General features: G+C 32.2%; 1 protein-coding gene across 1 annotated transcript; it reads left to right on the forward strand.

The window, feature by feature from the left end:
• The first annotated feature begins 3,779 nt into the window (after positions 1-3,779).
• Positions 3,780-16,035, forward strand: LOC139529718 (retinoic acid receptor gamma-like). Its single transcript, XM_071325574.1, has 7 exons — positions 3,780-3,897; positions 11,150-11,416; positions 11,880-12,036; positions 12,706-12,881; positions 14,515-14,695; positions 15,008-15,223; positions 15,777-16,035. Exons 2-7 carry the CDS (start codon positions 11,162-11,164, stop codon positions 15,938-15,940), a joined length of 1,149 nt encoding a protein of 382 aa, XP_071181675.1. The 5' UTR covers positions 3,780-3,897; positions 11,150-11,161; the 3' UTR covers positions 15,941-16,035.
• The last annotated feature ends 56,054 nt before the right edge of the window (positions 16,036-72,089 follow it).

Consider the following 72,089-nt stretch of genomic DNA (forward strand, 5'->3'; position numbering starts at 1 on the left):
ATGGTGGGTGATTTGGTTGTGTTTGAAAAAACGTCTCGTTAATCATATCGTGATGGAAAGCAAGTGAAAAACTATAAATATTTGAACTAGATCTTACAAAGATTTATATTTTTATTAAAATAATTGTTTCTCCAATAGCTCTTTGCATCCGTGACAGCTGTTTATTCGGGACAATTATATAATTTTTAATGTAAACTTTGTTGTACGAACGTACATGACTTTAGAACACACCTTCGCATGTGAGACTTCCGCGGGGTTTTGGTGAATGTAAACAACAGAAAGATACGAGGACCGAGAATACTGAACACAAACAGAGAAAACGTTATTTAAATGGTATCTTTGTGCTGCTGAAGGTTATCGAAATGATAGTTTTAAACATATACTCAAATTTAAATACGTCGGATATCTTTTTTAATTTAGTTCTTGTTGGAGAGGTGTCTCATTGGCACTCACACCACATCTTCCTATATCTAAGACAACGAAAAGTGTATTGTTTAAACAAGTAATCATATTTGTTGACCTTACAGTTTTGATGACCATAGGAAGATGCTGATAATTCATTATTTTGATAAAATAAACATTGATAGAAAATGTAACCATGAGTTACGTCTAACCAAGGGTTAAAAAAAATGAAATGTTCAACCTTAGATACGTAACCCTTTGTTGACAAAGAGTAATAATATTCTATATTTAACCAAGAGAAGAGCAACTTGGTCCTGCACATGCATGAAATATTTGCCGCTGGAGGTTTAAACAAAACCACATTCAATCAGTCTTTAAGTCACTGTGGTTGCCCGTTTTTTGTTTGAACGGAATACCAAATCATGAAGAATATATATATGACCAAGTATGGTCGATATTTGATTTAACCCAATTCTTCAAGAATATATAGAATGACCGGTATGTTTGACCAGTATTTGATATAACCCAATTCTGTCAGGGAGAACACGGCTAGGTTTACACAATTAAGTCAAATGAAGTTCATGCTCCCTGTGACCTGATTAGTTATAACAGTTTATCATTTATAGGGGGCGTTATCAAGTGCTAGGTTATCAATATTTACGTGACAGAATATGTCGGTCTATATAAATAAATAGGTGACATGCGGTAATTTTGTTTTCAGTTCATTTATTTGGTCATGATGTAGACTGAACTTCAGAACCAAGCATTTCCACTTTTTTCAATAAGATATATTGAAATACCTTCAAATACATATTTTATTTAATTATTTCTATTCAAGCTATATTAAACTTGCAGTGAGGTGGTGGTAATTTTGCTCCGTATGAAAGGCTTCATAAAGATCTCCAGTGAAACGTTGCCTCCATCCATATGATGTTACTCTCTAAATTTAAGAGTTATGTGGTCTTTCTTCAGTATTTAATTGATTTGTCCGTCTCCGCTAAAGATTATGATGAAGAATAGTGATTCAAGTCTAGTGAATATGTTAATGTAATATGAATATAAATCCTGCTATGTTTATACAAAGCACCTAGTCAGACTACCCTGACACATTATGTTGGCTCCGAACTGACAGTTCTTTATCCTATTTAATGCTACGTTTTTAGCAGAGAAGCAGCAAATAACAATTAACATGCCCTGTGTTTGAACCGGAGCGAACCCATATCCTTTCGCACTCGAGGTGAGCACACAAGAAGGTGGTCAAAAAGCATAAAACACAAAATCACAATATCTCGATCGATTGTTCAATGAATTTGGAAATTTCAGTCAAAATCTTTACTTATCTTAACAAGTTCACATGTTAAAATAAATGATCATACGTACACATGTACCAAATTTTAAGTTCACAGTAAACTATATAGCTACCTAAAACTAAATCATTAATCTAATAATATGGAAAGACCGAAAGACAGACTAGCGGACAGACGGATGCACAGTCATTGTTAAAGGCACTACATGCAAAGACCTATAGTTACTTACATGTATATTCACGTCATGTGGTGTTTGGTTGAAAGTTGTGTCATTTGCAATCAAACTGCATTTTTATTTGACTTACAGTTGCCATTGTGTAATTTTGTTGCCATGGAATTATCTTTGACATATTATGATGTATAAAATCGTTTTAAGGTTTTCATTAATTCAATTAATCTCAGTTTTATTGATTTATATGTTATTTTGACAATAATACGATATCTAATGACCACTCTTTGTTTCACTTCTGTTGTGAAGACATTACTGTATGGTACGAGATCTAAATTAATACTAACAAACATATTATTGTTAAAGACCAGTACAATGAGTGCTATAATAACCATATCTCAATGAAAAACAAAATGTTTAAAATGGGTGAAAAGTTAAAACAAAGAATAAAAAGACATAATCCCATTATCTGCATATTAAAGTATTTCTAACTTGCTTAAAATAACTGCGACATTTCTTTGTAACAGTATTTGTTATTAGTAGTACCTTAGTACTTGTGTTTTGTGTAGTCTACAATAACAGATTAGAACCTTAACACACGTGTTTGGGTTGTTTTCCATACCATATATATCATAGAGATAAGTACTTCTGAACTTATTAATTGTTTGATCTGAAATGGACTGCATATTATTTTACTGACGAAGAAATGAAAAAAATGGACGGAGCACTAACAATTCTTTTATCTTATCTCTTTGTTTTTTACATAGTTTTTTTTTTAATATGCAAAACTTGTTAATAAGCACCAAATTGTCTATGACACATTTCTTGTTTCTTACTTTGTATTTTGGCGAAGCAATGAAAATTAAAAAAAAAAGAAAGTATAAAGGAAGCGGGTGATCTCAGGTTTTCCGGAAGGGTAATACGATCTTGCTCCATTAGTGACACTGTCTTGTGATAATTTTCTTTATTTAAAGTTGTCTTATAACGTGTAAATAGTGACAAAAACTCGTATTCCATTTTGTGTTGAATTCAATCACTCTATAAGGAAAAACAGTCTTTGAAAATATGATATATTAATTAATTGAAATTGAGCTTTGAACTAGTATAGTATTTCGCATTTCCATTCTCAGTTTTATTTAATAATTTCAATTCATCTCAGATCGGCACACATTTAATGTAGGCCGTCAGTTATTTTTCTCCTAAATTGTGTCACACTTTTATGCAAAGGTTTGTAATAGCTTACTGAAGCTTAGTAAGAAGTAAAATCACAAAAATACTGAACTCCCAGGAAAATTCAAAACTGAAAGTCCCTTATCAAATGGCAAAATCAAATGATAAAACACATCAAACGAATGGACAACAACTGTCACATTCCTGACTTGGTGCATGCATTGTCAAATGTAGAAAATGGTGGATGGAACCTGATTTTATAGCTAGCTAAACCTCTCACGTGTACGATAGTCGCTTCAAATTCCATTATACAATTATATTAACAACGATATACGGTACTAGTTTCATTCGTGGTTGTAGGCAGTACCTTGTTTATACGTACACACTCGTACTTCTGTATTTTGTTTAGATAATTGTACCATGTATGTTATATAAATAGTCACCCACATTGGGTTAACATGGTTAAGTTTTAAGTCGCCATGCCACTTAACCCATCAAAATATTAAAAAAACAAAAAAATATTTTTCATCTCACTCAATGATCCTTAAAAGAACGAATTATTGAACCTGTACGTCAGAGGACTACTTTTATCAGATACAGGATTTCCGTACGACGCTCATTCTACCTGGAGACATTTAACTGTTCTTGATATTAGCCAGGTCCCAATTGAGGACTGGTATCGTAGGTAAGATCCTATAGGTCAATAACTAGTACACACTGTAATCTAAACTCTTCATCGTTTAACAAAGGTTTTAAATAGTCTCGCGTGTTTGTCCCACATACATAACAGTTTAAACCTATTTTAAAGAATATTTTAAATCTAGTACAGGAAGGTACTGGTATGATATAGTAAGTAAAATCTTTCTTTTATAAATTATAATGTTTAATAATATAGTTTTAGTTTTATCACATTTTATTGATGCAGATAAATGCAAGTATTTTTATTTAACATCTTTATTTTGTTTCATATATTTTTTTAGACATATAAACACTTTCCCTTGTTTTTGATTCACAGACAGCTGGAGGTTTATATCGGGTTCTTTTCGTTTTTAGAGACCATACGGTTGCTTATATTATCTTGTAGCAACCTCATTGAACTTTGTTTGATAGTTTGGAATCATACCACATATCTTTATTTTTAATATATATATTAGAGAGTATATTATTACAAAAGGTGTGGGTGCTACTAAACGGATGTTCAAAATCATTAGTCGAAGATGTTTCTCCTTTAAAATTGGTTAAATATAATGATATAAAAACTATTCATCATTTTTTTATTTTTACAAATACCCTTTGTAGAGTGGTTATCGTTGGTTCATATCTGTCATATTTCTGTTGGATAAATTGTTTGTTATAATTTAGGCCGTTTCCCCGTTTGCATTGATTCACACTTCTCATGTGGGGCCCATTTACTTCAGACTATACGGGATTTTCTCATTGTTGAAGGCTGAACGGTGACCTATTACTGCTAACATCCATATATTTAAAATCAAGTGGATTGGCTATCAAACCACACATTCATATTATATATTAAAAACGAATTACATTAAAGAACATCCTCAACATTACAAATATTTATTTGTAGATAAAAGCTGAAACACTGCAGAACACTATATTGACATTTTCCCTATGGTTTGTTTTGTCCCTACTCTGGATTGGTGGTCTTGCTGGTCGTAAGGGTGTAAATTTAATGCATTTTCAGGACAAAAACAAGTTGACTGATGTGTCAAATAACTATGTAGTTGATAACAGAGGTGAAGGCGGAAAATTTAGAATGCAATTGAAAATTAACTTGTTTAAAGCGGCTACTTTTGACTGATAAAGTGATTTGTAATGGCTTTCCACCGCATCAGAACAAACAGGCTAAACCACCAATGTTGATCTTAACATCACGGCTGTTATCTGCCTTTTGGTTGGGTTGTTGTCTTCTTTAATATATTCCCCATTTCTATTTTCAATTGTATCATCTGAAATGTGAACAAATTAGTTATTAAATCATATATGTTTTCGTCAATCAAAAGGGGGAGGATACCATGTGAGGATAATAAAACTCGAAAGTCGAAAACAAACCAACAATGTCACGACAAAAACAGACAGCGTACAAGACTTCCTGATAAGTTTCCAAAAAAAGATGGCGTATTGCAAATGATTCTTTTATGATTGTAACTGTTTGAGGTTGACGCAGTATCGTAGCTATCCCTTTTTGTTCACTTTTGTGGTTACTGGTTTATAGTCATTGACCATCTCTTTTCGACTTGGATTTAGGTTTATAGTTAAATACAATCAATTTTATAAATGATTTTCCTTATACAGTTATTAAATTGTTAGTTCAGTAAAATTAATATTATTGGGTTAAGATTTTGGTCACTTTGTTTGATTTTTAATTTTAAGTATCTAATAACATTTGTAAAGTGAAACAACATGTTACTTCGGGTGTAATTGTTTAGAGGCTAAACGTAAGCATAAACACCTCAAGATTGCGTTACACTTCCCAGCTGAACATTTCTAAGTTTTCTTGCATCCAGCAAAATCAACACGACGAAAACGGTCTTACAGATTGACTCAGAATTCGGCTCTAACCATTACATTTTTGTGTTGATTGAATACGTCTGCACGAGGTAATGGTCAGATAATGTCAAATCCAAATTTCGGACAATCAGAATTATTTATCTTGTAGGAATATTTTATGATTACATACACTGATTCTAGTCATTGTTTTCAGCCTTTGTCGCAATTTTTGGTTGACTTCAGTCATTTGATTATTCTTTTTTAAATTCATACTAATTGAAATGGATATGTGTTTAAAGGTTGTTAAAATTGACCTATCTTCTGGACAGCTTATATCCGGTTATTCCCTGTTCAGAAAAGATTATATATAACAACTTTAAAAGCTCAAGTACATATGCCTCATGTAGTTTCAAAACATTTACTTTATTCGATTAATCTTAGTAAATTCGGACAATCAGCTATCGTCTAACAGCTACTTATCTTTTTTGTTTAAGATCTTTATGTTTATTATAGAAGGAAGTTAATACTTGTCCATCGTTAATAAATAGAATTATTCGAGAGTTTTCCAACCACTGTCTTTCTCAATATTTTTTTCTCTCAAAACTGTCAACATTAATTTATTCGTACAAAGGGCCATGTTTATAATGACTACTTGCACCTAGATTCGTGTTACAAGAACTTAGTTTAAAGTACGTAGTCCAAATATTGAAGCATCAACTTTTGAAGAAAATGCAAGAAGAAATCAGAATTTCAACAACATATATGAATAGAAGATGTGGTATGATTGACAATGACACAACTCCTCACAAGAGACCAAAATGACACAGAAATTATTAACTATAGGTCGCCGTACGGCCTAAAAACAATGAGTAAAGCCAATATCGCATGGTCAGCTATAAAAGGACCCGATATGACAAAAGTAAAACAATTCAAACGAGAAAACTAACGGTCTTATTTATGTACAAAAAATGAATGCAAAACAAATATGTAACATATCAACAAACGGTAACCACTGAATTACAGGCTCCTGACTTGGGACAGAAACATACAAACAGAATGTTGCGGGTTAATCAATTTAGGGGGATCCCAACCCTCACATAACCTGGGACAGTGGTATAACAGTACAACATAAGAAAGAACTATCACAGAGTGGACGTGGCCGCGTACTTATATATCCCATGATAAAAACCCACTAATTACAGATCTGAAAGTACTTGCATTTACTGACAACTAATTCAAAGCCACTAAAAATTTATAAAACAAATCATGCATTTTAGACTTAATTATCAGTCAGTACACATCCAACATCCAATGAATCTGATTTAGTGTAAAGACGTCATAAACAGTCAAAGAAAAACATGACATTGTGCAATGCCAAGGTACATGTATCGAATATATACATTACACACATTAAGATTGAGTGCAAGTTATCTAACACAACTTACGACGAATGCTTTATAAAAAGCTAAGCAAAGTTTTTTTCCCTCAATATGGCACTGATTGTGATGTCCATTACACGCAAATATGTCTTTAATACCCCATTTCGTTGTGCACTTAGTATTGTGTCACTTACGTGTATACGTACCTACCCGGTAACATTAAATAATGCACACTGCCTCACGCTTAAATGTATACGCACCTATACAGCAATACTGAAGATTCCATACTTCACTTTTAAAAATGTACATATTTATCATGTTTTATGCCCCATTTATAAGCATTATGTTTTCTGGTCTGTGCGTCCGTTCGTCTGTCTGTTCGTTCGTCCGTCCGTTCGTCCGTCTGTCCCGCTTCAGGTTAAAGTTTTTGGTCGAGGCAGTTTTTGATGAAGTTGAAGTTAAACCAACTTGAAACTTAGTACACATGTTTCCTATGATATGATCCTTTTAATCTTAATACCAAATTATAGTTTTTATCCCACTTTCACGGTCCACTGAACATAGAAAATGATATTGCGGATGGCGCATCCGTGTATTAGGGACACATTCTTGTTTAATTTAAATTACTTTCTTTTTTTTTTTTTAGCAAAATAACGTTAAATGTTAATCTTTTAGTTTGTTTATTTACATCTATTATATTTTATATTGTTCGGTCAATAACAGATTAAATTGTTCTTCCTTGACGACTTGAAGATAATCATCAAAACCATTTAAATATAGACTGAAAAAACGGTCACCGATATCCAATAAAGGTTTTTTTAAATTAGTTTATCCCAAAACAACAAACATGTTGAACTATTTAAACTAAAAAAGTACTACTATTTATGTTCATATTCAGTTCTTTGAAACGGGAAATGTAAGTACATTGCACCTTTGAATTCTACCCCAACACGAAATGTCCCTTAACATTCACTGACTGATTACAACTCCGATCAAGTTCATTATAAGAGAAATTACAAATTATCCCCTGAAACTGTTTTATACTAGGATAACGTTTTCTAATCCTAATAACCCAGCCCCTGAATAGCTTTATACATGTAATTGCTTTTTGAAGATCTGACAACATTTCTGAACAGTTTAGTTATGTTGATGTTGGTAAAGGATGCCTGTCTCTCATTTCAAATATTTACAAAAACTTGAACAATTTTCGAGACATCAAAGAAATAAACAGCACTGAATCATTTTAAACATATTGTTAAAATCATGTAAAATTTGTTGTAAAATCTTTTACGCCAATTTTAGCAATTGATACAATATTCAAAATCAAGCAATTTTTTGTAGTTTTAAACAAATTTGGATGTTAAAAATATATGAAAATGATTCAGATACAAATACCCCTACCCCTGTTAGAGCTGGTGTACACGAGTATACATATTTTACACATAAATGAAAAAGAGAAATTTTGTGATTTGAAAATGAAGAAAAATGCAATGAACAAAACATAAATCGTAGGTACCTTAAAGAAAATAATGAATGAATTCGTAACTAAGACCTTTTAAAAATAGCTCTATGTACGTTTTATCTGTCCGTTTAATATATAATTATGTTATTGACAATTAATATTTATTTTAGTGTATTGATTGTATAAACTAATTATTTATCGAGTCCACGTACACTTTCTTTATAGCCGTTCAAGTAAAGAAAATATAATTCAAGGTTAACTTTTTTTTAATTTAAGGATCACATGACTTGAAAGGAAACACGTGTAAGGAACAAAGCCGCTTATACATGTTATATTAAATTTCAAACTCATATTTAAAAACAAACTTAAAACAAAGAAGGTAGGAACCAACATTAAACTCGAAGTGTCAAATATAGAAACGGATCATCGACTTTCGTATTATAATTAATTCATAATACACACACATATATATATATATAAGCATATCGGATGTCATGCATACATTTTGTACACTTGTCATTTTATATTTATAGAATTAAAGAAATCAAAGAGAAAAATATTGTTTGCTATTTATATCTATACATTTTCTAATTGTTTCATTTGCAAAGTAAATTCTAAAAGTTAAATTCGATTGTCAGTTGATTGCACTTTGGGTAAATACGACATGGGTCGAAAGCAATTTTACATTGACTATATTTTGTTGACTTTTGAGTTCAATGGTTTGCTTTTGTCGTCGCTAATTGAAATCTGAGTGTACATTATTGCTGGTCAATCAAATTTCGGTCATTCAATCCCTTTGTGATGTACAATCCTTGTATTTTTACACTTCTGTAGTTTCTCTCGATTAATGCACATCACTATATATCACAATTAAAAACCAATTGTTCAGGGATAAAAAGCGCATAAACTGCATGATACTTTAGAATGAAATTCATAACAGTGTAGCTATGGCCATTCATTGACTGGGGGAAATTAGGTGAACGTTCGTCTGTGTAATGCCCACTGCTCACGACGTACTTATCATAGAAATTTAAACTGTGAGGTCACCAAAGGTTCTAAACGCCTAAATAAAATAATTAAAAATACTAATCAGGAATAACCTTTGTAATTTGAAAATAAATAAAAATGGCCTTCAACACGGAGTCTTGGCTCACACCAAACAGCAAGCTATAAAGGTTGAATACTAAAAAAATCTTTACTTGATTTTTTGTTATGGTTTGACCATCAATTTTCCTAATATGATATCGCACGTTCTTTCAGATTATTTTTTTTACTTCATTGGCTTTAAAAGTTACAATGCATGATGTCGTCTGTTTATGTAGTTCATATGTGTTTTTTCGTTTTTCGTTGGTTTTCCCGTTTGAATGGGTTTACACTAGTAGTTTTGGGGCCCTCTATAACTTGCTGTTCGATGTGAGCCAAGGCTCCGTGTTGCAGGTCGTACCTTGACCTATAATGGTTTACTTTTATAAATTATTACTTGGGAAGAGAGTTGTTTCATTGGCACTCATACCACATCTTCCTATATCTATCTATATCTATACATTTTTTTTTCAACAAAAGAATACATCACAAGAATATAAGTTTTGTAAGAAACGTGAGAAATTGTGTTTGACTTGAAGATAAGGCAAAGTGACAAATATCTGAAAGAATGAATCGTTTTATGGTATTAAACAAAGAAATCAAATGATTTTTTAATTATCCAGAACTCTTCACAAACAAAACCCACATGTATATATACGCATTGAATAAATAGTAGGCCATTCTTAAATGATCACACCGTAGAAGTAGTTGTGCTCTTAATCAATGAGATATTTTGTGAATTAACCCCATCAACTTAATAGTTTTTTTTTACAATGGATAAACCTATTTTTTTTTTATTATTATTAAATAATATCATCTCTGAATATTATTATTCTTATAAATGACACGGTTGTATGTGATGATTATAATAAATATTTAAAACAAATTCCTTTCAAGCTTTGTAAAAAGAAAGTTTCATTTTATGTATCGGAATGTGTAACAAGTGAATATTTCAATCCCCACTGGAAGGCCTCTGACAAACTGGGTGAGCATAAAATCATAGCCGTTGACAAACAAGTTACAACCTACAAACGTTTTACTGTCGACCACACTGTTATGCAATTAATTCTATAATAAATATCTAAGCGATATATTGCGAAACAAAAATTTTACGCGATAACCAAATTTGGCGGAAGAAAAAAAAAATATAATCAGAACAGATACAATAGGTCTTTCCCCAGAAAAGCGGAAAGACCTAATAATGTTTGCATTTACACCATCTAATCTTATTTGTTTCCTAATTATACAGAAAACCTCTTCATATCTTTTTATTTTTAATAAACATAACAGTAATATATATATCGTCTTTCTATAATTTGTTATGATTATATAATAGATATTTATAATTATAATCTTTGATCTTTTCACATTGCATTCTATACGTATGTCATGCTTTGTTCATTGTTTTCAAATAAAAGGTGCATGCTTTATCCTCGTGAAGTAATACAATTCATTCTGAGATCATGCAAATCCCACTAATTTCACTACTACCTAACCTGTGACTTCTGAAGTATAACAGATATACAAGAGTGTTATTTGCACATGGTAAGAAGCGATAGATAAACAACATAATTGTCTTTGTTCCGCCTAAGGCATTTGATGCGTTTGATTTTAAATCATACGACCATGGTTTTTTTACGTACTTCACGACAAATTCTTTATATTGTAGAAACACATCACAATGAATTACCTCCCACTAGGACAAGAGCTCTCACATCATCCAATTTTACCACAGAATCAGACGATGGAAACAGATTTCTCACTAGATTTGACCTATAATCCAATCAAAACAGAAGTCACAAGTTTTGATGTAAATTCTAGAAAAAACAGTGCAAACTCAAGAGGTCAGATGACTTCCTTTCTTCCACCATGCAGAATATGTGGTGACAAAGCATCAGGATTTCATTATGGCGCCAATACTTGTGAAGCGTGTAAGGTATGTGATTGTGATGAGATGTAATTTATATCATGGCTGTTTAACCCTCGCAATGTTGAGACTACATTTTATCTATGCCTACCCAATTTATGTAAAGTTCATTTCCAGTAGAATAGTTTATTTATATAAAAACCAAATGATGGGGAAATTAAACAAAGCTCACATCGCATAGTACACCATAAAGGGCCAGAAATGACAAATGTATGAACAGTTCAAGAAAACCAACGGCCTAATTTATATACAAAATAATGAACGAAAAACAAATATTTTACCCCGATTTTGTTTTTTGTCCGTGGATTTATGAGTTTGAACAGCGGTATACTACTGTTGCCTTTATTTACACAGCAATAAGCGACAACCTCTACATTACAGGCTCCTGAATTTTGTTTTGGTTCATTTCTTTCGATTAATTCCCTTTCAAAAATCTTAATGATGACACCAATTATTCTTCTTACAATTTCAGGGATTTTTTCGTCGTAGTATTGTACGCGAACAGAAAGACGAAGATTTTGAATATCGATGTGTCAATGATAAAAAGTGTACTCTAACTGCTGGGAAGCTAAGACTGTGTGCACACTGTCGATATCAAAAATGTTTGACGATTGGCATGTCTAAACGTGGTACGTCTTTGTATAATTTTTTTACTGTTAATAATATTAGAAGTACGAGCAGGTAAGTCAAAATACAAGTAAATACAAAATAGAAGAAGAAATATCAGCATGCTCATAGAACATTCCTCCGTAATACAAAAAGGTATGGAAAAAACGAAAGCAACTACATATATTAAGGAAATCCCTCAGAAAGTAGCGACAGAAATAAAAGTACGAACACAGATCTCATATAGCAAAACCTCAAAGTTTGAGCAAAGACCATGTTTTTCCAGAAACGATGTAGAATGAATAAATATCAGAGGTAAAAAAAATAGAAACGATTGAATTAACACCACAATTTGTCTAAATGAATTATAAACATAATTATGTCCAAGGATTATGTACAATTGAAATTTGAAAATATTGAATACTTCAATACCAAATAAAATTAACAAAGAGAGCGGGTGCTCTGTGGTTGGACGATTACTTAAATTCGTTTACAATATACAGTTCTCTTGTTTATTTAAACCGTCTTTAAACTGTAGTACTTTCATTCTAAACCAATAAAGACATGCTATTAAAGCATCGGACGTTTTAGTGTGGAAATGTAAAGCAGTATGACATGTTAGTTAGTTGTTGTCATTCATTACATCAACACAATTTGTCAAAGATTCATTTTGAAGTTTGATTCTTTTATAGCAATAAAACAAGGCAGATATACCCATGCTAGACGAACTCAGTATATCAATGAAGTAAAACATCATGATATTAAAACTGAACCAGATCTGAAAGAAACCATTCCTATTGATAATAATGAAGCACTAAACTTTATCGATAGTCTCATAGCTGTGCAGGAAAAGCATTCACACACATGTGTAAGTATATACTACATATATCATAGCTGTACAGGACAAGCATTCACACACATGTGTAAGAATATACTACATATATCATAGCTGTGCAGGAAAAGCATTCACACACATGTGTAAGTATATACTACATATATCGTAGCTGTGCAGGAAAAGCATTCACACACATGTGTAAGTACATACTACATATATCATAGTTGTACAGGACAAGCATTCACACACATGTGTAAGTACATACAACATATATCATAGCTGTGCAGGAAAAGCATTCACACACATGTGTAAGTATATACTACATATATCATAGCTGTGCAGGACAAGCATTCACACACATGTGTAAGTACATACTACATATATCATAGCCATACAGGACAAGCATTCACACACATATGTAAATACATACTACATTCATCACAGCTGTACAGGACAAGCATTCACACACATATGTAAGTACATACTACATATAACATAGTTGTACCGGAAAAACACTCACACACATATGTAAGTATATACTACATATATCAAAGCTGTACCGGACAAACATTTACACACATATGTTAGTACATAATACATATATAATAGATAGTCTCGTAGCTGTACAGGACAAGCATTCACACACATGTGTAAGTATATACTACATATATCATAGCTTTACCGGACAAACATATGTAAGTACATAACACATATATCATAGATAGTCGCATAGCTGTATAGGGCAAGCATTCACACACATATGTAAGTACATACTACATATATCATAGCTGTACATGACAAGCATTCACACACATGTGTAAATACATACTACATATATCATAGCCGTACAGGACAAGCATTCACACACGTGTGTAAGGACATACTACATATGTAATAGACGAAGACAAATAGACATTCTTATATACTAACTAGCAATATAGTACGACTTCATCTCCTTTAGTTTAAATAAAGAGAAAGTAAAAAAAAAAAAAAACTATCAATGTATGAAAAACTAACAGATTTGATTTTACAGGTGGGCTATTTATTTTCACGAGATATTTAACTCAAGTTCCAAAATAGGCACATGTTCACCATTTAAAATACCAAATATCTTTGACCTTATGAGATGTTCAAGTAACTTTATTTTTGTTTAGATTTCCGTTTTGATATATGCACTAACTCTTCGATGGGTTCATTGAGAAGAATTGGCTTCCCTCAATATTAAAAGTTCCAACAAATTTTAACTATCCATATTAGGAAATCATTCTATCCTGAGTTTTATCAGCTTAATACATTGTACATGTTCTAGAGCTAGTTGCAAGCCCCTTTATATGGCAGTGTATATCTTGTACATAAATGCAACAGTAGTTTACTGATGTTCATAAATTCATTCGGAAGAAATAAATCTATGTAGCAAACAAAAACTGAGGGAACATACAAGGAGACCAGTGTATCGACAAGGTACGCGCATGCTGTTATGCATACATTTCTAAAAATAGAACCCAGCCGTTAGTATGAGTGTACCTGTTGCTAATCATATAGAGAATATAAACATCAGAGCACATATTCAAAAACTTATATTGATGCAATGATGACAACAAATAGAAGCATATGTTGAACTATTGTGCAGTCTTATCCCCAAATAATAAATTATCTCTCTTTTTAGTATGAGAGATTAGATGTTAATCATAACAACGAAGTGTCTAATCCTGCTTTATACAAAGACAGGGTTGGCTACAGTATTGTAGACACGTTTGAATCTTCTGTAACTTTAATGGTAGATTTCATGAGGTGTATTCCAGGTTTTGCCCAGCTTCACAAACATGACCAATCAGAGCTGTTGAAAGGTATGTCATATCCTATCATAACCAATCAGAACTCTTTAAAATTTTAATCATGTAACATTCGTCTACTACCTTTTTTCACAGAATAATTTCAAATGAAAAAACAAAATTGTTTTTGGAGGATAACTGCATAATAATTTATGTGGCTGCATCTCAAAGTTTGACATCTGTTTGTTTATCTTGAATATGTTTAATAATGTTGACCTTGTGGCATCATGCCTGTAAGTGTTTTAGGAAATGTACCTTACCCGCTATGTATTTATACTTTATTATGTTTGATATAAAATGAAATTTACTTTTTTTCCTTTTCTACAGGCAGCCATTCTGACTTTTTCCTTATCGGAGAAATAGACAATCCAATGTTTAATCAACAGCAAAACGGAATACATAACCTCTCTAAATGGCCTGTTCAACATTTATATTCAAAGTCGAAACTTCAAGATGTTTATAAATTCATTTCCAAATCTCAAGAACTTTCAATTTCAAAAGAAGAATCAACGTTACTGCGTGCTATAGCAGTGTTATCAACAGGTACTATTCTAATTCATTGCTATTTTTTCATGAATAGATATATCATTTTATTGAGGTGTATTTGCAAAAATCGGGATTAGGTTACAAAGGTTCCGAATAATATTTCCTGCAAGAGGCTCGCAAGGATAAAAAAGAATATCCAACATATATCTACTCAACGATTTCTTCAATATAATATCATGAAATTGGTGCCTTGCAGTCGGTGTCCGACATTTTTGTTTAAAGTTATCGGATTATCAAACATTGCAAATACCACGTTATAGAGCGGCATTAGAGGCATATTCATCGGCAGTGGTGCAAAACAGGCAAATTCGTTTACAATGAGGAAAACAGATAGAGAATTTGCGAAATATACACTGCCTACAAATCAATCTAAATGCGTTATGCTTATACATACATAAGGTGTAATTATATATACAAAAAAAACGGACATTTGTAATCATATTGGCAGCAAAAATTATTTCTACTGTAAATGATATATTTTTGTATTTTTCAATTGTTTCATCTTTTCGTCCATTTAAGCGTTTTTATTATTTTTTTCTTTGTTGAATAGACAGAGTTGATTTGTGTGATCCAGAAGAGGTAGATAAAATGCAGTGGTTTTGTGTAAACTGTCTGCGGATGTTGACAGCACGATATTACAACAATCCGAATCAGAGACTGTGGCAGCTGTTGGAACGCATCACTACACTACGCACTCTATCACCAGATTACTGACATTGATATATCGTTACAATTAAGGGCTGATGCTCATATAATGTATGCATGTTAAATATATTTGAATAAAACAGTGAAATAAGTTTTGTGAAAAATCGTCCTCGTTTAAATATAAAAAGGAGTAGGTTCAGTAAGACCCCTTTTTGGCCCCAAAATATAGCAGTTTTACAAAATAGTTAAAATGTAAAATTTTAGTTTTTTATTGGACAGTAGAATGCTTCAGCTACATAAATATGGGCTGTCTTTGACAATACAATGCACATATATCCTGTACTAGCACCAACAAGACATGCTAAATTACTGAAATCTTCACAATTCTAGCATTTTAGCTAAATTTTAGACGATTTTCGTGTAAAACGAAAGTGGCCGCATTCGTGTTCATCCTTAATATTGAAACGTAAGTTGTATTTGATGATAATACATAACATATATAAAGGTTGAGGATGAACACGGATGCGGCCACTTCCATTTTTACCACAAACCATCTGAAAAGTGACCTTTTTCGGCATATTTGGTAGATTTTTCATATTTGAGCTTGAATCGGATCGTTTTTAATGACTAAATCAGATAAAATCTTTCACATAAACTAATTAATTCAAATAAAATAGACACTTAAGTGTTTAAAAAGTGGTCAAAATCTTTCGTCAGATGAACCTGAAATTTGAGGCCAAAATCGGTCCTTACCGGACCTACTCCTTTATATACATGTATAAATTATCAAATGAATCTAAAAGATAGCATATTTCAAAAGACATTAAGTGAAAAATCATATATGTATAGGAGCGTATAAACAAGCGACAACTCTGCTACAGTTCCATCCTTTAAAAAACTAGTGAAGGAGATACACGACTGAAAACACATGTTATATTCTTAATTGATATAAAAATCAGCACATCAATGTTAAACCTGCAAATTTGCTTCCGCAAATTATGTGCTTCCGCAAATTATGTGCTTCCCGCGACGGGATTCGAATTCATGCTATTGAGATATAGAGACAACACCGTCTGCTCTGTGTCTAGCGTTCCAACCCACTCAGCCACCGATACTTCAGCTTTCTGTTTCGATTCCTCGTCAGTTGAATCTAGAATTGTTACATAGTTTATGATATATTTGAATACATATGGAAATGTTTGCAGATTATCTAAATTATCTTACAAGTGATATACATTGCATCGCCATCGTAATGTATTGTGTTACAAATCTAGAGCAACTTTGCAGATTCAACATTGTTGTGCGAATATATTTAGACTAATTATGAACATAATATGTGTTTTCAGCCGCGCATCAAATTCACTGTGCAATTGTTGGATATGTCGTAGAGTTGTCACTTGTTTAGGCCTGCTTATCGAATAACTGTGACTGCATCTTACGATACTTAACAATAGATATCGATGATATAGCTCATAAGCTATTAATTCCATCTTCATGCCTAATATATATATATTGTGTTGTGTTGCAATCGTCGTAACCACTATGTCATCCCTCTTTTTCTCGAATGTGACCATCCGAATTAGACTGGTCATAGGTATTTTTCTTCCAGAAACAACACGACGGTTGCCACACGTGGAGCAGGATCTGTTTGCCCTTCCGGAGAATTGATATGACCCATTTGTTTTAAATGATTTCGTGTTGCTCAGTCTTTTGTGTTCTATATTGTCTATAATTTGTATACTGCTGATTGTCATTTGATCTTTTTTTTGTCGTGACATTGTCATTTTATTTTCGACTTTTGAATGCTTGAAAAATCTTTTTGGTATTTTTCATCTATCACTTAGAAATGATTGTTTTGGCATCGTAATAGAATACTGTACAGATTGTCTATCGAGTAAATGTGTTAATCCTTTTATTTTATAATAATTGTGTCATCTGACGTCATAAAACACTTGTGGCTAATTCCATGTTCGAAGAAATTGTTCCAAATATATTGTTGGAATTTATAATGTTCCTTTAAAAAAATGTGTATACTTTAACGATAAATGTAAGTACTATCTGAACGTTACTGATAACAACTTATTTTCTAGTGCATTTTTATTTGCGTGAGTAGAAAATAAACGTAAATATGTAAAACTTGAATCTGTTTGTTCATGAACAAAATAACAACATTAGAAAAATACTGTGTGTTTGTTTATTCTACATTTGCTAAAGGTATAGCAAAGGTATTCACAAAATTTGTTTAAACCCGCCCATTTTACGCCTGTCTCCAGTTAGGAGTATCAGGCCTTTGTTAGTCTTAGATATAAGAAGATGTGGTATTAGTGCCAATAAGACAGCTCTCTCATTCAAGTCACAATTTGTAAAAGTAAACCATTATAGGTTGTATGTTTTAAAATGTTCATTTATCATCAATGTTGTTATCCATTCGTTTGATGTGTTTGAACTTTTGATTTTGCCATTTGATTTTAGGACGTTCCTTTTTGAATTTTCCTGGGAATTTTTAATTTTTTTTTTATATGTTTTGGAGATTAGTGTGACGTCCATTTATATTGAACTAGTACACATTTTTGTTAAGCTGAAGCCCGTCTACAGGGATTTCTCTCTATGTTGCAGACTTTTTTCTGCTCTTTGGTTGGGTTGTTTTCTCGTTGACACACTCCTCATTTCCATTCTCAACTTTACAAAATAAAAGACGCGAAATAGGGTATTCTGTTAAACGCTAAAAATAATTATCCACAAAAATAACATGTTTTACAGTATCTAACATAGATGTATAATGTATTTACTTTCATCGTTACTTTTCTTCCATATAAGATAATAATCAAAGGACTGAACCATGTCAAACATATACTAAACCATAATGATAATAGTGTACTGATAAAGCAATGACACTGAATTGTTAGCAATCTAAAAATATGTTCCAAAAAAGCTATACTTTTCGAATAAAAATTGACGGCAAGTGTATATTATAACAGAATACATAAAGTAACAGACAGTAAATACTCTTTTTTATCGTTGAAAAATGAAAAATCAATATAATTCTGACGTACGCAAGCACTATGTGTAAAATTATTTACATTATGAAACAAATTTGAATTTTCTAACATATTACCTAAAGAGGTGTAATATCACCAATGATTTTTCTCTACTAGTCTTTGTTAACTTTGCACTTTTTAAAAAAAAGTGCAGAATTTATCTTTGTTTCAAGTAATAGAGTACTTGGCATATAAGAAAATAATCATCACTTGAAATAAACAAATAAAATGTTCACATCTTTTTTTACCTATGTACAAGCTAAAGGAACCATGTAACCTCAAGTTGCCAAAATATTCTTTTGAAACACCCAATAAAAAGATTATGCTTTGAAACAAACAAGATGAGTTGGTGGTATCACACCTAAACAAAGATATTTAACAGTCTGAAATCATATTCTGAAGTTCCTTTAAAAACACTTAACACAAGCATGTCCAATTCAACCAAAATGACAATACTATGACAAAATAACTGCACTAAACGTTCCTCGATATGTCGACGTCACTACCCGTAATACAAACAACAATATACAGTTGTCTATTTCATTATGAAAAGATGAATATAGTATAGTGTCACAGAATGAATACATACGCATATCTAACAGGCTATTTTGCCCCGAACATCGGATTTTGAAACAAGATAGTATCTTAAATAATGGCAATGACAGGTAATGTTTTAAACAAAATTAAAAAATCCGGGTCCATTCAATTTTGTCGAGTCTGCGACTTTTGTCGCAAAAGTGAGACCTACCGATCCTATATTCCGTCATCGTCGTCAACGGCGTACACAAATATTCACCATATGGTCAAAGTTTTCAAGATTTAAATAACTTTCCTAAACAATCCAAGATTTCTACCGAACTTGGAAAGAAGCTTGTTTATTTTTTATAAGATAGTATCAAGAAGTAAGCTTTGTAAACAGACACATCTTTTTATCCGTATTTTACTTATAAATGGACTTGTTTTTCTGCGAGTTAACATTACATTTACTCTTTGGCTAAAGTTTTAAAATTTTAATAGCTTTCTTAAACTATCCTAGATTTCGACTAGACTTGGATAGAGCTTGTTTATGATTATAAGATAGTATTCACAATTAAAGTTTGTAAAAAAACCCCTCTTTATCCGTATTTTACTTAAAAATAGACTTAGTCTTTCTGACAATCAACTTAAAATTTACTCTTTGCTGAAAGTTTTTATAATTTTGATAACGTTCTTAAACTATCCTGGACTTGTACCAAACTCAGACAAAAGCTTGTTTATGATTAACAGCTAGTATTAGAAGGATATTTTGTGAAAATCTATTTCCTGTTTTCTGTATATCACTTATAAATGGACTTTTTTTCCAGTGAACATAACATACAGTCTGCAGTTAAAGATTTTAAAACATTTATTAGATTCAATAAGTAGTCAAGACACTGGGTTCTACAGAACCCTTACAATGTTTCCCTGACTCATACGACATTCAGTTTCTACCTCAGAGGTCAGAAATTGTTTACACGGTTGCCATTTTATTCTATATGATAGCATAAATGATACCAATTGTAATTCAACAGATGCACATTTCAACAACAATGATGTCTCTTTAGTGATGCTCGAAGCCAAAATATTTGAATATTCAAAATTTTATACAAAATTTGAGGAGCACATTAAACCAAAATTGACCTTAATTTAGCCAAAGCAAAAAAAGAATAACACATTAGCTAAAACACATAAAATCATCTTTCCGTTTCAAATAAGTCCGGGCTTTTAGAATTGATCGTCTATAACCCTCAAAGTACACGACATAGATTAGAATATAACACTAAAAGGCAACGCACAATTAATACATAGGTGAATAACTTCATCATATTAAAATCCAACTGTTAAAATGGTTCGAACAAGACATATGTCAACACGTATTGTAGTACTATGTTCATGTACATTCTAACACACGTTAATGTTTTATTGGTACAGTATATACTATTTGGGAGATCAGTTTTATCATACGGACAGGCTTGGACTAAACCAATCTGTCACCCACAATTTGTTAATGTAATAAAATATCAATATAACAATTGTTATTACACTATTAATATACTAATACATGCACGAATTTTGTCCTCCTTAAACTGATAATGAAAAAAATATAAAAAAAAACACACGATATACGTCGAATTAAATCCTTTTCATGTACTAGTATATCTCTGCCTATTTCGTCATCAGAGAGAGCATCAAACGGGAGTTATACATACAAATAAATCAATAATACTGCACATAGTAAGAAAACATATAAAAAAATACTATCATGAAAATATGATTCATTTAATTCTATTGTAGTGTTTGTGGCAATACAAGTTTAGACAAACGAAAAACAACAAAATAAAACAAAACAGTATAAAACAAACCCAAACCGAAAACATAAAAAATCATAAGTGATCAATTTACAATTATACAAAAATGCAATCGCCATGCGACAATGCGACCTTTGCACTCAGTTCTAATCACTTTTTACAAACGAAGCCGCTTATTCTGAATTGTCTGTAGGAAGCGGGGATTAATACATAAATAATGTTTGTTCACCAGGAAAGTGAATGAAATCTTCATAATCTAATTGTATATCATTATATAAATTTTGACTGATATATTCGTTTACCTTGCAATTGAGAACAAAATGAAATTAATCTTCGATGGTTTTACAAAGTATTTGCATTCTGGGAATTTAATGTAATGACCATTTTCTTTTTCAAGACTATGGTCACTTATACGAATTTTAGTAAATATATTTCAGATAGAAAAATCATTGAGCAATAAGTAAAAAATATGCTTCAAATGAAGGTTTTATTTTTTTAACAGACAAAATTGCTATATCCGTCATTTGTGTCGAGCTTTCGACTTTTGTCGAAGAAGCGAGACATAGTGATCATACATTCCGTCGGCGTAGGTGTCGTCGGTTTCGGCGTCCAAAAATATTCACTCTGTGGTTAAAGTTGAAATTTTAATTACTTTCTTAACCTTTCCTGGATTTCTACTGAACTTGGACAGAAGCGTGTTAATGATCATATGATAGTATCCAGTGGCAAATTAAAAAAAAATCTGATTTTTCTATTTTTTACTTATAAATGGACTCAGTTTTTCTGTCACGAAACATTACATTCACTCTGTGGTAAAAGTTTTTAAAATTTTAATAACTTTCTTAAACTATCCTGGATTTTTACCAAACGTAGACAGAAGCTTGTTTTTGATCACAAGATAGTATCCAATAGTAAATTTGAAAATAAATAAATCAGAATTTTTAGTATTTTACTTACAAATGAACTTAGTTTTCTGCCTGGAAACATTACATTCACTTTGTGGTTAAAGTGTTTGACATTTTAATAACTTTCTTGAACTATCCAGGATTTGTGCCAAACTTGGACAAAAGCTTGTTCATGATCAAAAGCTAGTATCTAGAAGGAAATCTTTTTAAAATTTTGTATTTTTTTTTCGTATTTCACTTATAAATGGACTCAGTTTTTCTTCCAGTTAACATTCCTTACAGCCTATAGTTTAGGCCTTTAAAACATTAATTAGATTCACAAACACTCCTGGATTTTTACCAAACATGGACAGAAGCTTCTTACAATCATAAGATAGTACCGAGAGGAATATTTCTATTATTTCTTTCCTCATTTTTGTTGAGATTGCGATTAACAGCAAAAGAAGGCGAGACACCGGGTTCCGCGGGAACCTTACGATTTGTCACTTTACTTTTAAATAAATATTTCTAATAGTCGTTTATTTCAAAGTGATTCATAATGTATAAAAGTGTTTTAAGTAACCGCTAAACAATTTTACACAGCATAATTAACATCAACCATCTACAACAAACTCATTCGAACAAACATTAACAAAGACAAATGAAATTAAAAACATTTTCACTCCATTAAAGTAACTTTGTAGTACACAAACAAAAAATATGTCAGAAAGTGACAAATCTTAAATAGAATCTATCACATATATTTCAGGTTAATAATAGTCCCTCCCTGTGTCATCTGATAGGTTGATTTCCACCAATTCCAAACATATTTGATTCTATGATTTTACCTTTGAAATACTATAGAACAATAGCTTCCTGAATTGAATAAAAAAAACCCGTATCCGGTGTATACGATATCTGTCTTTACACTGATGAAAATGTATTGTCTATATATACATTTTTTTGCAATGCAATGAGATATTTGCTTTATTCGCTTCACATGAAAGGTTGATAAACTATTTGTCTGATAATATATAGGTTCTAGATAATTTTTCATTAGGTAAATGCATAAAACCTACGACAGGACTACATGTACGCTCGTTCTTCACAGAATATTTATAAGTGGCGTTCGAATAGAAAGCATAACAAAGCGCGAAATTAAATTTTATCAACCTTATCTGGTTTTATTCAAACAATCTTAAACGTAATACAAATTTAAAACCAGGCAAAGCTTGTGTAATTCTCAAATCTTAAAAATTCACGCAAGTTTATCATTTATATTTTTGACATGGAATACATTTGTAAGACTCATAATGTAGCAGGTCAACCTTTTTACTATCTGCTCTGATTTATAAAGACGATATGATAATCATGTTTGAATGATTAGATGTTTAGATTTGAGGGAGGACCTGAACACATTAGTACGTAATTTGTTTTATTTGCTTTTGACTTTGACCAATACGAGTGAGAGGTTAAGCTGGCTTTAAAACCAGATTTACTGTCTGTACCAAGTCAGGAATAGGAAAATTGTTATCCGTTCGTTTGATGTGTTTGAGCTGTTGATTAGGGACTTCCGTTTTGATTTTTCCTCGGGGTTAAGTGATTTTGTGCTTTGTCATGCTATTAAGTTAGGTTCAACACATCATATATTTTCTTGAAATGTTCTGTTTGAAGTCATAAGTATTGCAAAAAGTTCGTTTCTATGTGTGCTGTCGTTTGTTTTGTTGCGCTTCGGTGATCCTGTTGCTCCGTTGTTTTCCCCTTTAAGATGATGTGTTTCCCTTTGTTTTGGTTTGTGACCAGGATTTGTTTTCTATCAATCGATTTATGACTTTTGAACACCAGTTATTACTGTTGCATTAATCAACACAAGGATTGATACAACTACACAAATGAGACTATAAACTGCCGAACAATGTAACTTAAATATACAGTTTAGTATAAAAATATGAAAATGTTAAAAATATTTACAATGTGATAAAAAAAAACACCGCAAAGCGTGCATTTATCCAGGGAAAATCAAATGTAGATAATAAACTTTAACAGCTCGATCATTGTGCATATATTTTGTTGCCATAATAGTTATACACCGATGGACATATGTAGGTGTGTCTGGATAAGAAACCACAGAGGCCGGAGGCGTTACCTTTCCAGACACACTGTATCCCGAGGTTAAACTAACTTACACCCGATGCTAAAACCTAGGTTTGTTAACATTATTAATCGAAAAAGAACAGATAGTATATTTAATGACAATCCCTGATTTCTAAATTTTTTTTTATATGAAATTCCACTAGTAACCTCACTTTGGTTAACTTCTTTCAAAATTTGACTAATGTCAAAGTTCCTGAATTGCATTTCTTGCTAAATCCATGTGTCTGGATTAGAAACCCGACGACCGGAAATGCTGAAAATACAATGATGCATATTCAATATAAATAACTACCTTTTTGTGGCATTCAGGGGCGAATCCAGCGATTTTTAAAATGGGTTCCCAACTCACGAGAAAGGGGAGGGGCTAACAATCATTTGTTCCCATTTAAATGCATTGATCGTTCAAATAAAAGGGCGGTTCAATCCTCGAATCCCCTATTTGGATCCGCCAGTTGGGCAATCTAGGAGGAGATCCGGGAGTTAGAATCACCCTCTTTTGATAAGACCAATGCTTTAGAATAGAAACGGGATAAAAAAATTAACCTTCAAGCAAAGGAGTATATATTCAAAGAATGTATTTGTATTTAAAATAGATGCTTAATATTATTTTCGCAAATGAATTTCCTAAACTGTGTTTTTCAATATCTGAAACAATTTGTAGTGAATACTATAGATAATTTCGTGTGTTCACTGCGGTTTAAAAAATATTTGTTCTATTGTTGCGAAAACCAATGGACTGTTGAAGCAGAGGTTTTCATAAACCCCACTCGTCACACCATATATGTATGTGGTCAAAATCCATTGTTATTCAAAACAATAGTTATATTAAATTTACACTTGTTTCAGAAAAAAAAAACAATAAAGTATAACAATAGAACTGGGGTGTAATAGTAAATTATTCACAGTTTGGATGACGTTCAAGATTATTTATTTAATCAACAAATTTGTGGTTGCAAATGTGGACGTATGATGGGCCCAATTTCGTGTCCAAATTAGTGCCGTCTATTCGGAGATAGTATTTGTCATTGAGATAACATATGTTGTTCTGAAGCACTAGTTTCTGAAGTGTAACAAGGTACTCAGTTGGAGAATTTCGTCAATCGTCTTGTGAAATGTTACTTTATAAAGAAGACGCACTCATAGATTGTTTGGTATAGGGCGGAAGCTTTCCATGTCTTTGAATAATCAATTGTATAGTAAAATCACAAAAATATTGAATGCCGAGAAAAATTCAAAACGGAAAGTCTCTAATTAAAAGGCAAAATCAAAAGCTCAAACAACATGCCATTGGCAAAAAATATTGACACTACCGAAGACTACTTGTCGAAATATTTGTCAACATGATTTTATTAACCATCTTCGCATATTACCATTTTATATAAGTACCGTGTTCTAATCTTTCGACGAATCTGTAATGGTTTTAAGTCAAAACCAAAAAAATCTCTGTTTTTAAAGAATGTGTGTCCTGATTGCACCCCCTAATGGTTTGGATCAGAACACCAAGTTATTATTGGTAATTCATTGAAACTTTTCTTTTAAAGTCTTAGATTGTATTTGCTGCTTAAAAACATGATTTGGCCAGAAATTTGTGTTCTGAATTAGATTTGGACAGTAAGAACCTGTTGAAATCATTCAATTTGCATGTGGCGAGCATTAACATTTCGAGGCATATAACACATATTTCCTCCGTCTAAACCATTATGGCAACTTGTATACATGTACGTCTAAACTTTAGATATTGCTTTTACACCAAAAACTGTACCCTAAAGGCGCATAAGTATGTCTCCACACAGTTCTTTCTCAAGAATTTTTTTGTTTGTTTTTTAAATCCCCAAGTTACGTGACTTTTGGAAAGACAAATTTCTGAAATATTCGATTGAATAGTGTCTTTTCCCTAATTGTCGGTCAACTTTAACGGAACGTGAAAGGGTTAAGGGATAACACCATGATTTATTCATACTTAAATTTAACAAATATATTTATAGAATATAGTTACATATGTGTACATACGTTAACAGCATTTGTCCCCAATCGTCTCAATGATAGGACGTCCTATTGAATTGCCAAAAAGATAATTAATAATTGACAAGTAGTCTTTAGTAAACTCGGTTCTTAATTTTTTGTAAGATATTCAAAATATTTTGTCTATGGTTGAATTTTCAATGTTCAAACTACACCTTTACAATTAAATACATATACTCTAGATTTATAAAAATGTACAACACTATTGTTTAATCAGTAACAATACATTTTCGTCCATCATTTCTATAGTTACACATACATTCATATATCTTGGACAATAAATATTACTAGCATTTGCGCAAATAGTTATCAAAGGTACCAGGATTATAATTTAATACGCCAGACGCGCGTTTCGTCTACATAAGACTCATCAGTGACGCTCAGATCAAAACAGTTAAAATGCCAAACAAATACAAAGTTGAAGAGCATTGAGGACCCAAAAATTCCTAAAAGTTGTGCCAAATACGGCTAAGGTAATCTACTCCTGGGCGTAAGAAAATCCTTAGTTTTTCGAAAAATTAAAAGTTTTGTAAACAGAAAATTTATAGAAATGACCATATAATTGATATTCATGTCAACACCGAAGTGCTGACTACTGGGCTGGTGATACCCTCGGGGACGAAACGTCCACCAGCAGTGGCATCGACCCAGTGGTGTAAATAGTTATCAAAGGTACCAGGATTATAATTTAATACGCCAGACGCGCGTTTCGTCTACATAAGACTCATCAGTGACGCTCAGATCAAAACAGTTAAAATGCCAAACAAATACAAAGTTGAAGAGCATTGAGGACCCAAAAATTCCTAAAAGTTGTGCCAAATACGGCTAAGGTAATCTACTCCTGGGCGTAAGAAAATCCTTAGTTTTTCGAAAAATTAAAAGTTTTGTAAACAGAAAATTTATAGAAATGACCATATAATTGATATTCATGTCAACACCGAAGTGCTGACTACTGGGCTGGTGATACCCTCGGGGACGAAACGTCCACCAGCAGTGGCATCGACCCAGTGGTGTAAATAGTTATCAAAGGTACCAGGATTATAATTTAATACGCCAGACGCGCGTTTCGTCTACATAAGACTCATCAGTGACGCTCAGATCAAAACAGTTAAAATGCCAAACAAATACAAAGTTGAAGAGCATTGAGGACCCAAAAATTCCTAAAAGTTGTGCCAAATACGGCTAAGGTAATCTACTCCTGGGCGTAAGAAAATCCTTAGTTATTCGAAAAATTAAAAGTTTTGTAAACAGAAAATTTATAGAAATGACCATATAATTGATATTCATGTCAACACCGAAGTGCTGACTACTGGGCTGGTGATACCCTCGGGGACGAAACGTCCACCAGCAGTGGCATCGACCCAGTGGTGTAAATAGTTATCAAAGGTACCAGGATTATAATTTAATACGCCAGACGCGCGTTTCGTCTACATAAGACTCATCAGTGACGCTCAGATCAAAACAGTTAAAATGCCAAACAAATACAAAGTTGAAGAGCATTGAGGACCCAAAAATTCCTAAAAGTTGTGCCAAATACGGCTAAGGTAATCTACTCCTGGGCGTAAGAAAATCCTTAGTTTTTCGAAAAATTAAAAGTTTTGTAAACAGAAAATTTATAGAAATGACCATATAATTGATATTCATGTCAACACCGAAGTGCTGACTACTGGGCTGGTGATACCCTCGGGGACGAAACGTCCACCAGCAGTGGCATCGACCCAGTGGTGTAAATAGTTATCAAAGGTACCAGGATTATAAAGTTGAAGAGCAAAAATGGTTACTACAACAATGATAATTCAGTAATTAAGATAGTTGATATTCGTATACAACATTTAAAAGAACATTTTACTCCTAACAACAACCATGAAAACCCGTTTTCGCGTATCAAACATAAACTAAAAGAACTAGCCAATGAATTTGTTTTGAGTCTCGGCTGATAAAGCTGCTAATAATATTATATGATACTGTTGTCCGGTCATTAAAGATTATATTATTATTCAAGCATATGATTGTTATTGCCACTCCATTTCTTCAATAACATGTTTTTCAATCCTACCCTGTTACAAAAAAAAACCAACTGTAACAGTTGTAGGTCATATTCTTATTTATTTTCGAAATATGACAAGAAGCCTTAGAGATTTATATATGCCGTAGCATTAAGTTTGAGGTATATCGCAATTAATATTTCTCCATTTGACGCAAGTTTTGACAATAATTGTCTCTTAAACGTTTAACAAGACCAATATATTTCAAATCAAACACATATTAAATAAATGAAAAAAAAGTACAAAAAGTATAGACAAACCCTGGTAAAAACCATAAAAAACAACATAAGAACTAATATGTCATGTAATGTTGTCATTTCAGCGAATATAGTCAACGTTGTCCTAAAGCGCGGAGGTTTGACAAGCCATAAAACCAGGTTTTAACCCACCGTTTGTTCTTAAAATGTCCTGTACCAATTCAGGAATATGGCAGTTATTATCTTATAGTTCTTTTCTTTGTACGTTGCATTGTCGTTTTGATTTTGTTGCAGGGCTCTGTTGTTTCGTTGTTTTCCTCTTACGGTTGACATGTTTCCCTCCGTTTTAGTTTGTAACCCGGATTTGTATTCTCTAATTCAATTTATGACTTTTGAAACGGAAATGAACGGACGTCTAATGGATAAATACGGACGTCGAACGGACATGAACGGATTGAAAAACATTATCCGTTCGGCGTCCACTCGCGCTATCCGTTAAGGTGTGACCGGGCTTATTTTTTTAGTTGTCTGTGTTGTGTCTTGTGTACTATAATTTGTCTACTTGTCTTTTTCTTTTTAAACCATGTCGTTGATAGTTTATTTTCGATTTATAAGTTTGAATGTCCCTCTGGTATCTTTCGCCCTCTTTCATGAAGTGTCGCAGTGCTAAAAATCATTACTGCAATAAAATTGTAAAGGCAATTAGATGCGTCTCTAAATTTACATATTCAACAAGCGATGCATATATTAAGTCGCACATAATTTAACATAAAAATAATATTAAACGATCATTATATTTTTATTGGCGTAAATAAATGTCAAATATACAAAAAAGAAACAAGCATAGCATACATGTAGAACGACAAAATTACTTTGAAAATTTAAAAAAATAAACATTTATAACTGATTGGCAAAACATTACATAGAAGAAAAAGAAAAGTTTAAAACAATGATGAATGTGATCTACCAAATAAGACGATTTAACGGGTGTGTTATAACATGGGCAACACGACGGATGCTACATGTGGAGTAGGATCTGCATTCTCTTCCGGAGCACCTGCTATCACCTCAATTATTGGAAGGATTCGTATTGTTTGAGTTTAAATGTCACTCTTGTATATTTCGCCCTTCTTTGATGGCCTTCCATTGGACTGAATTTAAAACGTTATTTGTCACTTATAAAAGGGTAGGCCCAATTTCACACGAATTTATTTCACACTAGGATAAGTTTTAAAACGTCTCTAAATTTTGACTAAAATAACAGTGCTACAGATCCATGAGTGTTCTCTAATATCATATGGTTATTAACTTTTAATAAGGTTGATACTTTTAAATTTTTAAAAGATTGATTTTATCGCTTGAGCGGGTACGTCAAAAATTAGAAAAGCAATCGAGTTGAGATGACCAGTGATAATCTGTTTATCGTTATTTTACATATGACGACGTTGTCAATTTCATGTCAATTTGATTAGCAACGCCACGTGCCTCCTTAATTATCTAGCGATAATTTTCCATCTCAAGCGAGAAGCATGAAAGGAAAAATAATCACAAAAAAAGATCAAAGGAAAAATGAAAATAATAGCGATAAAATGCGTTATCAACCCCAGAGATATGATATTCATTAAGCCAAAACGACAGCGATTGCATATCATAGCTCTGACGTTGATAAATCATTGTACCAAATGTAATCAAAAGTCAACAATTATTTTATTATATGTCATTTTAAATTTCTCCAATTTTATATTATTTGCTCAAGATTTTAAAACTGCTCCTTGTGTGTTTATTCTAAATATTCCATTTACATTATAGTTTCATGGTATTAGAACAAAATGGCATTGCTGCTGTATATTTAATGGAAAACAATAAAAATTAGCACAAATAATCTCCGTTCGTAACTAAACCTAATGCCACTTTAGAAAGAGGGGTATGTGAACTCGTTCTTTAGTGAGATAAGTCTGAGTAGTGGTAATAAGGCTTTGCCGGATATGTCGTTTTTTGTTTTTCTTGGGATTTTAGTCAAAAACTTGAACATGCGAACATGGACGCCACTGTTTTTACATTACAAATGACTCGATTTTGTTTGAAAATTTAATGAAAAAAGTCATCTTTTTTTTTTAATAAACATGAAGTAAGAGTGGTTACATAATTTAAGATTATATGTATGTAAATAATATGTTCAAAATCGTTTAATAAAAATCCGTATGGGTTTATCTTTTAAAACAAAAATGTTTTATTATTACTTTTAACTTGACACAGATAAAGGCGACATTCACCAATATTGTAAACAAAACAGATGACATATAAACGATTCGTTTTTGTCAATATTTATCAGCAATGTCAGTAATTCTGTTAGTATTATTTAAAGGAATTGACATTTTCTTTCTATTCTGTCTTTCAGTCAGCACTATATGAATATGTACAATTGTTTGTAGTTACAATACTGCAGTACTTGCATTAAAACTGAAAAATAAACCGATTGCAATCATTTTGAACATTTTAAATTACAATAGTGATTCAATATTGATCTGTACACTGTGCAGGCGGTAATGTCACGATATCATATTGAATAAAAACAAAATTAGAAAAAATTAGAACCTGACGGACTCAACATGATATAAAGTATACTTTTACCAACATCAATAATAAACTAGAGGCTCGGAAAAAAAAAACAGCCCTTGCACGGTCGGCATATAACCTATGTTACTCACCTTGGTCTACGACAATGTACATATTAAACAAAGGACACAGATGAATTCATGACAAAATTGTGTTTTAGTGATGATGATGTGCTTGTAGATATAACTTTACTAAACATTCGTGCTGCTTACAGTAATCTCTCTCTATAATTAACTTGGTCCAGTACATACTTACTTGGAAAATATTTTGTAAACATATTTCAAAAATTTACAAAATTTATGAAAATAGTTACATATTTACTATAATGGACAATAACTCCTTAAAGGGTCAATTGAACATTTCGATAATATTGACTTATTGTAGGTCTAACTTTGCTGAACATTATTGCTATTTACAGTGTATCTCTATCTATAATAATATTCAAGATAACAACCAAAAGTTGCTAAATTTTCTTTAAATTACCAAGTTGTTTCAGAGGAGAAGATTTTTGTAAAAGATGAAAAATTGTTAAAAATTGATTATAAAGGGCAATATTTAAGGGGTCTTATTTGTAAATCTTACCTTCTGAACATTATTGCTGTTTTCAGTTTTCTCTATTCATAATAATATTCAAAAGAATAACCAAAAAAGGCAAAATTCCTTAAAACTATGTTCTATTTTTAGCCATTGCAGCCATCCTGGTTGGTTGGCCGGGTCACCGGACACATTTTTAAAACTATATAACCCATTGATGGTTGTGGTCAAGTTTGGTTAAATTTGGCCCAGTAGTTTCAGAGAAGAAGATTTTTGTAAAAGTTAACGACGACGGAAGACGGACGCCAAGTAAGGAAAAAAGCTCACATGACACTTTGGGCCAGGTGAGCTGAAAAGGAAACAATAAATATGTTTATTACGTGTCTACAAAAGTTTCTGAAAATAGATATCCTTCAATAGCCTTATTATGTTGAATAATTCTTATTCAGCTAAAACCATCTGCATGGTGCTAACTTTCTCTTTATTTGCACTTTTTTGGGTCGTTGCTTAATTAGCCATTTTACCACATCTCTTTTTTTAAAATAAAATCTTTATTGCCCTTTTTTTGCTGTAATGAAAAACTACTCGACCTCCAGCAGTTAGCCGAGTATCCCTGTGAATTGGTCACTGGATAACAATTTTACAATTCATGTTTATTACATACATTTTGCAAAAATATATTGTATCATGATTACGGAAAGTGTACAGTTTTGTCCGGTTGATAAATTGTCCGAATTAATTTATACGTTTTATTGATTCTCACGAACAACTTAAACTTTAGTTAAAAATTATATGTGGTAAGTCTTGACATTTTAATTGAAAATTCATTTGATTAATTATGCATAAATGTGTTTGGAGACAAAATTCTGTACATTTTCACAAAAAATGGTGTTTTGGTTTATTGCCACGTGTTCAGATACATTGTCAACTTTTGCTTAAAAAATTCTATACATGAAAGTATTGTATATCTAGCTATTCATGATCATATGTATCTTTTTACATCATTTAAAAATTTGCTGTTTTTAGCATTAATATATTTGTTAATTTCGTATGCGTTTAAAAATTCATTTCTGAAAACTGCATAAGCGTCTAAGCCTTTTGTTTAAAATTTGATATATAAATACTTTTATGAATTGAATATATTAAAATAGTTAGGAAGAGATTTATATCCTTATACATAGGATCGTGTATTTTATAGCCTAGTACTAAAGTTTTCAAATTAAATATATGTGACCCAATTTTGATTTTGCTTACAAATACATATATTTTCTTCCAAAATTCATGAAATAATTGACATTTGAGAAAAAAAGTGTTCGTAATCTTCAGTCAAGTTACACACGTGTTTCTTGTATGTTTCATTGTAGTAATAATTGTTTACATCAGAGGATAAAATGGAGTAATTTCCATCTTAACATTTTATATTTGTTATTAATTAAATAGGTAAAAGTAAATTTTGGCACATTATTTATTGGAGTGATTGATTCTAGATTGAAGATGTTTTTTTCCATTTGGAGAATCCTATTGGTCCCTCATCATTTTTGTTATTTAAATGGTTATATATATCTTTGGATGACATATTTTCAATTAATTCTGTTTTTTTTGTTTGTTTTAGCAGTGAAGGACTAGTTTAAAGTTTTCAAAGATTTGTCAGATTTTTATGTTCTTATCCATTGTTTCGGAATAGAGTTTTTCAGTTTTAAAAGTTCAGAGATCCGATTAGGTTTTGAGGTTAATTTTTCCAATATAACTTTTTATGATATATGCCCTTTTTGATCAATTATATCATTAGTGAAAACCATACCATCTTTTATCCAATTTAGGTAAACTAAACATTTTTCATTAAATTTTATATTTTTATTACCCCCACAACATTTGCTGCCTGATATTACTAAAGTTTGTGATTGGGGTGTTACTTGCTGGTGTATTATATGCTTTGTACCAGCTCTTTAATATGTTCAAGCAAACTGAGGGTAGTGCATTTCTTCAATTAGGTAATGAAAAAGTAAAATCACAAAAATACTGAACTCAGAGGAAAATCAATTCGGAAAGTCCATAATCACATGGCAAAATCAAATAAAACGCATCAAAAACGAATGGACAAGAACTGTCATATATATTCTTGACTTGGTACATGCATTTTCAAATGTAGAAATTTTGGATTGAACCTGGTTTTATAGCTAGCTAGCACTTGTATGACAGTCGCATCAAATTCAGATTTAATGTTATCTGGCATCATATGAAATATAAGGTTTTTTTATACAAAATTGAAATAATATGTTGGAATGACTTTCCAATTAGCAAATTCCTTTGCCGTTAACCGTTTAACCCATAAAATTTGTAATGCATTACAAAAAATATCAATATCTGTCATTTTCAGACCTCCATTTGTGTAATATTTGGGAAGTGTTGAACGTTTTACCCTTTCTTGTTTATTATTCCATATAAAGTTGTATATAAGTGTTCTAAAATCTTTTATGTAGATTTGGGGTATTGAAACAACCGAAGCTAAAAAGTAAGATTAAGTAAAATAAGCGACTTAACAACTGTTATTCGACCTATCATTGTTAAATTTCTTTTTTCCCAATCAAGTATTAATTTTTGTGACTGTCATTGCCTTTCAATATTTATTTTGTCACATTCACTTTTATTTAATCCAAAGTAGACTCCTAAACTTTTAATTGGTTCGTTGCTTCAGTGTATATTTTCATTTTTTTCTTTACAATGTTTAAGTCTACCTAACCATATATCTTCTGTTTTAAACCAGACAGAGATCCAAATATTTCTATTAGGTTCAATGCTTGGTGTATTTCATTTTTAGAACTGAGAAAGAGTGTTGGGTCATCAGCCAATTGGGAAATGTTTAGACTACTATTATGCGTTTTTTCATCAAGTTTAATTTGAAACCTTTTAATGTTTGAATTTAATCTTACTCTACAGGCCAGGATTTCAACTGCTATTACATAAATAAGAGAACATAACGGATATTCTTGTTTTATTCAACAGGGAAGACTATATGTTTCTGAGATCCAGCCGTTATTAGACAGAAGTCCTTTAGTATCATTATATATCGTTTTTACCCATTTTAAGAATGAATCTGGTATTCCAAATTTTAGTAGGGTTTCATACATGAAGGGCCATTCTAAAGAATCAAAGGCTTTGGAAAAGTCTATGAAGAATAAAACCCGATCTATATTAAATTGTTCTGAGTAGTCTATTATATCTTGAATCTGGCGAATTTTAAAACCTATGTACCGATTTTTTTATATATCTATTCTGATCACTATGAATAATTTTGGACAACACCACATTAAATCTTTTCCCTAAGACATAGGCCATAAGCTTAGTGTCTACATTAAATAAGGTGATTGGCCTGTAGTTATCTAATGCGAATGGATCATATTTTTTTTATATAGTAAGGAAATAACACCTATTTTTTGGAGAGTTGTCATTTCTTCTTTTTCATAACATGTATTAAATACTTTCACTGCAGATTCTTTTAGGTATGACCAAAATCTGCGATAAAATTCTACACTTAGACCATCTAGTCCAGAGGGTTTATTCAGTTTCATATTAAATATAGCTTTGTACATTCTTCTAATGTTAGGTTACCGCCTAATAGTGCACTATCATTGTTGGGTAGTGAGTGATCTATCTTTGTTTGACTTATATTTTTTTTTATTTCTAAAGGGTCCGGTTTAGTACTTTTCTACACATTTTGGTAGTAGTTTTTCTCAAGAATAAGAATATCTGATGCGTCTGTAACTATATAACCTTGGTCATTTCAAAGAGCGGAAATAGTTTTCTTGGTTTTTCTTGATTTTTCAAGACCCAAAAAATATTTTGTGTTTTCCCCTTCTTCTGCTCATCTGCCTCATGATCTGATTTGTGCACCTCTAGTTTCTTTTATATATAAATCTTGTAAATTGTTCTCTACATTATTTATTTCTATTATAAAATATTGAGAATTACTTGATTTTTCATATAAGAATTTTAAGTTATTCATGTTATTTTCTAAATGTTTAATTTCATTTTTACTTGCAGCAGCCTTTTATTTACAGTACGCAATGGCTACCTCCCTTGCTTCAGTTTTGAAAATGTCCCAAGTAATTCGAGGATCATTATTTGAGGTGAGTATGTTTTCTTAATGAGCGTCAATTAGTTTTATTATTATTTTTTTGTATTTTGTATCATTCAGTATGCTGTTATTTATCTTAAAGAATCCTTTGCCTTTATTTTGAGCTTTAAGTCTTATTTGTACAGAGATTGCTTAATGATCTGTATGTGATATTAGTGCAGGTCTTATGTCTGCTGATATTATGTGAGGTCTTATATCTGGGCTAATTAGAAAAAAATCAATTCTGCTTGCAACACTTCTATTGTTTGGTTTCTTCGTGTAAATTGACTGCTGTTTTGATTTAGTTCTCTCCAAATATCAATAAGTTTATATTTTTTTATTAGTTGCTTTAAACTGTTAACAGGTTAATTTTGATTATTAAGGCTTATACTTTTTCTATCAAATGAAGTTTAAACTTTCATTCATATCACGCCCCCCCCCCCCATTATTAATATTCCTAAGCGGTTAATAAACCTATTTCGACGAATTTTCGGAGCATACACATTCAGTAGTGTATAACAATCAAGTTCTATACTGAGTATTATTCTTCCGTCATTATCTCTAGTTTCATTTATAGTTTGATGATTTATGTTTTCTTTTATAAGAATTGTTACGCCTCTTAAATGTGAATTTCCAAATTTATGGTAAAGTTTACCCTTTATCTCATTTTTTATAACATTTTCATGTTTTTCAATAAGGTGTGATTCTTGTTTGAATAAAGTATTACACTTTTGGGTTTTGCGCCATAGGTGTAATCTTTCTCTTATTTTGTTTTGCCATTAGACTTGACAGTTCAAGGAACATATATTTAGTTTTTCACTTATTATAGAGGTAGTTCATTTCTTTATTACACATATCTTCAGAATTATGCAACAGATACAATAGGTTGAGCTTAAAAAGTAAATATGTTGATGTCGTATTGTTAATAAACACACTTAAATTGTTTACATACACATATAAATTATACACATATAAATCATAAAGATAAGGGATGATTTCTAAATTAACTAGTATCATGTGTTCAAAACCAACATTAATAACAATGAATTTTATGTTGTGTCACTGTGTGATAATCACATCTCCTTATTTTCATATCTAACTTCAAACAGCTAAAAACCGAACTACGTTTGTATCAATCTCTGTTACCTTATTGTTTGAACCCGTTCAACTTCGTTCTTTATTCGGCTCCTTTTTTACTTTTTTTGGTTTCGAGCGTCACTGATGAGTCTTTTGTACACGAAACGCGCGTCTGGCGTATATAAAAAATTTAATCCTAGTATCTATGATCTATTCATTACAACGAACAGGAGAAAAAATAACATCGAAAAACAATACTTTCTAATAACATGTAAGTATTTACAAATATACAATTGCAAACTTAGAATTTTTGTAAATAGTGAAACAAGACCTGAACAAGATGTATATACCTCATGTTCTGTTATTCTTTCTCTCAGAAACATTTCAGTTGATGTAGTATTAAAGTGGTCTGTATCTAATTAGAACAAATATTTATCATATTAGGTATATTTTTCATTTGACTCACGTCAGAAAGACATTCTGCGATAGCAAACATTAACTATTTCTATAGTTGATTATAATACCGTGCTGATGGTAACAGGCCATTTTTTTTTAAAGTTTTCAAACCGAGTGGGATCATGACATTGTGTCTTTAAAAAAAAACAAGAATAAATAACAAATTATAACTTTCTATATGAAATTAAACTATAAGTATAATGAAGTAGAACATGCATTTGTAATTTAGGGTCCAGCACCCACCAATTAGATTGATACACATTGTATAATTGGTTGATTTGTTATGAATTGTAACGAAGATTAATCTGTTAAATTGGGTGTTGACTCTCAATAACAAACAGTTTTTGGCAGTGAATATTCTGCAAAGATGACATTGCACGGAGTTTGCTGTTTGCAATTGCTATATAACTACGCATTGAGATCGGAGATTGGATTTGCTTTTTTAACTCAAATAAATACGAAGTACTTGAAATTATATGTATACGGGAATCTGATGTCGTTTGTTGATGTGGTTCATAAGTGTTTCTAGTTTCTTTTTTTTTTATATAAATTAAACCGTTGGTGTATCCGTTTGAATGGTTTTACACTAGTCATTTTTATGCCTTTTATAACTTGCTGTTCGGTATGAGCCAATATAACTTATCGCTATTTGTCCGCCATTACTGGATATCACACAGGTTCCCGTAAAATTTTGACTTCATAAAACAAAATATATGACGCCACAATGGAAAGTGATTGTTCTTGACGTCAAAAGTTCAAGCGGCCGGGTCAGCCGGGACTAGCGATAAGGTGTATGGGTCCATTTTAAAGAACGTACTTCAAACTTTAATGACCTATAATGTTTTACTTTAACAAATTGTGACTTTGATAGAATGTGGTCTCATTGGTACACATACTACATCTTCCTATATCTAGTCCATGGGAAGTTATACAGAAGTTGAATTGTTAATAACAGACGGACGAAAGATACCACAGAGAGAGTCAAACTCAAAGATAGAAAATAAACCGACAACAATGCATCTCGTTTACAAATATTATATAACGAATTGTTCAAATTACTTGTGCTTGTTCGTGTTGCTCAGTCTTAAGTTTTCTATTTGTTTTTTTGCACTACCGTTTATCTGTTTGTGATTTCCTTAATTTTTGCACTACCGTTTAATCTGTTTGTGATTTCCTTATTTTTTGCACTACCGTTTAATCTGTTTGTGATTTCCTTATTTTTTGCACTACCGATTAATCTGTTTGTGATTTCCTTATTTTTTGCACTACCGTTTAATCTGTTTGTGATTTCCTTATTTTTTGCATTACCGTTTAATCTGTTTGTGATTTCCTTATTTTTTGCACTACCGTTTAATCTGTTTGTGATTTCCTTATTTTTCGCACTACCGTTTAATCTGTTTATTTTCGTCAATTCAACAATAATTAAGTTTCAAATAAAGATTAATCAAATTGATTTTAAACCCACATCTCATACCAATAACGTTTACATAGAAATCTTGATTACAAACAAAGGTAAGTTTACGGCTGGTGATGTATTATTTATCCATAAACGTGTTGATCCGTGTACAAACACCGTTAAACTGTCTAATTCAACTAAAGTGAGCGGAAATATGAGGATTATCTCAAAGTTTGAAACAGGCAAACGAATATCCGACTACTAAAATTGTACTCGAGTACTCAGCCTTCCGAGCAAGTACTCGAGTACTCGTTGCCATTCCTGCAATGCTTATGTTTTTTTACTATAAACTATGTCAATGTTACTTTCTACTTCAATACTTATAACAGTTCTAAAATATCGGGTTTCTGTGTGTGTTGCATTGTCGTTTGTATTTTGTTCATTTCAGTGTTTCGTTGTCTAAATGTGCTATATTGCATTGTTTATTTGCGTAATTCTCTGTCCTGAATGTTCTTGGATTTATTTGTACTGTATTCCTGTCATGTAATGGTGTCATTTTAGTGTTCTATTTAACACTGTCATAAAAGTAGCTAGCCACTAAACCAGGTTCAACCCACCATTTGTTTTTTTTAAATGTCCTGTACATATCAGGAAATGGCCATTGTTATATTATAGTTTGTTTCTGTGTTTGTTGCATTTTAGTATTGGTTACTGCTGGGTCGTAGTTCTCCTCTTTGTCTGTTTGTCGTTTTATTTTGGCCATAGCGTTGTCGGTTTGTTTTCAATCGGTGAGTTTTATTATCCCTCTGGTGTCTTTCGTCCCTCTTTTATATTTGAGTGTTTTTCTTAGTTTAAGTTTATAACCCGGATTTGTTTGGCGGTATACTTCTGTTGCCTTCCTCTATCTGAAATATCGTGTATCATGTTAAATACTGTAAACCAACTTATTTTCGCGAGCGATTTATTTTTGCGACTTTCGCGAGTAGAAAAATAACGCGAGTATGAATCGTCGCGAATATTTAAAGCTTGGATCTTTCATTATTAAACTACATTCGGTAAATTACAAAATCGCGAAATTAAATTGCCGCGAAGTGGGATAGAAAGGGTAAAACGCGAAATAAAGTATCCGCGAAAATAAGTTGGTTTACAGTATATACTTTCACATGTCTTGCTCTTTTGCGATACATGACTATCGTGATTTTATTTTATAAAAAAGACTACAATACTAAAAAACACAATAAAAACCTTAAAATTGAGTACATTTATTGCTGACTGTGTGGTATGTGTTTTGCTCATCGTTGAAGGCCGTATGGTTGTTATCTGTTATCTCATTTGGTGTCTGGTGAAGAGTTGTCTCATTGGCAATCCTATCACATTTTCTCTCTTTAATAATAATCATTTCTTGTAGGATAAAAAAATAAATGATTGATGAAGTAAAAACAAGTACAAACCCTGTCTTCTATTTTCTCTCATTGTTGTACTCCGTTGAAGCGTAATATCAGGATCCCCTTAAAACACATTATATTGATGAAAAAAAATCAGTCGATGACAAATGATCAGAACTTGTAGATATGAAAAATAATTAAGAATAAAAGATAACGATACAGATATGAAGAGAAACATAGTATAATCTATAAACTGACAAGACTGGTTGAAAGGTCATCTTTGCAACACATGCCATGCTTATCTTTATTACAAAAATATTTTAAAACGTTGATAAAGACATCATTGGTAAATTTGATAGTCTTAACTGGTCTAAGATCGGGAGTCGGGAGTCGGAACTCAGACCGGAAAAATATGAAACTTGAGCACTGAAATGCAAATTTTATACAAATGAGTGGTGCAGCTAGCTATAAAACCCGGTTTAGTAATCCACCCTTTTATGAGGAAATGCCTGTTCAAGTTAGGGACTCCGTTTTGAATATTCCTCAGAGTTCAAGATTTAGTATCAGCTCATTACTTTTGGGTATGATTCATTAGGACGTGTAGACTTTTTGAAACAGCGGTAATGATAAAGAAATAAAAATTGTAAAACAAATGAACTTTAAAGAAAGGACCGGTTAAATATAAAAAAAATATATATATGTTCGTTTAGGATATTTTCTAGAAGTCAGTTGCACATTATTGAGATATATATAAACAAAACATTTTTCCGACTCACAAGGACATTGCGATATTACTATCCAAAAACTGGGTGCAAATAAGGTGCACATTTTAATTGTTGAGTTGTGATAACAACATTACACCGAAAAGATTAGTTGGGAGATATATAAAAGTCCTCCGAACTAAATTCATCCAGAAAAAAAAATGTTGAAAAAAAAATAAAGAAGCAAAAAAAACCCAACAAAAACAAACCAGGAGCAAATTAGAAAACTTTACTATATTGATAATATTGACAAGAGGGTATAGTTGTATTTTAGACCAAGTTGAATGTTTGAGACAAATTATGTTGGAGGATTAAAAATTGATGAAAAAAACTTAAATAAATTCGTTTGTCTGAAGCGCGTTTCTAGCTTTACCTTAATCAGAATTGTTTATACCCAAACACTGTAATGCCAATGATCTTATAAAATAGAGTTTGTGCTTCAGAAAGCCAATTGTGCTTCAGAAAGCCAAATCGTAAACATTTGTGTCGCTAATGACATTATCAAATCCCAGCTTAACCCCTCCCTTCTCTGCACATTCCAAGGTCCTTTTATTTATTGTTTACATAAATATACAAACACGTCAAATGTTTTTTCATTATGACTTCTAAAAAGTATTATTGATAGAGAAAAGTTTGCGATTTGAACTTTCCTAAGAGTTCGTTTTTGTTTCATTATTTTACTTTTTATAGAATTAATCTCTGTACTATACTGCATTAAAAAAAATTTGTAAAATACATTTATAATAAGCCATATATAAAATAAAGTTTGTAGAAACATTCTTGAATTAGTGGTACTGTGATGATATCGGAAGGTACCCAAAACTTGTTGATAAATATTCCGTATCAACTTCACAAATAATACACGATGGTCTTGAAGTATAGATTTTGCGTGCTGACGTTGTTTATCATCTTAATAACGTGTTATATTATTCTTTTATTAATATTACTTTTACAGTTAAGTCTGTTTTTTGAGATATCCTTTTGACGTAACTCTGTGCTTATGTATCCCATCATACTTTGAACGACAAAATTATTTTATGATGTGACTCTGTACCTATGTATCTTGTCATACTTTGAATGACAAAATTATTTTATTTATTAATAATACTTTTACTGTTAACCCACTTTTTTGTGATATACATTTGACGTGACTCTGTACTTATGTATCCCGTCATACTTTGAACCACATTATTATTTTATTTATTATTATTACTTAAATTGTTAAGTCAGTGTTTGTTATATCCATTTTTCGTGACTGTATATATTCATCCTGTCATACTTTGAACGACAAAATTATTGTATGTCTACCTGTGCGAATTTCAAACGCGCAATTTTACACCAGTACTCAAAACCCTGCTTCCTTGATGGGTGCATTTTACATCGACAAATAAAATCGTATAATATAATCAAAATGAGGATGTCAATTTGATGTGTGCCTTTTTGTGCTTCTTCGTTACATTTGTTGTTTTTACAGTGATTAAGATGATAACACAATGTTGACTGCTGTACCCCTATTGTTGACATTTTTCCCTATTGTCTCTGTTTGTTTTGTTCACGCATCAGTGACAATATAATGGAATTTGATGCGACTGTCATACAAGTGAGAGGTTAAGCTAGCTGGCTATAAAACCAGGTTCAATCCACCATTTTCTACATTTGAAAATGCCTGTACCAAGTCAGGAATATGTCCATCCGTTTCTGATGCGTTTTGTTCTTTGATTTTGCCATGTGATTATGGACTTTCCGTATTGATTTTCCTCTGAGTTCAGTATTTTTGTGATTTAACTTTTTACCGAAATAGTTGATTCCGGCCAGTACTGATAAAAATTATATCAGAAAGTTATATTTATTTATAACAAAAGACTTTCTACGCATGGCTTTAACTTTCAAAATATCAAGATTATAATTTCGGAATTTTATATCCAATGAAAGCTGAATTACGTGTCAATTGCATTCCCTTGTTGACTCTAAACTTACAAAAGTACAAAATAAGTAAAATATAAATACGCGGGGAAAATAGAAACAACATGGTTTTATCCCTTATCTGATATAAAAAGCAGAAAGAAATTGCGTCAGATATTAGACCGCTAAAACATAAAAAAATACTAAAAATCGACGAAAATCAAACCTTGTACATAAAAAAATGTATTTGACAAACAAGAACCAATAGAGGACTGATTGATTGTTTGGCTTTAATGTCCATTCAAGATTTATTAGCTATATTCATGTGATAATTGCTAATGATATTGGAAGCCGAAGTGCCAAGAGAGAACCACTGTCCTACGAAGGTAAATCTGGCATTTATATTTTAAAATACTTGGTACATAACGCACCTGACACGTCCAAACTCACAATATCAATGTTAAATTAGATGAACTACTAATTCATACAACTTAGCAACCGATATCGTGCTCATATGATATCAAGAACTCATTGTTGAAGAGACTGTACGTTTTTTGTTCGCAATAAATCTAACTGAATGTTCCTATGAAATTTCTGAAAACATAAAAACAATCTGCGGTGTATAGCCTTTGTTCGTCTCCTAACGTTTTTACGACAGAGGTTGGAATCCTCTCTGATGAGAATAAAGATCAGCTTCGACGTATACACATTTTCTGCATTCTATAGCATAACCCAAAGGAGTACTAGCCTACAAACGCAAACATAAATCATAGCGAAAATTAACCATTATGCAACCGAAGATAAGACATCTTTGAACGAAGCCCCTGCTGTCTTACCATAAGATGCTCAGACCCGTGTAATTTCTATAAATCTTAACAAATAGATTATTAAAAATCCAAATTCAAATTTCATATGTAGCAGCGTTCGTCCTAGACCAACTTCAATTGTCAGACTCTGAAAAGGTTGATATAGCATTGTAAGTTTATTTTCGAATTATGAGTTTGACTGTCCCTCTGGTATCTTTCGCCCCTCGTTTAAAGTTTTAGGATATATGACTTCTAAAAACGCTTTTGTATAAGAGAATTGAACGCCAACAATCCCACACTAGGTTTACAAAATAAAATGCAAAATACTTTAAAAAGGTGATATAAAAATGTACTTTTCTCTACTGATTCTTTTGATCTTCTCAAAATTGATATATAAGGACAACACATCTATATATAGCTCTAATAATTTCTCAGAAATTGAGTAACCTAAGAATACACAAAAACTTAGATGGTTTTGGCGTACATGTACCCTAATTCCTGTTCGTTAAGCAAAACTACAACGACAAATAGCATCGTTTTGGTATTTACTTTTGTGTTGTTGTTTTACATTTTGCCGTCCTTATAACTATTTAAATGCAGATCAGAATGGATCAATGTACTTTACATAAAACAAAACAATTCAGTTAGATAACCAAGAATTACGCCATATACTTACTAGTTTGAGTTGATTCCGTGTTTTGTTGTGTTGCACCTAAAGAGTACATAAGAGAAGTAATTAAAGAAACGCTAGCTGTCAAATACAAGTTCACCGATTTGACTCAAATTCTAATACTTGATATAAAAAGTACTAAACGTATGTTCTAAGTACATTGAGACTGAAATAAACGGTTAACACTGCATGTACTCGATAACGTATATCAGAATTTCTGGTGTATTTTAGTCGAGACGGAGACTACTGATTGTCATATAACCCGACATCAACATAAAAATAAACCTCCAATTTTTTTACTTTTGCTCACATGGTTTTATTTAAACATTATAGTATTATACATTTGCCATCCACATGAAATGCAGTACCTAGACGAACGCATATTTTCAGATTTAGATATTTTATACCTGCGAATGCAGGTACTCGTAATTACTGTTTTACAACTTATGTGTAGTAAAATTGGATATATCTTACTTGTTATACTAATTATTGAACTGGTCAAAAGTAAACTCACAAAAGTACTGAATTCTAAGGAAGATTAAAAAACGGAAAGTCCCTAAACAAATGGCTAACTCAAAAGCTAAATCACACAAAACGAATGGACAACAACTGTAATATTCTTGACTTTGTACATGCATTTTTTTTATAGGGCACAGTAGTCACGTTATATGTAAGAAAGAGACACAAAAAGACATATAGACAAAGCTTTTTTGGAAAAATGAAGACAAGAATATAGAAATAATAATAAACAAAGTCTTGAGTAGTTGCTGCATACCCTAGAATACCGAATAAGTTGGGAAATGTATATCCCATATGCAGTTGAAGTTGGTATATTGCTACTTAAGTTGGGGAAATTGATAATTTCAAATCAAATCGTCTCGTTTGTCATAGATTGTCTAAAAAAATGACAGAGGAAGCTATGTCTGTTGTTTCTTCTTTAATTTGCAGTTCTGGGGAATATATTAATAAAACCCAATTAGAAAAATTTTGATTGTTAATTGAAAGAACATCATCAATATCTGAATGTAAAATTAAATGACCTGGCTTCCTTGATTCTCTTGGTTATGACAAGTGTCTGAAGGTGCCTCTGACGCATGAAATTAATAATATTTGTTTTCGTAATAAAAAGTATTCCCGTTTGTGAATAATGATAATATATATAAATAATATTCTTAAAATTTCTTCACGATTTGAACAGAACGAACTAGTTTTATCAACGAATTCGCCATGCCATGAGCAACCCAGCAAGTGAATATCGATAATGATCTTTAGACATTTTATGAGCAACCTTATAACAAAAATGGTATGGGTCACTTTCGGTCGAATGAATGTGCAGTGTTTTATAGACTGTTGTGTTTGCCTTTTCATTGTTTTTATATAACGACAATGGTAGGATCTGTTTTTTTTTTTTTTTTTTTTTTTTTTTTTATAGTTATTGGAATGTCTGATTTGGAACATGTTTTTTGTTTTTATCTAAGAAGCATAAAATTTGGGAATATTGTCTCGTTTTGACTGTTCCTTAAAGTTACTTTCAAAAATAAATAAAAGAAATATTCTTACATTTACTCCATATTCCAATAAATATTATGACTCCGACTAATAGGAAAGCAGACAGTATCACTACATATATATGTACATTACTGGAATCGTTATTGGTGTCTGCTACAGCTGAAACATAAATAAAGACCAGACAATAGCGATAACTGAAAAAGTTAAATAACAATAATAAAGAAAATTCCGATGAAAATTCAAAACGAAAAGTCCTTAATCAAATGTCAAAATCTAAAGCAACAACAGATCATTCGAATGGATATCAACTGACATATTCCTGACTTGACATAAGCATTTTCTTATGTGGACAATGGTATATAAAACCTGGTTTTATGGAAAGCTAAACCTCTAACTTGTGTGATGTGTGAACAAACCAAACAGACATACTGTAATAGATAAAAATGACAAAATTAGGGGTTCAACAGTCCATTTTTTTCTACAAAACATACTTAAATAACTGTAAGATTCAATTTCAGAAAATTCAAATTAAGAACATAATTAAAACGATATATGTATTGCTCTTCAATTTTTTGTCATGATAATCCTTGGCTTTTACGTATTCGATTTCGAGCGCTCCAGATGACATAAATACAAAAAGTGCTTCGGACGCATTAAATTCAAAATCATGGTATTTTTATTACCTATTAATATAAATATCTATACAAACCAGTGTATGTATTATTACAGAAAGCACACTAAATATAACTTTCAAGGAAAAAATATATTTCAGTTCTTAGGTAATTCAATTTAAAAAATATAACAATTCCATGCATATTGCTATCCTTAATATAAACAATGTATTGGCAAAGTGAATACAACAGCTTAACATATGCTAACAGGTGAACTGTCTACTGAGCTTTGACGTTAACCTCAAACATAACTGGAATAAAACTTTTGTTTCTAATATAAGACAAGATTGTTTTTATGATAATAAATAAAAAACCTTTTGTAGTGGTTTCAAAGTTGATAGCTTTTGTCGTAATTGTTTGATAAGCTGAATAATCCCAGAAATCTATAAAAATATAACACAAAGGTAAAAATGAAATTGATTATGTCAGCATAACGCATACAAATTTATCATTATTAAAAACCTATAAATAAAAAATTATAATGCTGAAATTGGTCTGTCAAGTTTGGTTTGTAGAAATATTTAGAATCGACACGACAAAATAAGTCATGACTGACTATTTGTATCTGATTATTATGAAAAACCGAATTGTGAACGTCTGCCTTAAAAATTTAATATTGATTTTTTCTTCTTTTAAAAAAATGTGTGTGTAAAAGGATACCAGAGGGACATTAAAATTCATATATTATAATATGAAATAGTCCATTACCGACGATTAACGTTGTGAATAAGCCTGTTTTGAAGTAGATGAAGCTTTTTGCGAAACAAATTTGGTTAGTACTACTGCCATATAAAAATTAAAATAACAAACACAAACTGTGAAGAATATTTTAAATGGAAATAAAGTTTCCTAAGAAATGGCAAAATCGAAAGCTCAAACACTTCAAGCAGATGGATAGCAACTGTCATATTTTCTGTCTCTGTTCACACATTTTCTTATGTAGAAAATGGTGGATAAAACCTGGTTTTATAGCTAGTTAAATCTCTTCAACTTCGTATTTGTCCCTTTTAACCATTATTTTTAGAGCGTCACTGATGAGTCTTTTTAAGACGAAACGCGCGTCTGGTGCAAATACAAAATTCAAAACAGACATAACAAGTAACAGGAGTGCACACACTGAAATGTCTTGCCTTTGGTTTTGTGTCCTAAATATAAAGTTTAACTGCAAGTATCACATAAACCGAACATGATCAAAGAAAGTGAGATCAAGGTCATATAAACAAAAGAAAAACATGTACACCTTGAAATATTTCAATACAGCATTTATAGTGGACATGTTGCTTATAGTTTTAAGAAACAGACTTAACCTAATAAAATAAGTTCTTGGTCAGTTGAACCATGCAAGATAGATACATGTAACAATTACAATCAATATATGCATTAAATATACTTGACCTAATGCTTATATTATCTGAGTAACAAACTTAAGCCTGAAAACTCAACATTGACCAATAGACCATGAAAATGGGGTCATGGTAAATTAAAACCTGCGAGACTGACATATGCATGAAAGTCCATATAATATCCCCTCAGTTATCTATCTTTAAAAGTACCATTATTTTAAAAGATTAAGACAAATTTTCTATTTGTGCAATGACAGGTGTCTTAACATTGCTCTGCTTATGTCGCCTTCTCTTTAGTAGATCATTGCCCTTATAACTAGTACACACTGCTAGAAATATATTTAAATATACTCACAACTTCCATTGAATGCAATGGTTGCCTTAACTTTCTCACGTTTATTATCGGGGAACCGCATCAGGCATTGCACTTGTAAAGTTATTGTTGGATTTTGAACGGCCATTTTCCATTGAAACCAATTAGAAGTACAAGCACACTCGTTCGGTTTGCATTCGACATGTTTCCGAATGCAAGAAGTGTTAAAATGCGCCATCGAGAACTGACTTATACCATTCGCAACTATTTCCACAGTTTGACCCAATGGTTGCTTGCCAGTTGAACAATTAAATTCTAAAATGTGTCCTGTTATTCCGCCTTCGATGTATGGTCCATCTAAAGCTGTAAGTCAAACACATTTTTGTTTATGAAAAACCTCAATCAAGGTTAAAATGAAATATAAAGCATACAGAATCAGTGGAACAGACACGTATTTTATCCTTGTGGATGTATAATATCTATACATTTAAGCCCTATACTTAATAATGAATAGTTAACCGTCAAATGATGTTGACATAACTGGATTTGCTTACATTTTAATGGTATGGTGTTGCAATTCTATCTAAACATTTGACATACTACACTTAACTTTAGTTTCCCCAAAAGTAAAAGATGAATTCGAAAGCTGGTCTTCTCTGTTTCATTAAAAGAAATGACCAATGTAGATAATGCAGATACAATGATCGTATCTTAAGCAGAGATAAATGGTACTTGTAAAAAATCACTCAGATCCAAACAAAAACTTTTACAAATATTACTTCATCAGGATTCTTTGGATTGATCACATCTTTCTTAAGTTTAGGGAAATTGTCGACATTCCGAAAAGGAACTGTGATCTTCTTTTCGATTGATTCCATTATTTCTGTAAGACTGACTTCACAAGAAAAAGAATTAGAATCTAGCCTATCCTTTAAATAACTCACAATAGATACCAGGATTGAAACTTTGAATCAATGAATGTGTTAGTAGGTGGATGTTTTTGCGTTCTGTTAAATTGTTCCTTTTAAAATTGTTACACGATGATGACTGCTGTACCCTTATTTTGACTATTTTATTTATTATGTCTGTTTAGTTCACGTATCATTGTAAATATAACGGAATTTGATGATACTGTCATCAAAGTGAGAGGGTTAGCGCTATAAAACCAGGTTCAATCCACCATTTTCTACATTTGAAAATGCCAGTACCAATTCAGAAATATGACAGTTCTTGTCCATTCGTTTTCAATGTGTTTTGTTTTTTGGTTTTGTCATGTGATTATGGACTTTTCGATTAGATTTTTTTTGTGATTTTACTTTTTATATTTACACAATACGCGCGTGTCGTCTTCAAAAGATTAATCAGCGACGCTGGGAAAAGTTTAGGTTTTTTCTTTTTATTTTCATTTATCAGTGTGTGCTAGTTTATTTTCAATACCATTACCGCATACGTTGGTAATGTTCTGAAATCGTCGAATATTTTAAATAAAATCTAACGATTCTCTTACCATAACATGTCTTCAAAATGCAGAGCATCCATATGCCTTGAGGGATTCCGAATTGATTCATATAGATGTATAGTAGTTATCTCTTAAAAAGAAAGAGAGGCTGATAAAGATACATTAGAAAATTTAAATCTAAATAAGCGTTTATCAATAGAAAAAAATACTGTCTAGTATGATACTTGTGCCTTTAAATGTATTTAATTAATAGATATGAAAATAAGGTTTTTAAAATATTCATGATACCTAATTTCGACTTTTAATCATCATTTTGGCTTAACTTTATACACGTATCAGCTCTTGATGTGCTAAAAGCATCCATAGATGTTGGAAAGACAAACATTAAAGTTTTGAATAATTTTACATTTTATAAACAGAAAAGTTTAAATATGACAAACGAACTGTATTTTTTCGATGAGTTTCAAACATTTTCTTTTAAATGAGCTAGCGCTGCATCGGGAAAGCATTTCAAAACCATTGCATGTATATTTGTCAGAGCTTTCTGAAACCTGTCCCCGAAACAAAATCCCCTCAACAGAATAGCTGTTTCTTTTCTTAGTTCAACTGTTCCAGATTGTTCACTTTTACATTTTTTTTATTAAGTCCCAAAACCACTCAAATATAAGAAAAATATTGATAAACAGCCAAACACGCTTAAAAAAGTTACGTCGTTCCAACGGCCACCTGTCTCAATCGATTGCTTTTAGACCCTCCAAATTATTTTCCCCATCGAATTCAACTCGGTCACCTTTAAACACTATCAGCAGTCATCTAATTGTCGAATGAAATAGTTATTTTATCTTATCTTTTAACTACACAATTCGTCGTGCCGAAAGTAAATGTTAAAAAACTTATATCGATATATGAATTAAATCAAAATTAATTTTCACAAAATCGAATGATACAATGCAAGGTGAACTTTACGTATTTCTACTTTTTAGTTTTAATTTAAAACCGTCTTGCTTACTTACAATTTTAACGAAATAACACATGTTATAAATAATACATTTGTCTTTAATTTGTCTTCACATTAACAGCACTGGAATAAGCCATTTTTCATTTCAACACTCACAAGGACGATATCTTTACCGATTGGAAACAACATTTGTACAGATCCCGGTAATGGGCGATCTCTGAATCGATTTTTTATTGGAATCTTGTTTAATTTTACAGGTCACCTCTATCGAGCGGTCACTTTGATACTTCTTAAGAGCTACTGCGTAAAACAGATTTGATTTTAGTTTACCTTTAGCATATTGTATTTGAAGAGAACACAAAAAATTAAAACTTCCAGCCCAACTACTCTAAGTCCATCGGAAGCGGCATTAAAGTTAATATCATGATGTTATATTAATCCGTTTGGCAAAAAGCAAAAGAGTAAACTGGTTACCACAACACATACTTGGCAGATAAATTAATGTTTTTAAAATGATTTGCTTTATTTAACATCAGCAATTAATATTCGTATTTTCATTTCAGTACCATTGAAGATACTAGCAGGCCTTGGTCGGCTGCTGTAATTTTCAGCAGGGATATTGCCTGAATTCGTAGTATGGACATTAACGATGTCAATTGCATTGCACTACTGCCTCTACATTATTGATCAGTGAAAATAAATATAAAACAGGTGTATTGGTTTTTTTCATTGTTGAAGGCATAAAGGCAACATATGAACGCTGATTATTCGTTTATGTTATGTATTGAGCATATGAATATTGAGAAATCCTAAATACATAACTACATAAACGAATTTTTTATATCTGAATACTGAAAAATCTGGTGCAACAAGGTTGTAATATATATATATATAAAGTTCTATTTCTACGTAGACCGAGGATATGCGCGACACACATGTTACAGCAGTGACTGTCGATAATGAAGATATAACGAACACAAATTGACTATGTATGTAAAAACTTAAGTTCTGGTATAGCACTGCTATCTAGAATTAAGAAAATTTTGGATATAAGTAGTAGAAAGCTGTTTTATAATGCTTATATTCTGCCCATATTTGATTTTTGTTGCTCAATATGGGGAAATTGCTATGAGGATGGATATGAAAAAAATCTTAAAATGCAGAAAAGAGCTGCAAGGATTATACTTGATGCACCAATACTAACACCTAGTATAAATTTATTTAAAGAGCTAAAGTGGTTGAATTTCAAATCTAGAATTTCATATCATAAACTTATTCTTGTTCATAAAACTCTAAACGATAAAGCCCCTGATTACTTAAAGGAACTCTGTTGTCCAATTGTTAACCTATATACTTGAAATCTAAGGTCATCTGCAAATAATAATTTAGCTGTTGTACGACCGAATTCAAATTCAATGAAGAAATCTTTAGCATATAGCTCATCTATACTTTGGAATAAACTACCAAATGAAATGAAATGTTGTAAAAACCTGGACACTTTTAAACAAAAATGTGTTGATTTCTTGACTATGAATGATTTATAACAACTTACTCAAATATTCTAATGATTTGTATATATATATACAATATATTTGTATATATATATATATATATATATATATATATATATATATATATATATATATATATATAAGTCTGAAAATTACTCCAAACAGTGTTAGAGTTAGATTTTCTACTGACAATTTTTTGTTCGTCCCTCAGCGGGATTCGAACTCACACCTTTGATACACTACAGCACCAATCGCTTAGCCTCATGTCCAGCGCTCTAGACCACTCGACCACATCCGCTATATAAAAATATAACTTCAATAGTCGTAGTGTTACCTTGTCACGGAAGGCTAATCTAGAGATAGACATGAGACACGTGTTTTTTAAGCGTGTGTGGATGTTATAACCGAAGGTTAATGACATTGAAATAAAGTCTTGCGGAGATTCAAGATGCGGTGTTTGTGGCCAAGATACGAAATATTTAGAAACGGGTAAAATGAAATCATTTAAAAATGGCAAAATTTTTTATGTGAACGCCAATATGACTTGTAAGACAACAAACCTTATTTACTGCGTAACATGTCCTGGTTGTCACGAAAATTATATTGGACAGACCGGGAATAGCCTCTGTGAACGGGTGCGAGTTCACAAAGAACAAATAAAACACCCACAATACAGAAATTCGCCAATTAGTGCCCATCTTGACATTTGTGGTAAAAAGCATTTTCAAATAATGCCTATTTTTAAATGTAGACGGGATGAAGCATATAGAAAAGAGATGGAACGTTATTTCATAACAACGTTCCGATCAAAATTAAATCCAGAGAATTTTTAATAACGAACAATAACGGAACGTCATAAACCTCCTTAACGACGTCGCCTATAGCGACACTACATCAGTTATCCTGAAGAGTCCCACCAATGGAAGGATGAAATCGATAGAATGGAACTGTTAACTTTTTACTTATTTTATTATTTTATTTAATGAAAATATATATCTGCACATGTGAAAATTATTTTTTACGCCTATATATATATATATATATATATATATATATATGAATTTATTTTTCTCTTGTTCTACAGACAATTTATAGTTAGTATGAATAGTGCATTTACATTTTAATATGTTAGAAACTGTAACCTTTGTAATATTTGTACTGTTTGTTCTCTGTGAGGGCCTCAAGGTAGATTAGCGAAAGCTTATTGAGTCACCCCCTTTAAATAAAGTCATTACTTACTTACTTACTTACTTACTAACGGTATATAGCTTGAGCAAGGATATGTGGCCGTGTACCTCAGGGTATTTTGATGATTTTAAAACTGAGAGATAAGTGTGAAAGTGGGGAAGCGTCCATTGAGCCTCGTTTGTCGAAGTTTTTAAGTACTTCAACTGCTGTGTCACTAGACTGTCAGCACAGAAATTGTGTTTTCGAAAACAGCATGTCACAAGTGCGTTCAAGTTCAATCTTTGTTTTCTAAGATTGTCAGTGTTCTTGTCGAAGGTCCATATTTCTAACCGGGCACTCCAGCTACCTCCACCAATACAATTGAACAACAACGAGATAACAAATAGTGCTGGTGTTAAACACTCAAAGTTATATATTTCGCTTTTTAATTCCAAATAACAAAAATTTAATAATAAATAGTTCAAGTTGATACATTGGAAACCATTTTAACGATGTATTTTAAACAGATAACGTATAAACTATTCAACAAAGGAGGGGAACCAAATCAAATGTTGTCAATATAAGATAATATAATTTTGAAACTGCCTATTTATATTCTAGATGTAGCGTGAATCAGATGTGAATACTAAAATATTCCGAAGATCTTGTAGAGCACATACAATCTAAGACTCATATTTCTAACTCTCGCCGACGTGTTTTGCAACAGACTATCGGCATTCCCATAAAAACCAACTGTTCACCTCTTCTTGCCGACTAGTTTCATCATTTTTATGAGGCTGATCTATACAGGAACTGCTTAAGGAGAAAGAAAAGTAGTAAGCAGTAGTCTTAAACTTCACGTTCCGCTATAAAGATGATGTTCTCTCACTTAAACGTCTAATATGTGGTGAATATGCTGAACGCAGTTATCCCTTTGAACTAGAGATACAACAAATACAGCTAAGTCTGTCTAATATCTTGACAATGAGGGGCAGTTGAAAATACGACAAAAGAGATGATTTCAGTTTCACAATTGTGTACTTTCAATTGTTTTGTAGCAACATTTTAGCAGGGACAGCGTACGGAGTACCTACTTTCAATCGATATGCTATTCCCGGGATTTGTGACGTTCATGACAGAGGGTTACTCTATTAAACCAAGATTTTTACGGACGCCATCACGAGCTGGTTAACCGTTATGGAAATCCGTTTCACGTGTTTCTTGTGTCGTCACTTCAATCCCGTTCCGTTTTGAAAAATGTGACCAACTGAATTAGTCTTAGTACCGGGTTTGCACTATTTTGAGCAACACGACGGTTGCTACATGTGGTGCAATATTAGCTAATTACACTTCCGTCGAACATGACATCAACCCATGTTTCGGTGTGGTTCGTGTTGATAAGTGTTAACTCTAGTATGTCTTTTTCTTTTCTAAGCATGTCCATTCCCCTTTTATTTTCGATTTATGAGTTTGAACGTCCCTCTTGTATCTTATACCCCTCTTTTGCGCTGCTGTCATACAAATGAGATGTTACCAAGCTTTTAAATAGCATAGTACTCTAGTACATAGGGAAATCAGGAAAATGAAAGTTGTGTACTATTTCTTTGATGTGCTTTTCATTTCGCTGTTTGTTCAGGAACTTTTTTGAAAGTTATTAAATGTTCGGTATCATAATTTTCTACCTTTTTGTATCGTTATATGGAACCTTATACCTATACGTTAATACTCAATATGATGGCATAACTATATTTGAATATAATAAGCCAAGAAAACAACGACAAAAGCCAAAAACGACTAATGCCATATGCGAAGAAACCTTTGATAAATACAATATCAACATTTTATGTAAAGAAAGAAACTAGACGGAAAATAACTGCTACGTATTAATAATCAATTATGTCAAAACATGAGATTTAAATGCTTGACTAGTGAAGCCCCCGGGTCGAAACGAACGACAGCAATATTTTTGGTGTACGCAGAGTGTCAATTAAAAGATAACACATTCGAAAAAAAAGTTTGTAGTGTATTGAATCATCTTTCAAATGTTTTCGAATTATATTTACCTCTTTATACGTTAATCATATCCAGTGGCAACGTCTATCACAAAGATACGGTTGAATGACATGTTTAAACCTGAGAATAATGTCTACCAGGTATGTAAACTAAAATGCTCATCACTGTAGTTTATTCATTTGACAGAATCTTATTTTCTTCAATGATTATAACGATACAACTAATGCATTTTTTTGTTAGCAATCACGGAAACTAGACCTCAATGTGTACACTCAGTACATTTATAAAACTTGTATTAAATGTGTTATTGTTACGAACAACAATAGTAGGACAATATAAATCGATATACATATATATATATTGTGATAACAAGTTTACAAATGCATTTACCTGTATAGAGGTGAATATGCTAAAATTATTTTGACTTTAAATTGTCAATCTTAATATGCATTCATAAATATTGTTTTGCTTTTGTTCGTTTACGATCGAGTTTTGTTCGAAATACACAAAGGCATAACTATAATTTCGTTATTTCCATCAGTTGCTTGTTACATTGCCTTCAACAAGTCTTTCAGAACCATAGGTAATTCGTTTTCAGAATCAACCCGGATGATACCATGTTAATGAAATATGCTCCCAGGCATAAAATAATAACCTGTGTGAGGTCATTATTTTCCTTGATAAAAATGCAATCTATAATTTACTTCAAAATTATATTCGTCAGGTAGTTTTTGATGCCGATTTGGAAATTCATTTTTTAAAGTTCAATCGATTCATTAAACATGGTATCGTCCGGGTTGATTCTGAAAACGAATTACCTATCGTTCTAAAAGAAAAGAACTCCATAAAGGTATATAAAAATTCTCTAACGCATAGACAGATTACACCAAGTCCTATCCTTTTCTGATTAGATACATCGTAGGATTTAAAATTTGAAAAAATTAATAGTAGTACTAAGATAATTAAAGCCAAAGAAATCTTCATCTGATATTTCATAGGCTTAAAAATATCTTTTATCTTATATTTTATAGGCTTAAAAATATCTTTTAATGTGAAATCCATTTTTGTGCAAGCTCCAAACAATCCTTTTGTCACTTCTAATTTTTTTACTATTTTTTTTCAGAGACTCGCTCAATCGAGGTTTTGCTTTCATTTAGGCATTTGAATTATCTTACATTTTCTTTTTTTCAAATACCTTATATAAAAAAAAATGAGAATAGAATATTGTAGAATACCTTTAGCCTATGTCGAATAAACAAAAACACAGCACAATTCACAGCAAAAACTTGCTTTAAAAGAAGTCAGAGTCCGATGTCAGAATACCAAAAATAATAATAAAAAAAAATATGCAAAACGATAATCATACATAAAAGTTGGGCGAAAGATACTAGAGGGACGTATAGAAAATAAACTGACAACGTCATGGCTACAAAAACCCTGACAAAATAATAGTACACAAAACACAACAAAGAAATCTGAAGACTAAGCAACACGCACCCCATCAAAAACTGGATATGATCTCAGGTGCTCCGGACGGGTGAGCAGATCCTACTCCACATTTGACACCCGACATATAATTTGACAGGCGACTACAAGCAGTTACGGATTTGCTAGCTCCATATTATTATTATTTCATTTTTGATATATATGAAGGCAAGGTTATTATATCGTTTTAGCTTAGATAGAGGAACAGAGTTAAACTTAAAAAAATGCCAAAGAAAGTCATATTCAAACTTGTTTTTCTTAAAAGTTTTCTGTGTAAGTATATATATCAACAATTCTTGTCGTTAAGAATTAAATACATATGTTCCAAGACAAACATTATTAGTTACATAGTGCGCTAGTGACATAATACGATATATATGGAGTCAGTAAATTCAATATGGAATTCACTGACCCCATATATATCCCATTAGGTCTTTAGCACACTATGTATCGAATTTAACGTCCCGCAGCAGTGGCATCGACCAAGTAGTGTAAATAGTTATCAAATGTAACAGGATTGTAATTTAGTACGCCATACACGCGTTTCGTCTACATAAGACTCATCAGTGACGCTCATTTCAAAATACTTATAAATCCAAACAAGGACAATGTTGTAGAGCTTTGAGGATTCGCAATTCCAAAAAGTTGTGCAAAATACGGCGTTTCGGATGTTTCATTTATATATTTAAGCCAAATCTTGCCAAACATTTATTTATATTTGCTTTCCAATAGCGTTTAGAAGTATAGAGGGATCAAGTTTGATTTAATTCTAAAACAACAATATCATACAAGTTTTTGAGAGAAAACATTTTAAGCAATGGTTTAATTGTAGTTAAAAGAGTGATACGTTCGTAAACCTGAAGGGAAAACAATGGACAATTAAAGGTAGTGATAATGATAATATGTTTTAATCAAAGAGTTGTTTTCATTTAATTGTGTCACGCAACTCGATAACTAATTTCAATCCGATATTTCTTGAATACCTCCACAAACAAACTACATGACTTAAATCTAAAAAGTTACATGAACGGCTCAACAATCAAACCATGTGTCTCTCGCAATCTATTTTGAACAAAAACTACAATACCACCTCCCTTCAAAACTGTTTACATTACAATCTGCTTAAATATATAAATGAAACATCGAACTATATATATACTGGTTTTTAAAAAGTCATAAAATCCAATAAAATTGATTGATTAACTAATAATATCACATTTAGAGGAAAGTATTGTATTCACTCATTGTTATTGTCCTTACAACTGTGTAAATTAAATTTACAATGTGTTTTACTTGTTCAAGTTGTCTTCAAAATGGGGAAATAAATAAACCATGGTGTTTAACAATGCTTTGACAACTTCGAATTGATATGCTATATAAAATTTCTCTTCAAAATAGTAACATGTGTGCAGTTTATTTCTTTTTCAGTGAATGATAGATAAAAGTTTTTTTCTGTAAAACAAAAAACATATTCATATAGAACAAACTGTAATAATGAACGATTTTTGTTGGATTAAATGCGGAAATAAAGCTTTTCAAAAGTTGTTTAAATTAAACCTTGTGCAAATGTGCTTAATACTTTCCTATTTGTTGCATCTTTTCTTTTTTACGTACGACAATGTATCAATAGATCTCAATTTAATCTATAATTAAAGTATAAGATTCACATTTGAGATAGGAAATTAACTGCATCGACTGACAGAGGAAATTAAATTTAAAATCTCTATCTCCAGCTGAGATATTTAGACGATGAGCCACCGATGCCACAATAAAAAATAAATTGTAAGAATACTTATGAAAACGAATCAAATTCTTGCTAAGCACATGGCATATAGTCTCAGCTTATAATTTCTTTTTTTTTTGCAGTATTTTGTACTGATATTTTGTTTCAACTGGAAAATCGAAACAAAACTGCAAACGATAGTAATTGATATACTACATTGCAAAGTTATTATTTCATTTTGGTCCTTGAAATACATTTTTCGTTCCAGAAAAAAACAATATATATATAAAAAGTGCCTAGAAAATCAACCTAACGATATTAGAGTAGATTTGACTAGTAACTTCCTCCCCGGCGCCGGGGCTGGAACCTGTACTTTTTATTTCTAACTTCTACGACAACACCGCCTAGCATTGCGCAGAGACCTTATCTCCTCCTCTAACTCTAGCTTATATTACATAAGCTTTCGTTTCGCGAGGTGTTTCCTTCTTGTAGGAATTTAATAAGAAGTGTTCTTATTAGTGTACAGAAATGATCATCTACTCATCTCTTCAGTATAATTACAAGTTGCTAATTTATTTTTAGAAACACACAATCACTGTAAAAAAATATATATGTATATATCTGCTTGTGTGTAGTGACAACAGCAAATTATACCTTGTCTATCGGATTTCTTATGATTAAGAAATACCAGGCCTTAGAATATGTATAAAGTGCCTAGAAAATCAACCTAACGATGATAAATAAGACATGAACATTACACAAAGAAAAACCTGGACCGTTCTATAAATACCCGGAATTCAAAATTAAGTGTGCGATAATGCAAGGAAGTACATATTTTATGAACGCATTTTCTTTGAATCTTGTAATCGTTAATATACCACATTCGATTAAAAGTTTTCGTCAAACTCAACAATACCAACAAATAATTTAGTCTTTAAGTAAAAAACTCAGATACCAACCGGACACTATACCTACTGTGTAATATCGATGTGTGCAATTTATAAACTACCTTACCAGACAGAAAGTTTTCAATCAAAACCAATGAGTAAGTGTATCTATATGCAACCTTAGTTTACCTTAGTTTATTATTTTCTCATTGAATAAATTACCCAGAAACAACTAAAATGACATCAAAATCTGTTTGGTAGCTATTATAGATTCCCTTTTTGATATTCATTTAATATTTTATTCAAAATACTAGAGAGGTTCATTGACCCCAATAATCATATAGAAAGATATTGTTTATTTAAATGCAAAAGACTATTGCATTGATAGCATATTGACTACGGAAAATTTGAATAAACTCTTATTAGACCATTTTGTTGAATATGCAAGTAAGGTATGGGATAATTTTGGCATAAGATATATATATTCTTATAAATTAGAAGGTTTAGAAATTAAAGCTGCTAAAAAGTAACGGGTTTGCCAATTTTTACAAGAACTGAAAGCATGTGTGAAGATGTAGGGTAGACATCTCTAGTTGAAAGGAGGAAAGAAGAAAAGTTACAAATGTTCTGACGTTTTGCACAATGTTGGTACGAATCTATTTTGCTATAGATTATCATAAAAATAAATACGTAGACTGGTCAGTTCGTTGACAAAATAGTGATATCTGGTTGAATTGAGTTAAATAGCTGTAATGGCCTGACCATTAAGTATAACCGACGATTGGGCTCAAGCAGAAAAGACTATCAGGTGCTGATACTTTAATCAAGAGTCAATCTAACAAATGGTAAAAAGCTGAAAAACAAATAAAATACAATTTTACAATGTGTTCAATTAATGTTATTAAAACGAAATGTCAAAGGTAATAGATAGCACAGTCCGTTGAATCCGAGAAAATGTTCAAGAGCAGTTAAATTTCCAGTGTTTCACGGAGAGAATGTTCAAATATGTATAGAGTAATTTGAAGGCTTCACAAACGATGTTGTAAAGTTAACTCACTCTGTGGTTAGCCACGAATTGTCTCCTAGATGACGTTTGTCCTTTGAAAAGTTCTCCAGAACTGGTATGACCTTGCAATGTTCGGTTAGAGATCCGTGTGAGCAGGGGAAAGGTAGCGATGATACGATGTTTTAATGTTCTTATAAGGTTAAAGATGGACAATCCTCCTAGACTGGAACACATAAACAGATTAAGAATATAATCAAACGAACTATATAAATTACGGAACGGTGTAACAGAATACTCCCCGTCTGATGTCTATCTGATATCACTATTCCATAAATTTTTCGATTATGAATACAAGATTTACACAAATGAATTAATCCCAATATAAATTGAATATATACAGGTGAAATGTCCACTATTTCGTGTGAGAAATATCAGATCTCAACGATTTTTCACTATAAAGGTTCCTAATAGGTACGTTCCACGTGAAACTGGGTAGGCACAGTTTCTTGTCCTTTAGAAGAAGGGTGTCTCGGACGACATTGTTGTGTTCTGTAGAATGTTCTATTACTGCTGTATCGATAATGGGAACTGTTTTCTCCAACGTAGTTAGACGGCGATGACGATCGAAGATAGATCGAAGTATAACAAGAGTTAGTAGTTGGTTGTCTTCCGATTTGGCGATATGACACATCTTTGTGAGTATCAGACGAAATTAGGCGTTTCGTCATAACGTTCAATCCTGCAGATCTAGTCGCTCTATCTGTAGAGTGGCGTCCTCTATGTTTGATTTTGTCGTAGTAATGTCCAAGAAAAGGTGTTACTCTGTGACGATGTCCAGATAAGACTACTGGTTTCTTTTCACTTATATTCAAGTCAGATTTGGCAATACTGCTTCTTCCTCGTAGTAGACGTTGCTCATACAATGGCAGGTTGAGATGGGCAATAGGTCCTTCTTTCGGAATAGGTTTGTGAATGCTATTGATTTCCTCTCCATGAACTTTAGGTTCTGTTGATTTCGGATTGAAACTTTCTTTATCTATAGATTTTTCTATAGAAGTCACAGATTTTGCTTTTAGTGACGCGAGTGATGTCCCTTTAGATGAATTTGTGCGTTTACCAGGCTTGGTACTAGGTCCTGTACATTCAAGGGATTGTATTGAATGCGATTTAGCGACCTTGGCATTCGAATGAAAGTTTTTGTCGTTAGACTGAACAACAATTGGATTATTGTCCTTAACGGCTATTTCCGGTCTTGAGGCAAGATGTTGTTTTGATTCCGTGATTGAAACGTAAGTTATCTTTGTGTTGACTTCAATAGGAACAGTTTGCTTGTCAATGTATGTATTTCCAATTATGACCCAACCAAGTCTCAACTTTTGGGCAAATGGAGTTCGGGATGGTCCTAGGCGTTGTTCAAGGACGTGGTGTGCCTCTATAAGGTCCCTTCCAATTAGGAGTAGAATTTGACAACGTTCCTCTAGTGGTGTAATACTTCCTCTGAGTTCTGTCAGATGAGGATGATGCATTGCAACTTCAGGAGTAGGAATTTCGTCTCGATTATTGGGAATATTATTACATTCAATTAATGTAGGCAGATCAAATTGTACGTCACTATGTACAGATTTTATGACGAAATCTTTTCCTCTTTTCCCGGAAGTAGCTACTCTGCCGGAGCATGTCGTAAGAGAGTAGTTTTCAGGTTTCTCCCGAACGTTAAACAGACTGAAGAATTCAGGCGAGGCAAGAGACCGGTTGCTTTGGTCGTCAATAATGGCGTACATCCTGATAATTTTGTTTGTCTTGTCCTTGTGGTACACGTCCACAGGTAATATCTTGGCATAAGATTTCTCGCTCTTATGATCTTTGTAGATCTCTGTGCAGATCGAACTTACAGAGGTTAACTTTGTTTCAGCTGACTCTGTCTGCTCCCCGCCGTAGGCTTGTCTGGGTGAGCTAAACTGGGAACTTTCAGATTGTTGTGGTCTAGTGATGTGAAGTGCTGTGGTATGTCGTTCACTTCCACACTCGTTACAACTGATACTTGCGTTGCAGTCCCGACTTCTGTGTGTGGTTGACTCACAACACTTGTAGCACACATTGTTTTGTCTTAACAGTTCCTTGCGTTCCTCGATTGGTTTGGCTCGGAATGCTCGGCATTCATTCAAGGTATGCTTTGTCTTATGTAGGATACACAGATTTTGTTGTTGACTGCTGTCTTCAGTTTGCTGTTCAACAGCCGTCTTATGGACGTTGACTTTAGAGTACGTCTGAGGTGTGAACCTTGGCGTAGAGTCTTTTGTATTTGGTGTTACTTTTGATCCAAAGATGAACCCAGGATCGTTCTTAATTTTGCTCATTTCCCTGATGAAGGCAGAGAATTCTGTGAATGGCGGAAAGGCAACTTCATATTTGGACTTGTATCTTGAAGCCCTTGTTATCCACTTTTCTTGGAGTCCGTATGGTAGTTTTTCCACAATAGGATTTATACCGGACGAAGAATCGAAATAAGCAAGCAAACATCCCAGCTTGGGATTTTCCTTGTGATATTCAATTTCTGATAGAATATCAGACAAGTCATAAAGACGTGCGTTATCTTTGTTCGTCAAGGTAGGAAAATTGACGAGTTTACTCGTGATAGAGGCTTCCAACATTTCTGGAGCACCATATCGCTCATCCAGTCTTTGCCATAACCTCTGTAAGCCTCTAGTAGGGTTGTTGGCATTTGATGCCCTAATACTCATGGCATGTTTACCAGACTCTGGCCCTAGCCACTTTATCAGTAGGTCTATTTGTTCCGAGTCAGAAACTTGTAATTCGTCTATGACGTTTTTGAAGCTAGATTTCCATGTATGGAAGAATTCTGCCTGGTCATTAAAATTTGTTAGCCTGGAGAATAATAGGTCTTTGCGTAAAAGAAATCTAGTTATCTCCGACGTGGGATTGATTTGTTGCTGGTATGCTACAGGGTTCTCTTCTATTACGCCTTGTTTTGGGTGTGAAACAGGGATCTCTTCTATGACGCCTTGATTTTGGTGTAAGACAGGGATCTTTTCTGAAACGCCCTGTTTTCCTATGTTAGTTATTGTTCCCAGATCTGGGAATGCATTAACATCTGGTGACTTAGCACGTGAAGCCAAGACCTTAGGTGTTTGTGATGGCAAGTTCAGTGCCACAGATGGCACGAACGCTGGTGCTTCATGACTCAGCTCAATTTTAACAGGAATTTGTTTTTTCTTTTGAGGTCCTGTTACTTCCTTTACAGCAGTTGATACAGGAAGTTTATTGACGAAATCTTGCACACGCTGGAGCAGGTCTTCCTTTTCGTCAGGGAGATCGCTAAACGCTTGGCTGTCATCGTATTCCAGGATACGAGCCTCGGCTTCTGCGGCTGCAGCTTCTCTCTGTGCTTCAAGAAGGTTAAATTTGGCTTTAAGCTCGACCTTTTCCCGGCTTACTCGTGCGGCTTCTTGTTGCATTTCAGCCTTCCTGCGCATAGCCTCTTGTTCTAATTGCATCTTTCTGTGGGCAGTCTCATGTTTACGTTGAGCGACTTCTTGCTCCATTTCTGCCTGTTTGCGTGCAGCTTCCTGTTCCATTTCACCTTGTCTGAACAGGGCTTGTTCTTCTAACATTGCTTCCTGTTGTAGGATAATGGCATGTTTCTCTACAAAGGCTATTTTAGACTTGGCAGCCTCTGCCTTGGCACGCTTTCTCCGTGCTAGGCTTGACATGTCTGACGTTAGAGCTACCACTGCGTGAGGTTTTCTTACCTTTTGAGGTCTTTGTTTTAGTGGATTTGGACTTTGTTAGAGCGAGGCGATGCTCGTGTAGTTTTTCCATGACCAGTTCCACTTTGGACAGACGAAAATCTAAAGAGAGTTTACACGCATCTATTTCTTTTTGACTCTCCAGTGTTCTGGTCCTTTTCAGAAAGTCAAGGTACTCATCTGTGAGCCTACGATAGTTATTACAGGCTTTAACTAGTTTGTCCTGAGCTGTAAGGAGTTGCTGGAGCTCGTTAGGAGGCGTTGTTACTTCCAATAACTGGGATTCAATGTCTGTCCAGAGAGCCTCTAGTTCCTGACAGAACTTGTCACGTTTTTCGGTGAAAGCTCCTTGTCCTTTTTCCGTGAGGTCACGAACTCGCCTAGCTTCGGGAGTTTCATCTGACTGAGATGTATTAGACGGATTTTCTAATATTTCAGGGACATCTCCTTCTTGGGGCTGTACCTCTTCTTGTTGTTCCTCATGACTGGGATCCATGTTGACTCAACGTTGTTAGGTTGCTGTCGAGTATACACAAGATATGAAGTCCACTGTCAGTGTGAAGGTATGTACGTTGCTACGTTGTCGTTCCTCGTCTGGATATGTAAAGACAGGTTGTCGTCAATTTACTGTACGTCAAGGGATGACGCGTACATGCAGGGCTCAACAGGTAGGTTGTTATGTAGCTGTATAACTAACGTGGAGTGGCGTTATCTGTGAGACACAACAGGCAAGTTGTAGACTTTTTACTGTAATGGCCTGACCATTAAGTATAACCGACGATTGGGCTCAAGCAGAAAAGACTATCAGGTGCTGATACTTTAATCAAGAGTCAATCTAACAAATGGTAAAAAGCTGAAAAACAAATAAAATACAATTTTACAATGTGTTCAATTAATGTTATTAAAACGAAATGTCAAAGGTAATAGATAGCACAGTCCGTTGAATCCGAGAAAATGTTCAAGAGCAGTTAAATTTCCAGTGTTTCACGGAGAGAATGTTCAAATATGTATAGAGTAATTTGAAGGCTTCACAAACGATGTTGTAAAGTTAACTCACTCTGTGGTTAGCCACGAATTGTGTCCTAGATGACGTTTGTCCTTTGAAAAGTTCTCCAGAACTGGTATGACCTTGCAATGTTCGGTTTGAGATCCGTGTGAGCAGGGGAAAGGTAGCGATGATACGATGTTTTAATGTTCTTATAAGGTTAAAGATGGACAATCCTCCTAGACTGGAACACATAAACAGATTAAGAATATAATCAAACGAACTATATAAATTACGGAACGGTGTAACAGAATAATAGCCTTGAAAAAAAGACAAAAAAGAGGAACCGAAATTTAGAATACCAAAAATTTTAAAACTTAATTATTCCCATTTTTAAATAACGCAAAACCGCAACGTTAAACGTTATATTTTGTGTGCAGAGGTTCAGAGTTCTGTGTCGTTCGTATCGCATTTTTTCTCCGATCATCGTAAAACTTTACAAGACGATTGCTATTGTTATTTACATGTTAAAGCAAAATCAATATCACTGAAACCTTGAACCGGAAAATTTCATGTTTGAAAATGATCTGAAAAATGTCCAAACATATGCAAGGTAAGCATATAGCGGGTTTGCGCATTCATATCAAGAATTTGGAAAAGCTGAGAGGAAAATTATTTATACATTTAAAAGTTCATTAACTTTATTCCTGGTTCATGATTATAATCCTGGTACCTTTGATAACTATTTACACCACTGGGTCGATGCCACTGCTGGTGGACATTTCGCCCCCGAGGGTATTTTTATAAATTTCCTGTTTACAAAACATTGAATTTTACGAAAAACTAAGGATTTTCTTATCCCAGGCAAAGATTACTTCAGCCGTATTTTGCACAACTTTTTGGAATTTTGGATCCTCAATGCTCTTCAACTTTGTACTTGTTTGGCTTTATAAATATTTTGTTATGAGCGTCACTGATGAGTCTTATGTAGACGAAACGCGCGTCTGGCGTACTAAATTATAATCCTGATACCTTTGATAACTATCATGATATATTTTTGCCTGCAATGACTTCAAAAAGTATAGCCACCTTGTAACAGAGAAACAAAATAGTGTATAACGTAAGATTTTTATATTGTTTCAAAAAGTATAGACGTTTTGTCACAACGTCTGCAAAACGTATTTGAAGTCATGCTTGGGTTTTTATATATATATATCATGATAGTTATTTGTTTCAAGGTTTACTCGAATAAAAATAAAGAAGTATAATCTATAATATAAAGAAAAGTTTAAGTTTAAATTCAAATGTTGATCAAATGAGATTAATAATTATCTGGATCATAGTTTTTTAGTACATTTGTTTTATTTAAGGAACGTTGTCGATCTACAGGTTTTCAAATCGTCGAAAGAAAAAAATATAATACATGTATCATCGTAAACTTGAAAAAAAAAGAGGAAAACTAATACTGGCAAATTATAACAGACAAAGGACACGCATTATGGTAAAAATATGATTCCTAAATAGATAATAAAACTACCTAGATCTTTTGCGATATCGGGCAATGATAATACATAAAAAGAAAGGAAACTGGAAGAAATTCGGCGAAATAAGTATATACATGTATATGCAAAAAATAGGTAATATAAATATAATATCTTATTTATATTAAACTACAAAAACTTAATGCGATCTGGTGGCAAACGGAAAATTTGCCATAATGGTCATGAAAGACTGACAACTCATGTAAATAAATATTCAATTAAAAAACAACATGTACGAGCAATTTGAGTTTCATTTGTAAAACAATGCATTTTTCGACAAACCGAAATCGTGATAACCGAATTCAAAACAGTTAATTGATCTCTTTAAATATAAGGTTGAACGATTGAAATTTTATTTGAAATTGTCCAAATGGCATAATAAGTAACGTCTTGTTACGCTCACTAGTATCAACATCGTGCGCAACGTCTATATAATATTCAATATAAACAAGCATTGATTGATTTACTGAGAACTAGACATGGGAAGGAGTATTATATTTCAGTCATTCTTGTAGGCCTTACAACTGTGCAAACTTACTTTACAATATTTTACATGTTATAAAAGGTTATAAAACAAAAATGAAAACAGGAGATAAATTGTAGGTTTGTTTTATATACTTCTTTCTTATACTAGTATATTTACTTTGGAAATAACTAAGTAGAAGGTAGGCGATATTTTTGTTTCTCATTGTTGTATATGTAGACGTTTAATTTGCGTAAAACTTAAAATGATTCAACAGTTAATTGTCGTATATTTAATGCTGGTCGACCTTAAATCAGTCATAAATGAAACAGAGTACTCAAACATTTTACACGAAACCCCCTCCGACAGTGAAAAATGTTCGAACGCAACCACCCTGATCTCAATGGATAAACTTTATTAGTGTAAAGCTGTATACTTCGTTTTAAGAAACAATTACAGTGGAGGTTTTTCTCATTCATTTGCATTATTGTTTGTTATGTTATGTTTTTATTTTATTTATGTTTTAGATTATTCGTTGTTGTTTCTCGGGTAAAAGATGGAAATATAATATGAACATGCTAGATAAAGATTAAAATGTGTAAACATACAAAAATTTAGACATTGAAGTATGTTACAGAAGTAACTTATTTCTTTTTCAATAGGGTAATAAAAAATACCAGAAAGAGGTAGTTTATCTTAAAAAAAAATTTGAAACAGACATATGTTATTCCATAAACTCTGAACATTCTATATTTTAACGTTTTAGTAGCAATATGGACGAATGGGGGTTGAATTACAGCATACCCTTGTAATTTCAATAAAATATATCGAGGAATATTACTATGGTTTATGCTTCATGTATATATCTTGCATAGAAACACCAAACAACATAACCATAAATGAGTCGTGAACTAAACGGGCAATAAACTTTCACCTTTAGATTAATACTTTTACATGTTCTTATGTTTTAGTCGCCCTTGCGAGCAGTATACCCATATGTTTGACTTGGAGCCAAAACAACAACGATCTACAATTTGTCTGCCAGGTTAATGAGTTGCATCTTCCCGTTTCCCTAATAGACCCGTCGAATAGAGAGTTGGCCTTGTGTTTGCCTCAGTTTTCTCATGAAAACTGTTTTCAACATGAGTCAAGCGTAAACATTACACAAATTCCCTCGAGAAATGAAACTGTATTTTCTGTTGACAAAAATGTCTATTCAAATATAAATGGCAACTGGACATGTCAACATGGTACTTACGGAGACACAGCTTATGTAACAGTCACCATTTGCAATAGTTGTAGTAAGTAAACCCACTAATTTTATAAGATTGCCTAATAATTATGAAAATAGGGGAGAAAATTTCAACACGAAACTATAAGATGTATAAGATGTATTCATTTTTATAGCCGAATATGAGTCGACTATATTGTATGGAGTTTTCATAATTGAATGACTTACGGCTACCTGTAGGGGTGGTACCATCCACGTCATTTGAACATAGTTGCCTAACTGGCAATCATACTTCACCTCTTTATTTTTATATTCAATAAACCAAAAAGATAAGTTCGCCAATAATACATTGCACAACGAACTTTGCAAGAGTTCAACGCAGTTCATTGAATTTAAGTGACAGCAATGGGAAATAAAGGAGTATTGAACTTGCATTTGATATATTACAGATGGAATCCCGCAACGAATGTCGCAAAATGGCATACAAAATATTGCGCAAAAACCTGCTATCAAATAAAGGCAACAATAGTATACCGCTGTTCGAAATTCATCAATCGATTGGGAAAAGAAACCCGTGTTACAAATTTAAACTGAGGGTAACGCATCAAATATAAGAGCAAAGCTACGACACAACAGAAACACCACATCAAAATTTAACACACGTAGTAACGAACTATAATATAAAAATGGTCATTTTCCTGACGTGGTACAGGTCATTTTAAGAAAATAAATGGTGGGTTGAACCTGGTTTTGTTGCATGCCAAACCTCCCGCTTTTATGGTGGCAATGTAAAATATAACATTAAACAGATAAAAATACATGACAGGACAACAATACAAAAAAAAATGAAAGAACAGATAGGACAGGAAAATACACGAATAATAGCTAAAAAAAGGTACACGGTTTAAAATTTAATTCGCCAAACGCGCGTTTCATCCAAACTATACTAACCAGTGACGCTCAGATAAAAAAAAATGAAAGCCAAACCAAGTACAAAGATGAATTGCACTGAGGACCAAAAGTACCAAAAAATTGTGCCCAATACGGCTAGGGTTTTCTGTCTAGGATAAGAACATTTTTATTATTTAGAATATTTTTTTTTTAACTTTAAATATTGTATTTCACTTCTGGTTGTGAGTAATGTCCCTTAGCGCTACAGCAATGACTCTAAGGTTCCTCCCTGTGTTGTAACTTGCAAATGAAACCAGGGTATTTGATAAGCAAAATATATCTTATATTTATATCTTGGGTCAGTTGCATTTTACAAAGTATTCATACGAGCACACATACATTTATACTATTCAGTGATCCTATACATAAATAATCATATAAGAATTAAAAAAAAAACACACCAAAAAACTGGATTTTTGTTCGTCATTTGTTTTGATATAATAAAACTAGTTTAAACGAAAGCTGTATGATCAAGAATGATCAAGCATAGTTGACCTCATGGCTTGACAAATAATTTCATGAAATGGTGAGTAATTTATTACAGTCATCAAGTCACTTATCAAATATGTAAATTTTTACACTTAAAATGATTCATACTTTTGCAAATAACATTATTTTTTATAAAATGACTTTATCATAGATAAACATAATAAAACAGAAATGGTTTCTAACTACAGATCAAAAACGGATAATTCATAAAAACAACCTAAACCAGAACACAAATATTCACAGCCTAATAAGGCAAACCCTGTAAATAAGTTCAAGATACTGTATGTTAGTTTGATGCACGAAAACCTTTGAACCTATGATAGAGTAAGATTGATAGATTAATTGGTTGTTGTTGCTAAACACCACTGTCAGCACTCATGCTAATAACCACACAGAAGGTTTTTTTTTAGTAAGAATCTTTGGACTTTAAGAAAAAAAATGCATTGTCTACATAAGATCGATGTTCCAAATACTTTTTCTGTTTGAAAAAAATATGCAGAAAAAGATGATTGTCATTAAACAATAACTCTGATTCAAACCAGAGTTCTACAAATTTAACATTATAAAGACGTTTTGTTTCATTGACACCAAATTTGTATTGTTATTTTTTTTCAATAATCAATAGGCATTCAAACGGGATAATACTGTGCACCTCTTCTTGCTGACTTGTTCTCTCATAAATATGAAACTAACTTTAAATGGGAAATATTTCGGATGAATTAAAAGCCGATTGTTCTATGAACAGAGAACAATAGGAGGTCTTTTCAAATTACATTTCTGAATATTTAATCAGAAGCTATCTGCAGTTTACAAAAAGTAAATGTTGGTATCAAATCATAGCTTTCTTCATATTTATGAAGAAATGTTTGGTTTTTATATAATTTGGATGATAATGTTTGTAACCATCTGATAGGTTACCCTCAATTGATTCCATATATTTATGGTTAAAGGAACTTTTAAAGGAAATAAGGGAGGAAATGACTACTTTCATTTTAAAAATGACACTTGTGGCTAACCATTACAAACACATATATATATTCCAGCCAAATGCATAAGACCCCTTAGCTCTTTCTTGAATGTTTATATGAATTTATAACGTAGGTCAAAATCTAGAGCGTCTAATCTATCTTTGACCTTAAACTATACGTTAAGGTAATAAAGTGAGGACCTCATATCAAATGGCCCTTGATCTTCCCTTTTCTAGTTAATGAATTATATATAGCTACTTTTATATATAAGTGGGAGAACATTCCTATTTAATGCCAACGTCCCCTTTCAAAAAACGTATACGTTTTGCGACATATCGTTACATTTTAATTGGTAATGATATTTTGTCGATATCTCATACGGTGTCTAATGAGAAGCTGAAATTAGCTAAAATAAAAAAATACCAAAAATTCAGACCTTGACAATATTTTCCTTTTGAGAGATAACTCTTATACAAAAAAAGTGGATATCTTATAACAAATGTCTAAACGATAAGATAAGATAAGATAAGATAATTCTTATAAACCAATCATGGTGCCCAAAATTTGAGCTATACAATCAAATGAATTACAAACTAAAGCACGGAAAATGATTAGAATGATTAAAATGATTAAAGTACATTTAAACTAAAAATTTCATGAAGACACATTCACACTAAGTGACCTCATTATCAACAAATTGCAAGTTATTGACAAAAAATAAAGTTTTTTCGGGTGCCACTTTTACCTAAGAAATAATTTTATAGTTCTAGGTCTATGAGAGGCAACTCCTGGTCGATTTTATTACATAAATATATATTTTCTTCTTTTATTTTATCAGACAACAATAATTTACTATGATTTCTTTCGTTCTTCAAAAAGGAATTAAATTAGATAAGTTTGAAGTAACAAACAAATATCTAGATGAAAGAATCGAAAGAAATTTCATATATTAGATTATTTGAAAACGTTTTGGATTAAGAATTTAAATAAAACAGATATTGAAGTCTAGTATCTATAAAACATGACATTTTTAAAAGAAAATGTAGTTCGTCTTCAACTGCGTTCTTACATAGCTTACACTTTCTTTCTTCAATTGTAATACCAGTATACTTCCTTCCTTCGATTTCAAGATCATGAAAGCTAGGTTCTAAATCTTGTAATTATTTGCCTGTCTTTGTTTTTATTTTATTGTACGTTCTTACCTTATAGCCAGACTACATATGTATATATTGGTACACTTCCCAGAATTGCTTTCTAAACTAGCTAACCAACTTTCTTTAAATTTTATTGTTAGCGATTGTTTTGCTTTTTTTTAATATATGTTATGTGTTTGTTACATTTTAATGTTGTGTCGGTGTTCTCTTATATTTAATGCGTTTCACTTAATTCTATTT

This window comes from Mytilus edulis, chromosome 7, assembly GCF_963676685.1.
Source record: "Mytilus edulis chromosome 7, xbMytEdul2.2, whole genome shotgun sequence".
NCBI lineage: Eukaryota > Metazoa > Mollusca > Bivalvia > Mytilida > Mytilidae > Mytilus > Mytilus edulis.

Coding starts and splice junctions, on each gene's coding strand:
- LOC139529718 (XM_071325574.1), top strand. CDS start 11,162: ATGAATTACCTCCCACTAGGACAAGAGCTCTCACATCATCCAATTTTA. Junction 12,037..12,705: donor GATTGGCATGTCTAAACGTG/GTACGTCTTTGT, acceptor ATTCTTTTATAG/CAATAAAACAAGGCAGATAT. Junction 14,696..15,007: donor CCAATCAGAGCTGTTGAAAG/GTATGTCATATC, acceptor CCTTTTCTACAG/GCAGCCATTCTGACTTTTTC.